Consider the following 54,342-nt stretch of genomic DNA (forward strand, 5'->3'; position numbering starts at 1 on the left):
ACCCTCTGAGATTGTACCTGCGTGCCCTCTCCTTACAGAGAGCATGTCAGGATACAGACAGCCTCAGGAGCCCAGAGCAGCAGGCTGATGGCCCGTCTTCTGATGGGTCCTCTGTCACGATCACCTCTCACTTTCCCCTTAGTAATTAAGGGGTTTTTTTCTCCTGGTTAGGATAAACTACACAAAGCATGTATGTGAGGGAGAAAATGCAGGTAAGAGAAAGAGGTTTGAGTACAGGGTTCTGGAGCATCATGAAAATGGTCTCTGAGTCAGCCTTGGCATGGCTCCTGGGATAGCCATGAACACTGTCCCTCTGGGCGGGGCTCCTGGGATAGCCATGGACACTGTCCCTCTGGGCGGGGCTCCCGGGGACAGCCATGGACACTGTCCCTCTGGGCGGGGCTCCCGGGGACAGCCATGGACACTGTCCCTCTGGGCGGGGCTCCCGGGGACAGCCGTGGACACTGTCACTGTACGTCCCGCCCCACCAAGTCAGGGCTGCTTGGCAGGTGCCTCTGCTGTGTCTCCCAGCCCTTTTACAGCACAGCCCCCGCGCCCACACCAAGTGCCCGTGAGAGCAGGGAAGCGCCTGGCAGGAAGGGTTGAGGCTGGCATAACTGTGTGTAAGGCTGCAGGCTGAGCAACCCGGCAGCACAGCTCCTACTGCAGGATGACAAACAGGAAAGTTAGATGTGCGTATGTCCTCAACTTAGATACCGGGAAGCCGGGATTGGCTGCGTCCTGGTGAGCTCCGCGTGCTGCGAACTGCAGCCTTTACACCTGGCTCTGCTTCGAGCTGGGGAAACCAGGGCTGAGACATGGTAGTGCCAGGGGTCAGAGCTTGCCACTTCTGCATAACGCTGCCCTGCGGCGTGCTAATGGCCTGCATGAAGAACCGGCCCGGCTCAGAGTGACACTGCAAGGTCAGGGCAGCAGGCGTCTCCTAGCGCTCAGAGAGCCCACACTGCTGCCTGCTCTGACTGCTCAGCGACCGAGGGCAGGGCAGGAGACATCCTAACTGAGGCGCTCAGAGTCCACAGCCACCGCCTGCTCTCCGTGTGTCTATGGGGCCAGGTGCCCAGATGTTTGTCCAGTGTTGCTCTGGATGTCACTGTGAAGGTCCGTCGCAGACCTACACTGAAATCACATGACCCTTGGAAGTGTGGGCTGTGGCTCCAGCAGAAGACGGTTTCTCACTAAGGGTTAGACTTTTAACTGCAGCCATGTGCTAACAGTTAATGATGGAGGCAGACAGCCTGAGAACGAGGCAGGATGCCGTGCAGGTGAGTGCCTGGGGTGGGTCGATGGGAGCTCTCCAGGCAGTCAGGCACTGCCCTGGGACAGTTGCCCTCAGGGGGAGAACTGGTGACATGACATGAGCCGAGCCTGCCTGCCCCCTGGATCACTGTGAGACCACCCCAGCTCAACAGATACTGTACCCACAGAGCACCTCCAAACTGCAGGTGAAACGAATGTTGCTCCTGGCACAGCAGCTCCTGCCGGGCATCTCAGGGCAGGGCAGTGCTGGTGAGGGTACATGCCCAGTGCCAGCTGGTTTTCTGTCTGCAACTGGAGTTGTGAGCAGAACTGATGTTAAACCTCTGTGCAAGCGGCTGTGTTGCACCCCGTGCCTGCCGCCTGGCTTCCCTCGACAGCCAGAAACCCAAAGTGGATATGGCTGTGGCTGTCAGCGTCCTGTACTGTATGGGGCTGTAGAAAGAGCTACTGGCAGTTACGTGGACATGTAATATTGCGTGTCTGTTTATAACCCATGCTGTTATCGCTCAGCATTCGTGAGCAACCAGCTTTCTGGCTCTGCTCCAATCCCAAAGGAGAGGTAAAAGTTTGCTCATTTCTCAGTGAAACTGGTCTGGGTGTCTCTTTCCAAGCTGGCAGTGGTCTCTCAGGTCACTGATAAGATGAATGTAGGAGGGGCACACTGCTCCAGGAATGAAGAAGCTTCTGGAATGTCACTCAGTAGTTTTCTGAAAGTGGAATAAAGGGGCAGGCACCTGGCGCTGAGGCTCCTTGCTGCGCTCGTGGTCAGGTTCTGGCTTGGTTGCAGTTCCAGCTTCTGCTGTGCGTCCTGGGAGGCAGCGGGTGAGGCCAGGTACCTGGTCCCTTGTCCCCAGGTGGGAGACCTTGGCTGAGGTCCTGGGTCATGGTTTGGGCCTGGCCAAGCCCCTGCTGTGGCAGGCGGCTGGGGAGTGAACCTGCAGTTGGGGCATCTCCACTTTTGTTGACTTCTGTTTCTTTCTGCTTTTCAAATTAAATATCAGAACTGAATAAAGACTTTCTAAACTACGGAACTCTGAGGAGGGTCACGAGGAGAGTGGCCATCAGTGTGCAAGGCATGCTGGGGGTGGACAGGCGGGACACAGCCTGACCGCAGGTCTTCTTGTTACAGAGCTGGCTTCTCTGGATCTGTCACAGTCCTGCCCTGCCCGGAAGGGCAATGACCATCATAGTGCTGTGAAGAACGCGTCACATTCGTTAGTTGAGTGAGTGTGAGGGAACAAAGTTAGTCCCCAGGCCTGATCAACTTGGTGAGTTGTTCTGCCTTTTATTGTCAAAATATGTAATTATGTGACATATTTGTTGCTGAGACAGGGCGAGCCAGAGAAATCTTCCATCTGCTGGTTCATTGCCCAGATGGCCACAATGGTCAAGACTGAGCCAGGCCGACGCCAGGGCCCTTGGGCTCCGTCTGTCCCCCCTGTCTGGCTGGTGGGACCCCGACACTGCATTCTGAGGGAGAGCACTGGAAGAGGAACAGCCAGCACTCACACTGGCTCCTCAGGGACGCCAGTGCGCCCAGTAGGTGGCTTGGTTCACTCTGCCACGATTTTTGAATTCTTGAATAAGTCTCCTAAAGCATGTCAATTTCAGACTTAATGTGTGCAGTTTGATACTCCAACTTTTACACGCGCATGTTGATTAAGTCCCAGAATTAACTGCATCTCTATAAAATGAGATGTTTCACAGTGTTTGCTATCTGCTGAGCTGTGTGGACTGCAGATATTTAATCTTGGGACAGCCTGGTGTTGGAGTGCTCTTATGTGCTCACGCAGCGGGCTCTCTCAGCCACCCCTTGGTAATGTGGCCCTCCCGTGTGGGTCACTTCAAAACCACTACAGTTTAAGGATCATAATGGTCAATGCAAGAAAGCTGTCCGCTTTATTTATGCAGAAACCCTCATGAGCTCTGGCACAGATTTTTTTTTTTAAAGATGTATTTATTTTTACTGCAAAGTCAGACATACAGAGAGGAGGAGAGCCAGAGAGGAAGATCTTCCATTCAATGGTTCACTCCCAAAGCGGCTGCAACAGCTGGAGCTGAGCCAATCTGAAGCCAGGAACCTCTTCCAGGTCTCCCACGCGAGTGCAGGGTCCCAAAGCTTTGGACCGTCCTCAACTGTTTTCCCAGGCCACAAGCAGGGAGCTAGATGGGAAGTGGGGCCACTGGGATTAGAACCAGCACCCATATCGATCCCGGGTGCGTTCAAGGTGAGGACCTTAACCACTATGCTTATGGCACTGGGCCCACGGACCAGACTTTTTACGTCATGATCTAGTGGGTATTTCCAAGGATAATTCTGCCTAAAAGCTCTCAATAGAGGTTTTTCAATAGAAGTTCTCAATAGATGGTGCATATCAATCAGTAACTCTTTCCTACCACAATCCTCATTTAACAGCTTAGTCTTGAATCAGTTAAGGGAGCAAATGCATCATAAAGAAAAGGAGAACCTAAAGATCAAGGAAAGAATGAAATCCTAAACATAAATCCCTTGATTAGCATAACACGGATGGGGGCAGCAGAGCCAGAGCCAGCGTGAATTGTAAAAGGCCCTTTGGCAAGATACTAGTAGCTACGTTAACCTCCAGGCTCACATTGATAGTAAAAAGCCAACTCCACAGCAGACAATGCCTGAATGGATTACAGAATTCCGCAGAGTGGTCCTGTGTCTGTGCAAAGGGAGGTGGAACTGCCTTCAGGTGGGTGCAGAGACATCCGCAGGGCACTGCCACACAGCGGGAAATTCCTTGTGGCCTTGCCTGCAATGGAACAATACTTTTCACACCTCCGTGTCCCCCACATCCACTGCACAGACTCCAGCATTAAAAGATTTATTTATTTGCTTAAAAGTTGCAGAAAGAGAGATTTTCCATTTGCTAGTTCACTCACCAGGTGGCTGCAAAGAGCCAGGGCTGGCTTAGATCAAACAGAGCAGCCAGGAGCTTCATCTGGGTCGCCTGTGTGGGTGTAGGGCCCAAGCACTTGGGCCATCTTCCACTGCTCTCTCAGGCCACAGCAGGGAGCTGGATGGGAAGTGGGGCAGCCAGGACTTGAGTTGGTGCCCATCTGGGATGCTGGACTTGCTAGGTCACAGTGCTGTCCTCCAAATTCATTGTTTAGGGGTATGTCTCTCAGTGTCTTCATCCTAGGTTCATTACTGTCAGAGAAACAAGGGTGAACTATAAATCTGTCACAGTAAGACAAAAAATGCTTCCAGCCTTCTTACCTGGGAGTCTAAGGGAATGCTCACTGACTGCTGTACACAGCCTTTATTCCCTCTGAAAGCAGAAGTCCACCATCATCATGTCACTGCTCAGAGTCCTGTAAAACCATGCCACAAGCAGCCAAATAAACAAAGAAATAACCAACAATGGGAGTAGTTGGGAATGCAGTTAGTAAAACTACAGAGAACATTGGTGTGTTTTGTGAATTACATTTTGTAGGCACCCGACATTCCACCGGAGACATGAAGGTGTCTGGACAGCTAGCAGGTGACCTGAGATCAGCTGCCACTCTCAGGAGGACCTGTTGGAGTGATGACGCTCCTGCTGTGTGTTGGAGCAGGCAAAGCAACTCACCACCTAAAAATGAAATTTCAGGGGACCTGTGCCATAGCATAGCAGCTAAAGTCCTCTCCTTGAACGCGTCCGGATCCCATATGGGCGCTGGTTCTAATCCCAGCAGCTCCACTTCCATCCAGCTCCCTGCTTGCGGCCTGGGAAAGCAGTGGAGGACAGCCTAAAGCCTTGGAACCCTGCACCTGGGTGGGAGACCTGCAGGAAGTTTCTGTCTCCTGGCTTCAGATTTTTAGAGTGCTAGTATAATGTTAGAATGTTAGAATGTTAGCGTTAGGCATTGTTAGGCCCTTTCATGCCCAGAAGCTGCTGCTTTGCTAGGTTGGGATGCATCTGGACCATGGGAAAACTCCACTTTAGCAATAAACGTTGCTCCTTTGTGACCTTGTGAACAGTGTCACAAGCCTTAGCTATAGAGTGCACCCCGGTGCAGGAGGACAATCATCCGGTCCCTGGAACAGCAATGTGTGTGGGAACGGAATGAGCTGTCTGGACCCAGGGGCCGTAAAGATAATGTGTCTGGGGATGAAGTGGACTGTTTGCACCTGGAAGCCCTGAAGATGACGTGTCTGATTGCTGCGTTTGGATTTGCACAGGCTATGAAGCATGTAACTACTGAAGGGGCCTATATAATCTCTAGCCTTTTGCTAGTTCTGGGTCTGACCCCTCCTTGGCTGGCCTGCGTGTCCCAAGATCGGTCTAATGCCAGCATGCTGGCACAATAAACTCTGCTTGCTTTTGCGTTATCAGCGAGGCTCTTTATAGTTCATGGGAAATTGACAAAACCGGACCCTAACAGGGTCAGCACAATACTGGCTGTTGCGCTCACTTGAGGAGTGAACCGTAGGATGGAAGATTTCCTCTCTGTCTCTCCTCCTCTCTGTATATCTGACTTTGCAGTAAAAATAGATAAATCTTTAAAAAAATGGAATTTCAGTTCTGGAAATGTGTTGCTGATTTCTTTGCCATCAGAGAAGACTGAATTGTATAAAGCAAATGTCTCTCGGCCGTGACTCAAGTCTGAGGCTTTTCCTGGCGATGAATCAGATCTTTGTGTGACTCTTCATCTGCCATCTGGGCAAGAAGAAAACGTTGACATTTTACAGCTTGCAGTGAGCGAGGCCTAGCAGATGCAAGGCTGCCATCTCCTGTGGCGCTGTGGGCACGCCACTGACCCTGTGCCAGCTTCTTAGTAGGCTGTGGTTTCACTTGGAGCCACCACTGTGAGTGAACGGAACCTTCTATAACAGGAGTCACAATTTTCCTGACAATTGGAGTGCTAGGTGTTGTTGGGGTCCCTGTGTCACACTGCTGAGACCATGGCTTACACCAGCTTCTCAGCCTCTGCAAGCCTCGGTTTTCACGGGCAGCGATGGCGTAATGGTGTTCACCTCAAAGATGCTAAACGCTTTACGTGGGCGAGGGTGGCACAGTGAGGAGTGCAGGTCCATACCGGAGCTGCATGTGGACTGAGTGCCCGGAACCCAAGCAAAGGGGACGGGTTCCCCTAGGCATCCTTTTAGGGGGCCTGGGTAGTGAACACTCGGGGATCTCTGGGTTCTTGCGAGAGTAACTTTGTTATAGAAGTGGGTGCTTGGGCACCTGCAGCCACGCCATGCTGTAGCAAGGGGCAGACTCCCAGGTGGCCACAAAGACAGTCCTTTCTAAGCTGCCTTGATGTCACACTGGAGCCACGAGGAGTCAAGCTGCAGCCTGGACAGGCATCTTCTCTCCTGTGTTCAGTGGCCAAAATGCATTTCAAAGCCACAAGTCTCCCATGTGCAAAGCAGGTCAAGACAGGAGCCTGTGTTGATGTCCCTGAGGGTGGCGTGCAACCTCCCTGCCTACCTCCTAGGTCCTCAGCTGCCCCTGGCTGCCCTGGCAACCCTGAGCCAGCTCTTAGATGAAGAGGAAAAAGCTCACTCTTGGTTAAAGTTGGCAGACAGAGGAAATGGTTGCCCACTTTGATTAGAGTTGGTTGACACTTTCAATACACGGCTGCCAGACGTGGGAGGGCATGGAGGAGCATGGCGAGGGTGTGGCAGTGCCAGGTGGAAGTCACGCAGGGCAGCTTCCAACTCTGGGTAAAGGAGCTACCTGCCTGAGGTGTTCCTGTGGTCAGCGCAGTAAAGAGGGGCTGCAGGCACGGAAGCTCCCGTGCTGAGCTCAGCCCAGGCCCGGCCCTGCCTTTGGCGTCAGAGGTCACCTGGTGGGCTTGTTAAGGATTCAGTTCATGTCATTTGATTATTTGAAAGGCAGAGAGAGTGCTTTCCACTGGTTCACTCCCTACATGGCCAGAACTGAGCCTATCTAAAGCCCTCCCAGATGAGCGCAGGGGCCCCAGCACTGGAGCCACTCTTTGCTGCTTTCCTGGGAACATTAGCAGGGCACTGGATGGACAGCAATGTGGGATGCCAGACAGCTGCCCCTCACACTTTGCAGTCCTCAGGAAAGGCTGTCCTTCTTTTATGCATGAAGAGACAGCCCTAGTAACTCACTGGGGGTCCTAGAGCCACGGGCCTGGACCCAGCCTGCCCACAGTGGGGTCCAGAGGCAGCCGCTGTGTGCACGTTTGTTCCCCAGCCCTTCTGCTGTGGTCCCCTGGGGCCGCCTGCTGGACTGATGCGGTATTACATGCCATCTAGAGCCGCACCTGGTGGCTGCTCAGATCCCACTCACCTTCGCGTGTCTGCCGTGTCTGCCGGCAGGAAGATGAGCCTGCGGAGCCCTCACAGCTGCCAGGGCGCTTCTGCCCACTTGGCCTCCCTGTCGGCCTGGCTATGACATGGCTGGGAGAGGCAGGCTCACATGAATTACTGCTGTATAAGGAATACTAGTTACAGAACTAGCCGACACAGGCAGGTTATTTAAAAGTTAGAGAGAGGCAAAGGGTAAAGGTATAAGACTTCTTCCCTTTTGGGGGTTTGTCTCTATACAAATCTTCCTTCACAAACAGGTACTGATATGCCTGACATGTAAGTGCGTGTGTGAACACAATGATTGATTCTATGAAGCCACTTTTTTTTTTACAGATATGTATCTTGCAAGGAGTTCATGGAGAGCGAGCGAGAACGAGAAAGACATAGCTTTCATCTGCTGGTTCAGTCCCCAGATGCCTGCAGCAGCTGAGTGGGACCAGGCCACAGCGAGGAGCTGGGACCTCCATCCAGGTTCCAGGGAGTGGCAGGGACCTGTGTGTCCGAGCCACACATTAGCAGGAAGGGTGTTGGGAGGGAGACGCAGACATGCCAGGCCGCCACCCTTCTCACCCAGATGTACTCAGGCCCACATCCAGTTGAGCTCCCTGCTCCCTGGATGGAGCCACTCAGTGCTGGGACAGGATCCCATGGGGTCGTGGAGAGAGATGCCCCCTTGCCAGGGATCCCTGCCCACCCTGGAAAAGTCACCAACTTCCGCTGGCCCCACCTGGCCCTGGGAGCCTCTGAGGTCAGCACAGTGGAACCATGCCTGCAGCATGAGCTGGATCGGCAGTGGAACAGCAGGGACAAAGCTAGTGTGCCTAAGGGATGCACTGTTACAGGTAGCAGGTGGGCTGCTATGCCACAAGGCTTCCCCCTTGGGAAATTCTTGAAGGGGCACAGTTCACACTGCCCAGCACTCCTTGCTTGTGTATGCCTTCTTCACCCCTTTTCCCCATTTGCTGGAATTTTCTAGAAGTATGCGTAATGGATGGTGGCTCTTTTCTCACAAGGCTCTTTCCTGGAGTGGTGAGGAAGTATTGCTCTGGGGCCAACGGTTGATTGTGCCTTTGAGGACGTGTGGTCAGAGCAGGGCAGGAGAGCCCGTCCTCCAAGGGGTAGCACCCACATTTCTGGGAGAGGGAAGATGAGGGCAGAAGACAAAGGTTTACAATATGGGCAATTTTTTAAAAGATGAGCTCATTTGAAGGGTAGAGTTAGAGAGAGGGAGACACACATACCCACAGAGTCAGAGCTCTTCCATCTGTTGGTTCACTCCCCAAATGGTCACAATGGCCAGAGCCATTGTGGTCTGAAGCCAAGAGCCAGCGCTTCTCCAGGTCTGCCACATTGGTGCAGGATCCCAAGGACTTGGGCCTTCCTCTACTGACTTTTCAAGCCTTAAGTAGAGAGCTGGATCAGAAATGGAGCAGCCTGGTCTTGAACTGGTATCCAAGTGGGATGCTGGCATAGCACGCAGAGGTTTAGCTTACAGCACTGGTCCCTATAACATGGTAATTTTTTTTAAATTTAAAGATTTACTTATTTTTATTGCAAAATCAGATAGAGAGGAGGAGAGAAAGAGAGGAAATCTTCCGCCCTATGATTCACTCCCCAAGTGACTGTAACAGCTGTTGCTATGCCGATCCGAAGCCAGGAGCCAGGAACTTCTTCCAGGTCTCCCACATGGGTGCAGGGTCCCAAGGCTTTGGAGTGTCCTCGACTGCTTTCCCAGGCCACAGGCAGGGAGCTGGATGGGAAGTGGGGCTGTCAGGGTTAGAACTGGCGCCCATATGGGATCTGGGAGCATTCAAGGCGAGGACTTTAGCCACTAGGCCACCATGCTGGGCCCATAAAATGGTAATTTTTAAAAACCAACTGTACCTCATAAAATGAACTCTGAATATGTATGTGTGGGGCTGGGGTGAAGCAGACTGGCTTACACTGTCTTCTGCCGCTGCCTTTACCAGTGTGCCCACCGGTCTTCTCTGGGTCTCCAGGGGAGGGTGCAAGTAATGACCAACTGACCAGAAGTGACGTGGCGCGTCCATCAGAGCTGTCAGGGCTGTGGCTCCCCAGGCATGCTCATGTGATCGCAGACGGTTCATGGGTGGGGAGGGCCGGGTCCCCACAGGACCCAGCATAAATCATGACAGGCACATGTTCATTCAGCATCGACAGCTCTCCTCTTTGCTGTGATGTGGGTGTAGCCAGGTCCTAGCTGTATGAGCTCCATCCTGCTGAGTCCCACAGGCCGCTCCTGAGGATTGGCAGCCGCTGCCCAGTGGACGCCCGCGCCCCGCGGCTCCCCATGCCCCTCACTTCCTAACTCCCACACGACTGGGGGATTCTCGGGTTGGTTGATGGCTGCCGGCTTGCTCAGGAGGAGGTCCCTGCTGCTGGCCAGGCTCAGCTGGGACAGAGCTGCCCTGTGTCACTGCTCGTTCCTCTTGCGGTCAGCAGACTGGCCTGGGTATGTTCCTCTCTCTGCCAGGGCAGAAAGGCAGCCGGCAGGCAGTGCCCTGAGGTCTAGGTTGCCTTGTTCTGGCCATGCCCGGACCTGCACACGGGAGAAACCACAAAGCCAGGCAGAAAAGCTGTGGATCCAGGACCGTGGTGGGATTTCCTTAGCGTGGTAGTGATCTGTGTCCCCAACATAGTTTCAGGGGTGTGTGTGAGGGGGCGTGCCAGTGAGATGCACCTGAGAGAAAGGAACGCTGGTCCTTCTATCCAACAAACCGAAATCAGCATCTCACTGGGTGAGGAACTCTGTACTCATTCTTGAATTTATATGGCAAAGGCTCACGATAGAAAAGCAGAGTAGGACTGGTCTGGGCCGACAAATACCAGGGAGCAGAGACCTCGCCCGAGCAGCAGCGCCTTCTGCACCAGCAGCTTCTGCCGCTCCTGGGGCCTCTTGGTGGACATGACCACGGCCACGCCCACGGCGACACCGCCCCAACACGCCCACGAAGACCACGCCCTCCCGGTGCCCATCACAGACCACGCCCACAAAGGAGCCACGCCCCATCCCGTCCTGCCCACCCACGGCCCCGCCCTCATCAGGCCCCGCCCCTCGTCCCAACCCCTCCCACCCGTCGGCTCCGCCCTTCACGGCTGCCGCCCTAGGCGCAGGCGCCGTCGCGCTCCCGGGCCTCTAGGCCCTTCCTGCTTGCCGTCGCTTCCTCTCCCGTCCGTCCTCCCCGAGCTTGGTTTCCGGCCTGGCCTGGACGCCCGTCTGGGCCTGCTCGCTGCAGTGCAGTGCGCTCTAGTGCGTTCCGCCGGCGTCCGAGTGTCCGGCGTGCAGGATCGCGGGCCAGGGCGCCATGGGCAGGGGAGCCAGGGCGCCGTCGGGAGCCAGGCGGCCTGCCCGGGGTCCGCCGGCGGTGCGGGCGTGAGGGCAGCATGGCCTCGGAGGCGCCGTCCCCGCCGCCGTCTCCGCCGTCCCCGCCGCCCGCCGAGCCCGAGCCGGCGCAGCTGAAGCGGAAAGTGGAGACGCTGGAGCGCGAGCTGCGGAGCTGCCAGCGGCGGGTGCGGGAGGTGGAGCGGCTGTACCGGAGCGCCGAGAGCAGCAACCGGGAGCTGCGTGTGCAGGTGCGGGCCGGGCGTGGTGCAGCCGTGCTCCGAGAGGCTGCTGAGGGGTGCGGGCAGCGGGCTGGGGTGCAGCCGTGCTCCGAGGGGCTGCTGAGGGGGTGCGGGCCGGGCGTGGTGCAGCCGTGCTCATGGGGCTGCTGAGGGGTGCGGGCAGCGGGCTGGGGTGCAGCCGTGCTCATGGGGCTGCTGAGGGGTGCGGGCAGCAGGCTGGGGTGCAGCCGTGCTCATGGGGCTGCTGAGGGGTGCGGGCAGCGGGCTGGGGTGCAGCCGTGCTCATGGGGCTGCTGAGGGGTGCGGGCCGGGCGGGGTGCAGCCGTGCTCATGGGGCTGCTGAGGGGTGCGGGCCGGGCGGGGTGCAGCCGTGCTCGTGGGACTGCTGAGGGGTGCGGGCAGCGGGCTGGGGTGCGGACTCCCACCGTGGCCCTCAGTGCTCTGGGAGGCCTCTCCCGCAGGGTGACTGGCCTGGCCGTACCCTCCCCTGGGCGATCCATGAAGGTAGTGGGTCATTCTATACTGACGAGGACTTGTAGCTTTTACGTTTTCCCACAACTTATGGAGAACTACTGACCTTTTAAAAAATACCAGCCTGGAAATCTTGTTAGAAATAAAAGAATCCTGCGCACAGAGTCCTGTCATTTCAGTTATGATTTGGGACGTTTAACAAGAGAAGAGGATCTATGCAAATTAGTTGTGGAGGTGGAAGAAGGTAAATTACACCATTACCATTTTTTTCTGAAGAGGAAATTATGTGTTCCTGGCAAAAAATTAGTTCTTATAATATCAGAAAAGTAGTATACCATTGGATTGCTGTATGGTTTATTGTCCCTGAAGCCTTGCTTTGTTTCAGGTGGAGGAACTCAGTAAAATCCTGCAGTGTGGGATAAGGAATGACATTAAGAAGTCGGATGTGGAAGTGCAGACGGATGACTGGCCGTTCTCAGGTAGCGCCTGCACGGGGCTGGCCTTCATGTCCTGAGTGTGGGCTGGAGAGTGACCTGTGTGACACAGGAGTCGTGAGGGGAGTCGCTGCCTTCCCGGAGCCTGGCTGGTCCTGTGTGGGAGAAGGAGAGATGGGTCATCACAGTGTTTGTGTGGCTGTGTGTCACGTGTTCTGTCACACTCCGGTGGGTCTTCCCTGTTCTCACACACTGTTGTCACAGCCGTGCTGCTGTGTGTCACGTGTGCTGTCACACTCCGATGGGTCTTCCCTGTTCTTACACACTGTTGTCACAGCCGTGCTGCTGTGTGTCACGTGTGCTGTCACACTCCGATGGGTCTTCCCTGTTCTTACACACTGTTGTCACAGCCGTGCTGCTGTGTGTCACGTGTGCTGTCACACTCCGATGGGTCTTCCCTGTTCTTACACACTGTTGTCACAGCCGTGCTGCTGTGTGTCACGTGTGCTGTCACACTCCGATGGGTCTTCCCTGTTCTCACACACTGTTGTCACAGCTGTGCTGCTGTGTGGCTGATGCGTTCTCACTGTCCTACTTAGTGTGTGATGTATGCTCCTTAGTCGCATCTGGTGTACCTGGCTTGTTCACAGTAGTATTCTGACTCATTTTGCCTCGCTGCAAATAATCTGCTTTCTTTCTTTTTTTTTTTTTTAAGAGTTATAGTTGTTGGCCCAGCGCGGTGGCGCAGTGGTTAAAGTCCTTGCCTTGCACGCCCGGGATCCCATATTGGCGCCGGTTCTATCCCGGCAGCCCTGCTTCCCTTCCAGCTCCCCACCTGTGGCCTGGGAAAGCAGTCGAGGACGGCCCAAAGCCTTGGGAGCCTGCACCCGCGTGGGAGACCTGGAAGAGGCTCCTGGCTTTGGATCGGCATAGTATCGGCCCGTTGCTCTCACTTGGGGAATGAATCATCGGACGGAAGATCTTCCTCTCTGTCTCTCCTCTCTGTATATCTGCCTTTCCAATTAAAAAAAATAATAAAAATAAATGTTTAAAAAAAAAGTTATAATTGTTATATTTGAAGGGCAGATTTACAGAGATGGAGATGCCCCAGATGTTTGCTAGCTGGTGCTGAGCCCATCTGACTCCAGGAACTTGTTCCTTGTGTCCCATGTGGGTGCAGGGGTCACCCTGTGCCCTTCCCAGGCCACCAGCAGGGAGCTGGATTGGAAGTAGAACAGCCGGGACGTGGACTGCACTGCAGGCAGAGGATTAGCATGTTCTGCCATCGTGCAGGTCCAACCCTACTTTCCTGTGTGTATCCTGTGACCTGAGGTGTGTGTCCAGCAGTGTCCCTTCGGCCCTCTTGTGGTCAGGGGCCACAGCACTGTGCAGGGTGAACAAACTGACTGAGCTGCTGAGCGTGAATGAATGTGGGTTAGCAGAAGTAGAAATCTTCCCAGCTTTTTTGAGACATATACCACTTTTTGTTTGTTTAATTTTTGTAGCTCAGGTACAATCCTTAGGCCTGGAGAGTTCCCCTCTCCCTCTGTGGCCTCTCTCCCCTCCCCCCCAGTCACATACCACTAAACGGTTAAGCTGAATTGCCAAAGATAGCAGTAATGCTGCCTGTTTAGAAGCAAGCATCATAAGCAGACATTTGACAGAGGAGTTTCCGCGTGGCTTTATTTTGCTGTCAACTGTCATAGAGTGAGGTGATCTGCCTGCCTTTCTGTCCCTGTTGAGTCACAGGGAGGGTGTGAACAGAGTCTTCAGAACTAGATACACACTCGCCTGGCTTAGTCCGTCTCCATAGTTGGCACTTTCTAAAAGGAGTACAGCTGTAAAAGCATGATGGCTTTGCAGTGTGTGTCCTCAGTACCAGCGTGTTGGAATTCAGTTCTGTCCTAATTATCACTGGTTTTGTTGTGTTACAGACTATTATCATCAGACGTATTGCAGCAATGGCCATCTTCCAGATGAAGGCGCCAAGCTCTCAGCTGAGACCTTGGACTCCAGAGAGCAGTCACCGCTAGAGCACGCTGCTCGTGCTGATGCTGCTGTGACGGGGGCTGCTGGCTGTGGGCCCGGGGGGCACCAGCTCGCCTCCGGCTCCCAGGTGAGGTGTGTGTGCTTGGCTTGAGGCGGTGCCTCCTCTGGCACGGATCTCTCAGCAGCCTTGCATGGTCTGATGTGTACTTATGTGAAAATTATTACATTTCTGAAAAAGAAAATTCTATTGTGTTTCAGAATTTGATAATGTACATAAAGTAAAACTAAGATAGTCTTGACTGAGCCAACCAGCGCAATGTCGTGTTCACACCTGAGAATCTCAGTGTGGCGCTGGCGTTGAGCACAGCAGGCTAAGCACTCTTGCAATGACGCCAGCATCACATACAGGCACTGGTTCTGTGTTCCAGCTGCTCCACTTTGTATCCAACCTGTTGCTGATGTGCTGGGAAAACACACACCCATGTGGGAGACGTGGGTGCGGCCCTGGGCTTTGGCCTGGCCCGGCCCTGCTCGTTGGGAGCGTAGGAAGGTGGCCTGTGTGTGGAAGGTGTCTCTTTCTCCATTTCTCTTTCCCTCTCTATTACACACATATTCTGCTTTTCTTTTTTTAAAAAAGATTTATTTTTATTATTTTTTTTTATTGGAAAGGCGGATATACAGAGAGGAGAGACAGAGAGGAAGATCTTCCGTCCGATGATTCACTCCCCAAGTGAGCGCAACGGGCCGATACTATGCCGATCCGAAGCCAGGAGCCTCTTCCGGGTCTCCCACGCGGGTGCAGGGTCCCAAAGCTTTGGGCCGTCCTCGACTGCTTTCCCAGGCCACAGGCAGGGAGCTGGAAGGGAAGCGGGGCTGCCGGGATTAGAACCGGCACCCATATGGGATCCCGGGCGTGCAAGGCGAGGACTTTAACCACTTGCGCCACTGCGCCGGGCCCCACATATTCTGCTTTTCAAAAAGCAAACACAAGGAGTTAATGTTTCTTGTATATCAAATATCCTGTCATTGTTCACATTTTCCTGAATGTTTTATAAACTTACTCTTATGATTTGTGTAAATTGGAGTCCTCGGTGTCTGATATGTGAAGGGGCTTCAGGTACAATAGCCTAGGGGTAAATGCTGCTTGCGTCCTCTGGGATCCTATAGGGCGCCTATTTCTATCCTGGCTGTTCCACATATTGTGGCAGCTCCACGTCCCATCCAGCTCCCTGCCTGTGGCCTGAGAAAGCAGTAGAGGACGGCCCAAAGCCTTGTGACCCTGCACCCATGAGGAAGACCAGAAAGAAGCTCCTGGCTTAGGATCGGCTCAGTTCTGACCATTGGGGCCGCTTGGAGAGTGAACAGTAGACAGAAATATTTTTCTGTGTTTCTCCTTCTCTCTGTATATCTGCCTTTCCAGTTTAAAAAGCAAATCTTTTTAAAAAAGTAAGTTTATTTTGGTGCAAGCATTTTGAGATCCATGTGCCTGAAATGGCTGTAAAGGGTTCAGCGTTGCAGCATAGCAGGTTAAGATGCCACCTGTAGAGCTGACATGCCATGTGAGCACTGGTTCGAGTCCTGACTTCTCCATGTCTGATTGTCCCTGCATCCACGTGGGACTCCTGAAAGAAGCTCCTGCCTGTTAGTGCTAGCTGGCCCAGCTCCGCCATTGTGGCCATCTGGGGAGTGAACCAGAGAGTGGAAGTTCTCTTGTTTTTTCAGATTCTGCCTTTGAAATAAATAGATCTTTTTTAAAAGTTCATTAAAAATGTGTTGGGGAACAACTATGCTTGCATTTAAAACTTTTTGCACTGGAAATCTCATTTGATCTGATTTTCCATGAACTTTTTAAAATTCCCTCATAGTCTTAATTACTCCTTAGCTTTCTCTTTCATTTATTTTTATAGATTTATGTGTTTATTTATTTGAAAGTCAGAAGAATGAGAGGGACACAGAGAGCTTTCATCTGCTGGTTCACTCCTGCAGTGCCCACAGCAGCCAGGGCTGGGCCAGGCCATCCCGGTCCCCCAGGGGGAGGCAGGGCCCAGCTGCCTGGGCTGTCCCTGCTGCCGACAGGGCACGTGAGCACGATGCTGGAGCAGAAGCCGAGAATCTGGGGCCTGGACCAGCATGCCCTGTGGGTGCCCCATCTGAGGGAGTCCTTCACCCCACGTCTCTGTGATTCTGTCCCACTGAACATGAGCTGTGAAGTTCTAGACCTTTGTGTTACACAGCATTTCAGAGCCTGATACATTTCATTTTTGTGTTGTCACTCATTTTCTCCAAAATTGGCTAAAAATTGAATTAGCTGATGTTTAAAAATATTTATTTATTTATGGAAAGGCAAATACACAGGAGATACAGAAAGATCTGTGGCTACAATGGCCGGAGCTGAGCCGATCCAAAACCAGAAGCCAGGAGCCTCTTCCGGTTCTCCACGTGGGTGCAGGCTCCCAAGGCTTTGGGCCGTCCTCGACTGCTTTCCCAGGCCACAAGCAGGGAGCTGGATGGAAAGTGGAGCAGATGGGATACAAACAGGCATCCATATGGGATCCTGGTGGATACAAGACAAAGCATTTACCCACTAGGCTATTGCACTGGGCCCAATGGTAAATATTTTAAGAACTGATCCATATGATAATTGGTGGAGAAGTTTCTGGCGTAGAAGTTGGAGTCTCGGTGGTGTGGTTTCCAGGGTGCTGACTTTTCGGGAGACACAGGGAAGTTTGTCTCATTGACATGACTGTTTCACAGGAGGCAGCGTTGGCAGCAACAGCTGGAGAAGCTCTCTTGGAAGGCTCATCGTTAGCCGAGAGCTTGAGAGCTGCGGCCGAGGCTGCTGTGTCACAGACGGGATTCAGCTACGATGAGAACACGGGGCTGTATTTCGACCATAGCACTGGTTTCTATTACGATTCAGTAAGTGCATCAGATCTGTCAGTGCTGTGTGCTTGCATGCTTGGCTGCCAAGTGAACTCTGAGGGGAAGAGCTAGAAGCTGCATTCATTCACCCCTGCCTGAGTCTGAACTGTTTGACCAAACGTGTCAGACGGCTTATGCTGCTACACTCCAGGATTTTGATTATCGTTTGTGTTTATTGTAGACTACTGTTTGTATGTAAAAAAAATGCCGAAATGCTACAGCCTTTTGTAAAAAAAAAAAAAGTTTTTTAAAGATGTATTTCATGTTAATTGGAAAGTCAGATATAAAGCAAGAAGGAGAGAGAAAAAAGATCCTCTGTCCGCTGGCTCACTTCCTAAGTGGCTACAATGGCCGGAGCTGAACCTATCCAAAACCAGAAGCCAGGAGCCTCTTCTGGTTCTCCACGCGGGTGCAGGCTCCCAAGGCTTTGGGCCGTCCTCGACTGCTTTCCCAGGCCACAAGCAGGGAGCTGGATGGAAAGTGGGCAGCTGGGATAAGAACTGGCACCCAGATGGGATCCTGGCACATGCAAGGCGAGGACTTTAGCTGCTAAGCTACGAGACTGGACCCATAGAGCTTTTATTAATGAAAGTAGATAATTAACTACATTATTTTGAAATATTTAAATGATTTCAATATGGAATTTATAAGGAGGTAAGATTGGTAAATCTAGACTCACAAGCTTCAAAGTAAGATTTTTAAAGATGAAAAAGCTTCATGAATTCAGTTTAGGTCACAGGAGGCTCTTGAAATCTTGGTTGCTTCTTAGTGTTCTGCAGTGTTTCACTCGTGAGGATTTGATCTGTGAACAGAGAGCCAGGGAGTGACTTACAGGCACGGCGGAGGGCCAGGTGTCAAGTTGGTGGTGTGTGGTGCGATGTGTGGCTGTGGGCGTCACACACAGTTGTGGTGACAATGGTGATGACACGTCATCGCGTGCCCGTCTAGGGGTTCGAAGCAAGTACCTGACCCGTGCTGGACCGTGTGCATGTACAAGGGAAGGTTGCCAGCCACTCATGGGCCTGGTCTTGCGTGGGACTCTGCTCACTCACAGATCAGTGTGGGCTGTCGCAGAGGCCCTTTGCTATCCTGTCCACACCCTGTGTCCCCATCTGTGTGTGTGAAGTTGCATGTCTAAGTCAGTTAGACATCATTATCCTTTTATTGTGCTTAGAATTCCTTTTATATTTGAAAATGTTTATATTTTGTCACAATAATAGATGTAGAAGATTTGTTATGGAAATTCCACTATCAGTACAGTGAAGATTAAGAAGCTTTGCTTCGAAGCAGCAGGCCTCACCTGGCAGTTAGGACAGCCTAGGACCTGAGCCCGAGTCCCTCTGCACGTCCTGGCCCCAGCTTTGAGCTGGAACACAAACAAGGGAGACCTTGTCGCATTCCCACTTGTGGCTTTAGCTTCAGCCCGGCTCAGCCGGCGGCGGATGGGAGCTGGCTCTGTCTGTCCTCTGCCTCTCAAATAAACAGTAAATATGTCTTTAAAAGGGCAGAACCTGAGGAAGGAAGGTAAGGGTTGAGCCTGAGCACAGCACGGTCATGTCCCAGTAGAGAGCTGTGCTTAGTGTGTGAGGTCACGGGGTCAGGCAGCAGGCACCTTCAGCCAGGCCTCCACTGGGAACCTTGCCCAGCACCCCGGAAATGCAAAGGGCTGTGTAACATTTTCTGATTTTTTTGTCCATGAGTTTCCAGAATTCATTTTTTTGTGTGTGGTTACATTAGTCATTTGTTGAGTTTACTGACTTAGTGAAGCAAATGGCCTATTTCACACAGCATCTTATGTCGTGGTATTTGGGAGCTTAACTGTATCTTCACTTTTCGCAGTGATTCTCAGTAATGGACAGTAAGGGGGAGATCAGTGTCTTAGGAGGAGGGCAGGACTTGGGGCCTGAGATCCAGGCCTGCTATTGTGTCGTTGTTAAACGCACCGAGTCCAGAATTGCTCCAGTGTGCTCCGCTTCCTTCAGAAAGTTTTCTTAGACTTTTTAGGAAATGTCTTAAGTTGAACTATACGAAAACATGGCCCCTTAAGAACAAAAATGGCCAAAGATTGGCACTCCTGTGCTTTAGTTTACTGTCTATATGTATTCATTTTCACCTTAGAAAATTAGAGTGAATTATCTTGATAATTTATGATCTCCTGAAAATGCCCTGGTGATTCAGAGGAGTAAGTTTGCTGTCTGACATTTAAGATTTCCTCAGGTTTCTCTGTTGTGCTTTGACTCGCGCTGCCTCTCACAGGAGAACCAGCTGTACTACGACCCCTCCACTGGCATCTACTACTACTGCGACGTGGACAGCGGCCGCTACCAGTTTCATTCGCGGGTGGACCTGCAGCCTTATCAGAACCCCCCTACAAGACAGAGTAAGGATAAAAAATGGAAGAAGAGAAGGAAAGGCCCGGATGGTTCTGCAGCAAGTGGAGAAAAGGTAATGTTTCGTAGTTTAAAGTTCACATCCACCGTTGGAGGTGACATGCGTAAGCAGCATTCTGTGAACCTGGAAGGAATTCCTTTACCCTGAGTTTCAAACGTAGACATTGGGATTCAGTCCAGCAGCTGGGAGAGCTCACGACATTGCTGTAACAGAAAGCACGGGGGCAGTTAGGGCTGAGAGTCCCAAGGGCCTGTCAGACGTCGGTGCCGCTGGCACAGTGGCGTCTGTGGGTCGAAGGTCAGCCGTCCTATTGGCGTCTGCCTCCGTTGGTGGCGAGTGGAGTGAGGGATGTAGTAGGGTTATGAGCTCATGTGCCTGCTTGTATCAGTAGCTGTAAGCGTGTTCATATTATTGAATTGGAAAATCCCATTTCAGGTAATTTATTTTAAAAATTAATTGAAAGTAAAAATTGCTTTGCATAATTAGAGCAATATGAGGAGTCCTTTCAAAGTGCAAAGAATATGCATACTATGAAAAAACTGCATGATTTTTAGAATCTATGCATCAAAATGAACTTGTTTCTTAATTTATTTTAGAAGATTTATTTATTTCTATTGGAAGGTCAGATATACAGAGAGGAGGAGAGACAGAGGGGAAGATCTTCCGTCCAATGGTTTACTCCCCAAGCAACCACAACAACTGGAGCTGCACCAATCAGGAGCCAGGAGCCTCTTCCAGGTCTCCCACATGGGTGCAGGGTCCTAGGGCTTTGGGCCGTCCTCGACTGCTTTCCCAGGCCATAAGCAGGGAGCTGGATGGGAAGCGGGATGCCAGGATATGAACCAGCACCCATGGGATCCCAGAGCATGCAAGGTGAGGACTTTAGCCCACTAGGCTACTGCACCAGCCCCATAAACTTGTTTCTTAATTCTGTTTTGACATAGTATTTTTTTGAAATATCCTCAAATTTTTAAGAACTGAGAAAAATAAGCTTAAATGGCTTTCAAGATCCTGAGTAAGAATATATGCTACCTTTCGGTTTTAGAGGTATTCTGTGAGTGCTCAGGTGGTACCTGGGAACACTGAAGGCAGGTTAACACTTACGATGCAGTGTTGGTCTCAGTGTCCCTGTCTGCTCCTGGCAGGTCAGCTGTCCTCAGTGTTAGGGTCAGGGTTAGAGTTGTTTGGTGGTTGGGGTCAGGGTTGTTTGGTGGCTTACAGCAGAGTGGGGCTTGGTCAGGGTTGGCGCTTTGTACACTGGCTTGTCCTGGATGCTTTGTTATTGCTATTCTATCTCATGTTTTTCATTCTCTAATCAGAGAAAAGTTAAAATAGTATGAAATTCTGAAGTTCACATTTAGTTAGGGTCCTGCTGTATTTGTTTTCTGTCTGCTGTCTGTTTTCCTTTGTCCTGTAGCGTGGCAGAGCACACTGTATTTTCCTTTGTCCTGTAGTGTGGCAGCGCACACAGCTGAAACACCGAAAGTGGTTCTTTTCTTTGCGGACCTCCCGGTGCCCGTTGCCGTCTTTCCTTTTTCTCTTAGGAAGGTTGGTTTGAACAGAGAAGGGGAGACAGAGGTCAGAGATCTTCTGTCCTTTGTTTCACAGACAGTTGGGGTACGGCTGGTCTAAAGCCAGGAGCCCCAGGTCTCCCATGTAGTGCGGGGCCCGAGGACTAGCACCAGGTGCGTTAGGGGGCAGCCAGGACTCGAACCTGTGCCCAGCTGGGATGCCAGTGCCCCAAGTCTGCCTGCAGACCACAGCGCCGGCCCCTCATGTGCCTGTCCTGGAAGTCGCCAGGAGCCATGTGGTCTGCCGTAGCTCTGTCACCTGCTGGAAGCTGCAGACTCCGTTCCAGGCACGAAGCCGCGGGGGCCAGCTTTCCAGGCAGTGTGTACAGTTCCTCCCCTCCCCTCCATCCTTGTGCAGCCTTCCAGAATCCACACTCTGACAAGTGGCTCTCTTGGGTTTGGAGGTGCCTTTGGCAGTCCTCAGGAACTCTACACTTCAGTCAGGGTTTTCAAGTTCCTGACCTGGAGGATGGTGCAGGCAGCTTGTTAAGAGCTCAGAAAGGATATTAAACGTGGCGCTCTGCAACTGTGTGTTGTGGGTAGGTGATGTGTGGCTCATGCACACAGAATGGAGGTCAGTTGTCATGAGGGTTCAGTGTGGTTGCTGGAGATCTGGCTTGAGGCCCAGCATTGATCTCAGCTGTCACCTGTCCACCCAGTCCACACGGAGGGCAACGCTGGGCAGTTCAGGTCTGCGAGGCTTGCCTCAGGGACAGGTTTGGGGAAGCTGTGGGGTGGGCTCAGTGGCCCTTGGGGTTTGGTTCCCTGTGTAGTTGAGGAGTTCCTACTTGGCATGACAGTGATCAAGAGGGGAGCAGAGGGAGGAGTGCTGACTGGAGCAATGCTCCTGGTGCCTGTCTCCCACGTCCTTGCCTCTTCGGGGACGGCCGGGTTCTTCTCTGTCTCACCGGCCTGCCTGTTGCTTTTCAGGATTTGACTTCGGCAGATCAGAAAGCCGCTGGTCTGGACTGTGCAAGCTGTGGGGAGGGGGAGAAGTTTACCAACGTGAGAAAGAAGCCCAAGACAGGCGTCGGCCACCAGCACAGTCCTCCCCCACTGAGCGTCCCAGTGTGCGAGAGCTCTACGGGATCTCCCGGTGACCACATGGTGAGCTCAGCTGCACTTGATGATGGCAGAGTCACGGAGACTGACAGTGAACCAGAAGAAGGCGAGATTACAGACTCACACAGTGAGGCAAGCTGTGAGGAGGAGGAAGAGTGTCCCAGTGGGGCCAGCGCCACGGCTGCGGAGAGTGAGGAGGAAGGTGCGTGCCGCGGCCTTGTTCTGGAGGGAAGGCAAGGTTGCTGGCTGCAGAGGGCTGACAGCCGATAGTGCCAGGCACTTGGAGTTGTGACACCTGGACCTTGAGAAGGTTTCATTGTGTCCTAACCCGAAGAGCATGCAGTGGGGCCTGCAGTGAATCCTTGAGGGCTTGTGAAGGTGCTTTCGGGGGTTAGAGATTTACACTCTACTGGTTTTTTGTTTTAATATTTATGTGTTTTGAGAAAGGTACAGAGGGAAGAAGAGAGACGTCCTCAACTGGTTCACTGTCCAGATAGTTGCAGTAGCCAGGGCTGGGCCCAGCAGAAGCCAGGAGCCCGGAGCTTCTTCCAGGTCTCCCACATGGGTGCAGAAGCCAAACTCTTGGACCATCTTCTATGACGTTTCCTAGTTAGTTGGCAGGGAGCTGGATGGGAAGTCGTGCACCTGAGACACATACCAGCAACTGTGTGGATTCCTGGCTTTGCAGGCAGCAAAGTGTGCCTTGACATTGGTCCTGCAGTCTACCTTTGTCACTGAAAGGAGGAACAGGTGCTTTTAAAAAGTGTACTTCATGGGCCCGCCTAGTGGCTAAATCCTTACCTTCCATATGCCAGAATCCCACATGGGCGCCGGTTTGTGTCCCAGCTGCTCCACTTCCCATCCAGCTCCCTGCTTGTGGCCTGGGAAAGCAGTCAAGGATGGCCCAAAAACCTTGGGACCCTGCACCCTGGCTCCTGGCTTCAGACCAGCTCAGCTCCAGCCATTGCGGACACTTGGAAAGTGAATCATCGGATGAAGGATGTTTCTCTCTGTCTCTCCTCTCTGTAAATCTGCTTTTCCAATTAAAAATAAATTTAAAAAAGTGTACTTCTGGAATCTGATTACTTAGATTAAGTGGTAAGTTTAACATTTTTGTTCCTAAAGATACAGATACGTGCTTTTAGATAAACACAGGGTTTCCTACTATAACATGGCCTTTCTTGTTTTGGTCTCAGTGGAATTTTATAGTTTTTAGGAAAGTAAACACAGATTTTCTAATTCAGAAGGACTTGCGTGGATCTGTTACAGTTAGCTCAAGGGCTTGTAAATGTGCTGCCTGCTGCCCCGGCTTGTGACAACTGCCGCCACCGTGCCCTTGTCTGTTGTGGAGGGTAGCGGGCGTGTGGCAGGTCCGAGGACCGGGTGCATGGTGGAGCACCTCTCACTTGGCAGATGCCTTATTCTCTGCCTCGCAGTGTGCTCCCGGGCAGCTGGGCTGACGTGTGCCCTCTTTCCATGACAGATGAGAGGATCTGGCCACCGTGCATCCGGGTGATTGTCATCAGGTCTCCTGTGCTGCAGACGGGGTCACTCTTCATCATTACAGCCGTGAGCCCTGCGACGATTGGAAGGTAACAGGCCCACACGCTGTCTCGTTGCTTCAGGTTTTTCCCAGAGGTTTCCTGGAGGGGATGTGTGTTGCACACTCTGAGCTCCCTGGCCTGCTCAGGGTTTCAAGGGGGGATGTGTGTCACACGCTCTGAGCTCCTTGGCCTGTGCAGGGTTTCAAGGGGGGAGAGTGTGTCGCACGCTCTGAGCTCCTCGACCTAGGCAGCACAGGTGGTTGGAGTAGCTAGGAGAGGGGTGCTGCCTGCGGATGACTGGTACCCGCCCCTGCTGCCTGCCGCTCAGTGCTCCCACTCTGTGCTCCCTCATTCAGAGAGAAGGACATGGAGCACACGCTGCGCATCCCCGAGGTTGGCGTCAGTAAGGTGAGTGCTGGCTCCTCCCAGACGCCCCGATAATGCTTCCATGAGCTCTGCAGTGGGCAGGGACGGCTTCCCCTCCCCTGGGGAGGCACTGCTGGGGGTCGGGACAGTGGTGAGGGCGGTGGAGATGTGTGTGTTGCATTGTGTGACAGAAGGCACTGGCCTGTTTGCAGCCGAGCACAGTCTGTCCTCTCACTCCCAGCTCTGTTCATAGCGTTTCCTCTTGGAGCCACAGAAGGCATCAAGTTAAAAAAAGGTTTAGCTACTGAGACTCCATCATCTTCTCTCTTTTTTTAAAAAAATTGCTTGTTTCTCGGATTTTTTTTAAAGGCAGACAGACATGCAGATCTCTAGTCGGCAAGTCCCTCCCCCATATCTCCGCTTGGGCTGGTCCACTCTGAGCCCAGGACCTGGGAGCTCGGGTTGTTGCGTGGCATCTTCACCCCCGAGATAGGCAGAGCAGTAGGCTGCTGTTGGGAGGTGCGCCGTGTGAGCGCCGTGGCCTAGTGAAGTTGGAGCAGGAGGTGTGCTGTTTTAGCTGTTTCATTGCACGGTATGCAAGAGACCATGTGTATCATGAGAAGGCTAGCGGAATTGTTTGGAAAAAAGTAGAACCCTGGAGGAAAGCATTGTGAGTGGCCGTTCTGTGGTGTCCCCAGCAGCAGTGCCTGGACTGCCCTGTGTGGTTGCTGTGGGGAAGCAGAGTGAGAGATACAGGGGGCTTCAACAGGTTCATGCAGAGTGGAAAGAAGGAGGCATGTGTTTAGGGGCCAGTGCCCTGGTGTGTGGTAGGTTAAGCCTCTGACTGTGATGCTGGTATCCCATGGAGGTGCTGGTTTAGTGCTGCTGATGCTCCGGGGAGCGAGTACACATGTCACGAGAGCCCTGCCCCGATGTGGGGACCGGGGCAAGTTCCGGTTCCCAGGACAGATCGGCCTGGCTCTGGTCAGCCGGTGTGGATGTACAGTCTCTCTTTGTCTCTCCTCCTTTTTCTGCAACTCTTGCCTTTCTAACCAAAAATAAATGTCATACATAGATCATCTTATTTTGGTGAAAGGAAAATTTGAGGCAAATGCATAGTTTTTCAAATTTGTTTACTGGAAAGGCAGATTTATAGAGAGGAGGAGAGACAGAGAAAGATCTTCCATGCACTGGTTCACTCCACAAGTAGCCGCAGTGGCTGTAGCCAGGCTGATCCAAAGCCAGGAGCCAGGAGCTTCTTCCAGGTCTTCCACACGGGTGCAGGGTCCCAAGGCTTTTGGGCCGTCCTTGACTGCGCTCCCAGGCCACAAGCAGGGAGCTGGATGGGAAGTGGGCAGCTGGGACATGAATCTGCACTTGCACAGGGAGTATTAGCAAATTGAGCCACTGCAACAGGCTTCAGAAAGTAAGTTTTTCATGAACATCTTGAAGACCTTGTGTATAATGAGTTGTTTGGTGTTAGGTAGAATTGCGGGTGACTTTCCAATGTGCCTTCATATTTCTGCCAAAAGAAGGTCATAGTTCATATTGAGAAAAAAGTTAAATTATCAAAATCCATGTCATTATATCATAGAGAAATTGTTTTTCATAGTTAAGAAAAAATATAGTAGTTTGATTTCTTTTTTCTAAGTTTCATGCAGAAATACATTTTGACCATGACTTGCAAAGCTACGTCCTCGTGGATCAAGGCAGTCAGAATGGCACCACTGTTAACGGGAAGCAGATCCTCCAGGTGAGCCTGTGCGGGACACTGTCGTGTGAGACACTGCTTCCGCCCGACGTGCAGGCTCGGCTCGATGGTGTGCCAGTGCAGCGCTGGCACTGTCCTCAGTGTCTTCTCTGCTACTGTGTGAGTGGGCATGGCGAGCCTGCTCAGACCACGTGTGCTGGGCTCTCACATGATCTCAGGGTGCCCTGATGGAAGTGTTCCTCGTTGGAATCTCCCTGCAGGGACTGGCTTTCTGGCATGTCCTCCAGAAGCACCTTGGGAGATGCAAGGACAAGGCCTTGTTCTGCAGGAACCAGAGGTGATATGCATCTAAGCCTCTCTTCACGCGTCGGCCGTTGACTGGCAGTCCCTTGTGTTGCTAATAGGTTGGCTTCTTACGTCATGTGTTTCTGGCAGTATTGTGTATGGCCATGAAGAGGTGGTGGCTTTTGTATGGAGGTGGAGCTGCCTCGCCCCCTGTGTCGGCTCTTGGGGTGCCACATACTCCCCCATGGCTGTTCCAGGATCTCAGTGCATGTGAAACACGCAGGTGTGACGTTGCTATGTTTTCACTTCTAGCCGAAAACCAAGTGTGACCCCTACGTGCTGGAGCATGGAGATGAGGTGAGAATTGGGGAGACGGTGCTGTCCCTGCACATTCACCCTGGCAGTGAGACCTGTGACGGCTGCGAGCCAGGCCAGGTGAGAGCTCACCTACGTCTGGATAAGAAGCACGGCTCTTGTGGTACGTGAGACACACTGTTCCCTGCGGGTGTGAGCGTGGGGGTAGTGCGGCAGTGAGGATGTGCGGTGCACCAAGGCCCAAGTCCACCTGGGTTTCCGGGACGGGGCTGCCCAGTTCCTGGTGTTTGTCTCAGTACTGTGTGCAAGGATGTAGCACTATGTTGCTTTGTAGCCAGGAAAGATGCTAAACAGCGTTTCTTGCTATCCACTTTAGCAGCCCTTTAGTAACCTTAAATGTCTTTCTTGGGAATTGTGTTCAAAATTTGGTGAGAATAAGTTTTAATTATTTGTGCCACAAAAAGTGTTCGGAGGTTACCTGAGCCAGTCACTCCACAGTGTATGCGTATGAAATCGTGGTACACCCTGTGCATGCCACTTTCACTTGCAATTAAGATATTCAATTTAAAAACTCATTGTGGGCCCCATACAATGACTCGATGGCTGAGTCCTTGACTCTCAAACGCCTGGAAACCGTGTGGGCTCCAGTTCATGTCCTGGCTGCACTGCTTCCCATTCAGCTCCCTGCTTATGGCCTGGGAAGGCAAGGAGGTTGGCTGAGGGCCTTACCACACTGCCACCTGGAAGGGAAACCCAGAAGAAACTCCTGGCTCCTGACTTCAGATCAGCTCAGCTCCAGTCATTGTGGGCACTTGGGGAGTGAATCAGTGGGTGGAAGATCTTTGTCTCTTCTTCTCTCTGTATATCATCTGCCTTTTCAATAAAAGATAGGTCTTTAAAAAATAATAATTGTGGCATTATATAAAAATTGACTTCGTATAAGTGTATGACAAGTTTGGCCATGCTTTTACCGAAAAGGAAATCACCCATGGTTAAACCCTGTTGCATAGTGCTGATGTAGACAATAAATGTATTTAGGTTGTTGCTTGGTGTTGTTCTGTTGTCTCTGCACCATTATTTTTTCTCTTTCTTTCTCTCTGAGTTTATTTTTTAAGCTTTATTATTTAATTTGTAAAGTTTTATGTATTTATTTAAAGATTTATTTATTTATTGCAAAGTCAGATATACAGAGAGAAGGAGAGCCAGAGAGGAAGATCTTCCGTCCGATGATTCACTCCCCAAGTGAGTACAACGGCCAATGCTATGCCGATCCGAAGCCAGGATCCAGGAACTTCTGGGTCTCCCACACGGGTGCAGGGTCCCAAGGCTTTGGGCCGTCCTCGACTGCTTTCCCAGGCCACAGGCAGGGAGCTGGAAGGGAAGTGGAGCTGCTGGGACATGAACCAGCACCCATATGGGATCCTGGAGCATTCAAGGCGAAGACTTTAACTGCTAGGACTTTAGCCGCCAGGCCCCAGTTTTATTTATTTTTAGGAGTTATTTATTTTTATTGGAAAGTCAGATATACGGAAAGGAGGAGACAGAGAGGAAGACCCTTTGTCTGATGATTCACTCCCCAAGTGAGTACAACGGCTGATGCTATGCCGATCCGAAGCCAGGAGCCTCTTCCGGGTCTCCCACGCAGGTGCAGGGTCCCAAGGCTTTGGGTCGTCCTCGACTGCTTTCCCAGGCCACAAGCAGGGAGCTGGATGGGAAGTGGGGCAGCTGGGACAGGAACTGGTGTCCATATGGGATCCTTGGCACTTGCAAGGCAACGATTTTAGCCACTAGGCTACCATGCTAGAGCCCTACTTATTTTAATTTAAGGGCAGATTTTAGAGAGAGACAGGTTTTCCTTCCTCTGGTTCCTTCCCCAATGGCAGTAATGGCCAGAGCTGGGCCAGTGAAGCTAGGAGCCAGGAGCTTCCTTTAGATCCTGCACTTAGGCACAGGGGCTCAAGGACTTGGGCCATTGTCCACACTTTCCCAAGCCATGGGCGGGGATTGGATGGGAGTGGAGCAGCTGGGACTAGAACCAGCAGCCGTGTGGAAAGCGGATGCTATAGAGTGGAGCGCCAGTGTGCTGACCTCTCCATGGTTTTTTAATACACAGCTGTGTGGGCTGTGGCTGTATGCTCCAACCTACCACATGAACTCCTAGAATTAAGTAGATGTTTGAACTGAGCAGTCTTTTCTCACATCCAATTTTCCCTCAAGTGATATGCATGTCCAGTGTTCATTTTCTGATAACTAATTAGAAATTGAGTACTTCATAAAATATAACATCAAACTTAGGAATCAGAATTTTTATTTTCATTGTGCCCTTGCGTTTGGAAAATTTACATAACATTTCCATATTTGGTGTTCTAATATCACTGTCCATTTTGGTATGTATATTGTAATCTTTCTGTAATTTTTTTTTTTTTAAAGATTTATTTTTTATTATTTTTTTTTATTGGAAAGGCGGATATACAGAGAGGAGAGACAGAGAGGAAGGTCTTCCGTCCGATGATTCACTCCCCAAGTGAGCGCAACGGGCCGATACTATGCCGATCCGAAGCCAGGAGCCTCTTCCGGGTCTCCCACATGGGTGCAGGTTTCCCAAATTCTTGGGCCGTCCTCGACTGCTTTCCCAGGCCACAGGCAGGGAGCTGGAAGGGAAGCGGGGCTGCCGGGATTAGAACCGGCGCCCATATGGGATCCCGGGCGTGCGAGGCGAGGACCTTTAACCACTTGCGCCACTGCGCCGGGCCCAATCTTTCTGTAATTTTTAGATTTTGGTTTCTGGTTTGCTTTCCAAGAAGGTTTAGTTAAAAAAAAAAATACAAGGTGTTGGGCCCGGTGTGGGAGCCTAGTAACCAAGGTCCTTGCCTTGCACGCGCTGGGATCCCATATGATGCTGGTTCATGTCCCAGCTGCCCCACTTCCCACCCAGCTCCCTGCTGTGGCCTGGGAAAGCAGTCAAGGACGGCCCAAAGCTTTGGGACCCTGCACCTGCGTTGGAGACCTAGAAGAGGCTCCTGCCTTTGGATCGACTCAGCTCCAGCTGTTGCAGCCACTTGGGGAGTGAATCATCAAATAGAGGATCTTCCTCTCTCTTCCTTTCCGTATATCTGACTTTCCAATAAAAATAAATAAATCAATTTTTTAATTGCTGAAAGAATATCATAAGTCAAATCTTGTATATTAATGCTTAAACCTCTGCTAATCAGAATGAGTTACTGCTACTATCAGTGTTTTTATTAATTAAATATTTTTACAAAATTTCAGGTACGTTAGATTCTATAATTAAATTTACATTTTTTCTTATAGTTGGCCCAGCACTTAGCAAAGAGGAAAAGGAATTAGAAAGAAGAAAAGAATTAAAGAAAATACGAGTAAAATATGGTTTGCAGGTAAGGGCTTTTATATTGTTGCATGTTTAAGCTGTATATCCGCGTTGAGCGTGAGTGTGTCCCTCAGAGCTGCTGAGTGTGGGGAGCGCGGCCTGCTGTCCTGGTGCTCCTGACGGACAGTGAGCAGAGCGCATGCCATAGCACCAAGTAACGGACGTGGGAGGCTCCTGCTGGGCCTGAAGGCTGCAGTAACTCGGGCAGTGTCATGGGCGTGGGCCAGAACCCAGTGACTCCAGGAAGAACGTGCAAAGAGGAGAAACGGAGGGATCTTTCCTTTTTTATTGCAAAGTCAGATATACAGAGAGAAGGAGAGCCAGAGAGGAAGATCTTCCGTCTGATGATTCACTCCCAAGTGAGTACAACGGCCGATGCTATGCCGGTCCGAAGCCAGGATCCAGGAGCTTCTGGGTCTCCCACACGGGTGCAGGGTCCCAAGGCTTTGGGCCGTCCTCGACTGCTTTCCCAGGCCACAGGCAGGGAGCTGGATGGGAAGTGGAGCTGCTGGGACATGAACCAGCACCCATATGGGATCCTGGAGCGTTCAAGGTGAGGACTTTAGTCGCTAGGCCACGCCGCCGAGCCCGGATCTTTACTTTTTTTAAAGATTAATTTTATTGAGAAATCAGGTTTACAGAGAGAAGGAGAGACAGAGAGAAAGGTCTTCCATCCACTGGTTCACTCCCCAGGTGGCCTCAACTGCCAGAACTATGCCAATCCAAAGCCAGGATCTGCTTTCTGGTCTCACACGCAGGTGCAGGGTACTATTAGAAACTGAAGTTCAGGGTCCCCAGCTTCTTATGAAAGCACTTGGTGCATCAACTCTGTACAGGAAAATGGTCTCCACAGTGCCTTGTTGTGACCAGTTCTGAGGGAGAGAGAACTAGAACTCATCAAGGCAGGCAGATACAGGGATGGTAAAATACTCAGAAATACGTACCCAGGTCAGTGTGTGACTAGCACTGAAGACACCTGTCCCCGTGCAGAGTGTGTGTGTGTGTGTGTGTGAGTGGCACTGAATGTACCTGTCCCCGTGTCAGTGTGTGTGTGTGTGTGTGTGTGTGTGTGTGTGTGTGTGTGAGTGTGACTGGCACTGAAGGTGCCTATCCCCATGTCAGAGTGTGTGTGTGTGTGACTGGTACTGAAGGCGCCTGTCCCTGTGTCAGAGTGTGTGTGAGTGTGTGTGAGTGTGTGTGACTGGGACTGAAGGCGCCTGTCCCTGTGTCAGAGTGTGTGTGTGTGTGTGACTGGTACTGAAGGTGCCTGTCCCCGTGTCAGTGTGTGTGTGTGTGTGACTGGTACTGAAGGCGCCTGTCCCTGTGTCAGAGTGCCTTGCAGAAGTCCCAGCTCCAGTCTCCTGCTCTTGCATGTCCTGTGTTCCTGTCACATGGGTACTGAGACTGAATCCTGCCTCCTGGCGTCAGCTTAGCTGCTCGCAGTCTCTTGGGTTTTGAAGGAATGAACTGGTGGGTGGGGGCCTATGTGTGCCTGCTGTCTGCTCCTCTGTCTTCCTCTCAGAATTAAAATATTATTTAATTTGGCAGGCATAGTTATACAGAGAGAGAATCAGTGTTTTACCCACTGGTGCACACCACAAGTGGTTGCAACACAGGGGCCAGGCTAGCCTGCAGGCAGGAGCCTGGAGTGCTTTCTGGGAGTGGGCTATTTTCCACTGGTTTCCCAGGTGCATTGCCAGGGAGCTGGGTCAGAAGTGGAGCAGCTGGGTCTTGAACCAGCACTCACTTGGGATGCCAACATGGCAGATGGCAACTTAACCTTTGTTTTGTGCTTGCCCTGGCCCTGAAACAGCTTTTTAACTCACTTTGCATGTGATCTTCTCAGGTGGAAGATGCCCTGTGTAAAGCAGGTGGTGCGGGCTTCTGGGGGTGCTTGGCTAACTCCCTTGTGGACCTCTCATGGCTCTGCTGGGGTATAGTTCTCACATCGGGGCCACCAACGCCTGGCTGCAGCTGAGCCCACTCCTGCCCGGCCCTGCCGGCAGACTCATTGACCGCTCTGTGGAGCAGCGCTCAGCACTGTGGGGCAAGGTGTTTTAGTTCAGAGGCAGAGGGGGTGCGTGTCCTGCTCCCCATGTTAGTTTTCCTTGAGTGCTAGTGGTGGTCGGGTCCCGCCACGTGCTGCTGCGAGCCCCTGAGGTGGTGTGCTGCTGGAGTCTTCAGACGTGGCTTGTTGGCTCTGCGGATGGAGGCCAGCCGCGGCCGGGGGCAGAGTGACACTTGAGCACATCGGCTTTGGCTTTCCTCTCTTCAGAACACAGACTATGAAGATGAAAAGGCCTTGAAGAACCCCAAGTACAAAGACCGAGCTGGGAAGCGCAGGGAGCAGGTTGGCAGTGAGGGGACCTTCGTGCGAGATGACGCGCCTGCGTCCGTCCACTCGTGAGTGTTGGGTCCATGTCACATGTGTGTGTGCTGCTGGTGGCAAGGACAGAGAAGGCACGCACATGTGCTGCCTCTCATGTGTGAGTTCACAGCGTCAGTGCCCACAGCAGCTGGGGCTGGGCAAGACCAGAGCTGGGAGCTCAGTCCAGGCTCCCCCTGGGTGGGGCCTGACTCCATGGACCTCAGCCCCACGTGTGATGGGGCCATGGCTGTCTTAATAGAAGTCCAAAGTAAGAAATAAAGCTAACTGGTCTGTCGTTGCTCAGTTTATTATTATTTAAGAGCTAATCTCACAGCTTTTGTAGAACTAAAAAGGTAATATGATAGAATACAAAGCTAAAATATTTTTAATAGAATATAAAACTAAAATATTTTTAATTCACAATATAAAGTAAGACATAGTGCAAATAGCAAACAACAGATTTTCATTCTTTTTGTTTTTTGAATTTCTAATGTTGCTCACATAATTGAGAGGGATGAATGTGGGCCCGTGAACAGGCACGGAGATAGGTGGGTGGACACAACCTCACCCCAGGCGTCCTTTTCCCTCTCCTGTGTCTGCGGCGGGGGAGACCTAGAGAGGGATGGTCCCTTGCCAGCACCCAGAGTGCCCCTGGAGGAGTCTGGACAGCCCCAAGATGTTGTCGGCTTCATCATTCCGGGGTTGAGAAAATCGCTCCAAGGTCTGCAGACTGGCAAAGTTCGCCTTAGTGTGTTTTATTTCCCCTGTTTGGCTGATAAAGTAGCATATGTGCAGAAGAGCACGCAGGCTCAGTGTGTGCCTCAGGGTCATTCCCCGAGAGTGACAGGATTGCGTTTAGGACAGCAGTGGGCTGGAATTTCCAGCAGATAGCCGGAATTTCACTGATTTTTTTTTTTTTTGAGATTTATTTATTTTTATTGGAAAGTCATATTTACAGAGACAAAGCTCTTCTGTCCTCTGGTTTATTTCCCTAAGCAGCTGCAATGGCTGGAGCTGAGCCGATCTGAAGCCAGGAACCAGGAACCTCTCCCAGGTTTCCCACACGGGTGCAGGGTCCCAAGGCTTTGGGCCATCCTCAACTGCTTTCCCAGGCCACAGGCAGGGAGCTGGATGGGAAGTGGAGCAGCTGGGACACAAACCGGTGCCCTTATGGAATCCTGGAGCATTCAAGGCAAAGACTTTAGCCACTAGGCTATTGTGCTGGGCCCTAACATTGAGGTTTAATCAGCTGACCCTGTGGTTTGTGTACCTGCTGCATGGTGCGCTGCTGTGGCCCTCGGGACAGACTGGCGACATGTGGACAGGCCTTTGTGTTAAATAGCTAGTGTTTTCAGAGTGAGCGAGATTTCTGTTTCTCCTGCTTCCTCGGGTCATACCAAGCCACTTTGTAAAGTAGTAGTTATTTTTAAATTCATGAACAGTAAGTGTGGCCTGAGAGGTCTGGTAACCTTTTGCCACCTTCATTTTCTTTCAGTGAAATTACTGATAGCAACAAAGGCCGGAAGATGTTGGAGAAGATGGGCTGGAAGAAGGGAGAGGGCCTGGGGAAGGACGGCAGCGGCCTGCGCACACCGGTAAGGCCTGACTCACGCGGGTGCTCCGGCTGCACAAGTATGCTGGGACCCAGGCAGCCGGCTGCTGGCCTTGCTGTGTAGTCTACATTTCTCGGAAGCCTCTGTCGGTGTCGTTTGCACGTCAGAGCTGGGATAGGAAGTCCTGTGTGCTGAGGACTTTGTTGTTACTGGCGACTTCCTTACTGTGCCCCATGCCCAGTGCTGCCTTCCAAGCAGTCTGAGCTGTGAGGGACAGGACCACACTGTGCAGAGAATGGTGTTGGTTTAATTGTGAACCTTGGTTTATGCGTGATTGTCTTTCACAAAACTCTTACAAGGTAACCTGACAGTGACAATGGGTGACAGTGACCTGCCTGCCGAGAGACAAGTGACGCCCATGGCTCTTCCTCTCTCCCTGGGTTTTGTGGTCAGACTGTATGCGTGCCTGCCTTCCCCAGCTGTGTGGCATAGGGTGTGTGCCCAGAACAGGAACTCTGGGACTGTTGTGCTTCTGGCCCTGCCTCTGGCCTGTTCTGTTAGACTCGTCACGGGAGATTTTCTGTGTTCTCAGAGGAACGGGAAGTCGTCCCCCCACCCCCACTAGGAAAACACTTCAGGTTCTCCTTCTTGCCTGCTTTCTTTATTATTTTTTAATGAGAGGTACTTCTATTAGTGTTAACATCAAAATTATGAGTGCATGTTTTATGAAGTCATCGTTCTTCCCCAGTCATACCTGGTGATCCCGTTTGAATACTTAGGAAGTGCTAACAGAAGTCACAGGGATACTGTTTCACGCAGCTGGAAACTTACACATCACACAAGCAGAACTTTTCTCTGACCTTGACTATGAAAGAAATGAGAATATGGAAAGTTACTTATCTTGACAAGGCCACTGCAGAATAATGCTCTGGATTCTAAATCAACTTCCACTTGCAGTTGCTTATATAATGAACCTGTTACCGACTTTTCTGAATGTTGGCAAAGCATTTGAACTAATCCAGTCTCTAAAATCTTAAAAGTAGCACAAACATACAAGTGTGCTTGCTCCAAACAGGAACAAGCTTTTCTTTTGGACATTTGGCCTGGTTGAGCTCATCTTCTAGCACAAACATGAGTTAACAAGTGTAAAACTCTGGGAGGACATGGCATGTTCTACTTGAGTTCTTCAAAGGGCAGGAATATTTCCCTCAAAGGGAAACAGCAAGGCTTACCACCAAGAGGGAAAAAGGCAGGCATTTGTTTTCTCATGTTGACTTCTCCACTATAACCTGGTTTCACTTGCTAGGTGCCTCCTGACCAGCCACTGAATGCAAGCATTATCAAATGGCTCGGGCGTGAGGACTCTCTGTGTCTTCAAATGTTATTTTTGTTGTTGTTGGCTCCAACTTACGTTTGACAAATAAACATTTTTTAAACAGTTATTTCAAGATGGAAATTCTTAGTATCTCGGTATAACTGGATGACCTCATCCCACTTGGAAATAGACCAGATTCCATTAGGCTGTACATTGCGGGGAGAGTGCTTCCAATCCCACGTTTTTACTGGAATCTTCCAGGTCTTGCCATACTTGGCTTCAATGCCTTCAGTGGTTCACAGGGCACATGGACTTTCATATCTGCAAACTCAGTCCAGCAGAGTGTGAACTTGGGAAATAGGTACTTAAATTTTCTCCCTGTTTTGGCCTGGGTGCCTCTATTGGACATATGATCAGTTTCTTTATAGAAGAAAAAAATGTCAAGTTTTATATCCTTTTTTCTCTGGAAGGATAGTTCCAAGCTGGCTTCTACCTTCTCATCCTGGAGAGCTAAAATAATATCAGATTTGTAATCTTGTATAAAAATCACTAGGTCGACATCTCTACTGTAAGGAGTAATGTTGCACTGCCGATACCACCCAGACAAGTGCCACTGCTCAGCCAGAACCGTACTCCTAAGTTCCTCTGTGTCCTGGCTGCTAGTTGCAGTAAGGCTTTTGCATTCTTCCTAGAGGCCATAGCTTCCGCAGTGTCCTCATCAAGGTATTGACTCTGAACTGAGAGTGTGGTAGTATTTCTTCTAGAAAGTGCACTGGATCTTTTGGAATGACAACTTCCAGTCCATCAACAGTAACTTGCTGTAATTCTGGTCTATCAAAAGCTCCAGTATAACGACCAAACTGTAACCTTCGAAAAGGAACAAATTTCCGTCAGTGTGTCCTTTCAGTCGCAGATGGTCATGGCAGAGGTGGCTGCCACTTCTCTCGTGAAAGACCACCAGCTGCATGGCATGTGTGGTCCATTTGCAGATGTAGTGCAGGGGGATTTCGGTTCCAGGAAGCGAGTCGATCCCATCTAGCCGAGGGTCTTTGCTCTCAATGTTAAGGCACTGAAAGCCCATACTCGCAACCCTCTGGAACCAGCCTCATTCTTCCCTAGGTGATACTGCAGAGCACATGCAGTGAAGTCTCTGGGAACACAGAAGAACTTGCATGCTCTAGTGGAGCCATGGGAGGAATTATTCACATGTTCATTGTTTTTAGTAATCAATTCCAGAATGAAAGGGTCGATGAGGAAAACTGGGACATTTTGACTGGATGTTAACATAACACGTTTTTCAACAGCACGCCACTGGGAGTTACCAAATGCAGTTCTGCTGCCTTTGCATTTTGATAAACCAGCTCCGTTGTTGTTGACAAGTAGTGCTTGTGGTAGTACATCTGAAGCAGCAGGAAGGCAGAACTTGCCAAAGTCAAAAGGGCCAAAATCGTGTCCTTACTGGATTCTTCTCATCAGTGTGTGTGGTACATTTGGTTGAATTTTGAAAGGAATCCAGTTGTTTTCATCTTTGTGGATAGGAAGATAATCTTGTAGTCTTGAGTTCTGGCACCATTCAAAGATAGTTGCTAGTAGACAAGTGGGCTTTGGGGTCACGCTTTATTTCCCACGATGACATACAGGCTTTATGTCATTGTCTTTGAAATTCAGTTTTTGTTACACTAGGTTATGTAAGGATGGTGACGAATAGACTGCTGTATCAGGTCCTCTTTAATCTTTGCATGTCCTGTTAGTCTTATTCAACAGCGGTGGCCTGTCTTCTGCTTGCTTTCTCGGGTGAAAACAGGACTGTGGGTTTAAATCCTGGTTGGTGCCTGTAGTTGGAGGTGCCTGCAGTCATCTAGTCCAGAGAACCCTGGCCAGCTGTCAGTTAAGGGACACCATGTGGCACAGAATTGTGGGTTTACGGGCCCTGTATGTGGCACAAGCTCTCCTGTGTGCATTTGGTCCACTGGGTGGTTTTCCTCTGGCAAATCACATTGAAGATGCCAACATGGTCACTGCAGGCTCCTGTTTCCAGACTCTAAAATGCATCCTCTACTTAACTTTTGGTCACAGATCCAGCTTCAGCTGCGACGAGCACATGCAGGCTTGGGGAGCGGCAGGCCGTCCTCCATTGAAGATGTCCACCTGCTCCAGAACAAGAGCAAGAAGAACTGGGACAAAGCACGAGAGAGGTTTGCTGAGAACTTCCCAGAAACCCAGCCGCCCAAAGACACGGCAGTGCCCACGCCGTGGGTGAAGGGGGCTGCAGAATGAGCCCATCGCAGGACCCAGCTCAGGGTTTGCCAGGAGTCTGGGAACTCTGTGGCTGGAATTGTTGCAGGGAACGGTGTCATCAGTGAACAGGTTATGCACGGACTGAACTGCAGTTCTCGGGGCCAAGGGGAGCCTGTGAGTAGAGTTCCTGGGTGTGGTACAAGGGACTGGCTGTGGTACAAGTGATCGGCTGTGTCATCTGTGTCTTGAAGGTATGCCTGTCCTTGTCCCCATAGACACAGTAGCTTTGACAGACATGCTTCCTTGGCTGCCCATTAGTACCTGGTAAGATGGTGTGACAGTGTGTGGAGCACTCACGTGCGGCTGACGTGTCGTGGGGAACCTCCTCTGCCTTTCTTCTGTGAAGAATCTGCTGGTGTGAGATTGTAGATATGGACCACGGAGAGCAGTGTGGAGACAGCTCAGTGTGCTGGCTTTTGTGGTTTTGATGAATACCATTGCAGGCAATGGAGTTTGCCAGAGATACCAAGTCTGTAGGGGAAGGATTTCCACAGCCTCAGACTCATGGGTGTTGATTGAAAATGTCCACAAATGCAATAAAATATTACAACATTCAAAGAGTGATTTTTTTTAAAGATTTATTTATTTTTATTGCAAAGTCAGATATAGAGAGGAGAGCCAGAGAGGAAGATCTTCCGTCCAATGATTCACTCCAAAAGTGAGCGCAATGGCTGATGCTATTTCCATCTGAAGCCAGGATCCAGGAACCTCTTCTGGGTCTCCCACATGGGTGCAGGTCCCAAAGCTTTGGGGCCGTCCTCGACTGCTTTCCCAGGCCACAAGCAGGGAGCTGGATGGAAGTGGAGCAGCTGGGGTTAGAACCGGCATCCATATGGGATCCCGGCGCGTTCAAGGTGAGGACTTTAGCTGCTAGGACTTTAGCCGCCGGACCCCAAAGAGTGATTTTTGAACTCAAGATTAAAGCATTAATTGGTCTGCCAAGCATCCCCCCGCCCCCCCTCTCTGGTAGTGCATGTGAACCGTGGGCCGCAGCTCTGCTGGAAAGAAGTGTCTTCCAGGTTTCCAGTAAGGGAACTCTGCAGTGGGGAGGAAAGGCCCCTGCTGGGCTCCCAGTGTGGGAGCCTGGCGAGAGGACAGGAATGGTGCAGCTGCAAGGGGAGTGCTAAGCCACTCTCCATCCCCACTACCACCACTGGCAGTGTCTGACACACGTACATGTGTGCTTGCACCCACACATGGAGGCAGGGGTCCTGCTGCTGCCCAAGCCACCCTGCACCTGGCCTGCTGGTCAGTTGGATCTCAGCTGACTGTGATTGTGTCTTTTTTATTGTTACAGTGGAGGAAACGGTTCACTTTTGTTAGAACGGAACACTGGAAAAGGTACTGAAAAATGGATTGTGTGGGAATTTGTGCTGCTGAGTGCCAGTGCAGGCCCTGCGTCTTGTGCTGTGCTGGTTCCAGCTGGGTTCTGCTCCGTCGACACATAAGGAGCAGGTGGGAGGGCAGGGCCGGGTACTCGGGAACGGCAGCAGTAGTGGCCCGTGAGCTTGTTGGTTTCAGGACACAGATGTGAGGTTGGTTAGTGTCTATCTAAGTACGTGGGAAGCTCAGGTTTTCTCATTTAGTAGTGGAAGAGATGATGTGGAATCGTAAGCTGCTGAATTTTAGGAATTCTAACATGGGAAGCTGGCAGAGCTGAGCAGAAAAGGACCCAGCACCACCAGAGCAGCAGCAGACACTGACCTTGGAAAGAAGGACCTGGTCGGCTGCCGGAGGTTTCACGACCTTGTGGAAGATGATGCCTAAATGAGCTGCCCCAGCCTCTTGTGTAATGTTGATGTTGATGCGGCCTTTTCAAAGGCCAGCAAAAGAACACAGAAAGCTTGCACAAACAGAAGAGCGTCCTGTCCCTCGGAGGACAGGGCAGGGCCCCGGGTGCTTTGGCTCCCGTGGCTTGCAGCAACCCCTGCAGCTGCTTGGGATCTCCAACCTCCACATGCAGGTGCACTAGGCTTCCTTCAAAGGAGGCAGTGTGTTTCTGTGTGTGCGTATTTGTGTGTGTGTATGCATGCATGTCTGATTTAGGCTGAGCTTTACCCCCTGCTGCTGCCCTGTCCTGTTGGTCCTAGCATGGGCTGCAGCCCTTAGGGTTGCAGTCACTTTTGGGATTCGCTGTCACATCTCAGACAGGCAGAAAGGGGAGCCTGGTTGGATCTGCTTCATCAAGAGCCCAGGCATACTGAGTTCTACAGTGGATTCTTGCAGGATCCTCAGCCAGACCAGGAGGCGTGGCCGCCTGAGGGAGGTCCCAGTCAGCCTCAGCCAGTCACCAGCTGTCACCTGGGATCATGCTGGCTGCTGTGGGGACAGCTGGCTGCAGGTGTCCCCCCCCACTTGGGGACCCAGGGCTTGCACACATGCTGTGCTGTATCATGTGGCCACCCAGGCGAGCTGTCTGTGCAGTACTCACCAGGCTGGGGTGGGTGTGAGGAGGCTGCATGCAGCGGCTGCTGAGCTGTGCAGTCCACTGAGTGTGAGCAAGCAGGTGGGACCTGCATGTGCTCTGTGCACAGTGCGAACATGAACCTCCTAATGTGGAGAGTGACACCCCACAGAATCGTACTGAGCAGGAAAACCAGTGTCCTCCAGAGCACAAAGGAGGGCCTCAGGCACCGAGCACACGTCAAAGGGTCCATTTCACTGATGGACATCATATAATTTTTTGGTACTCTGTCAATTGGCAGAATTGCATGCGCAGAGCCTGCAGATGCTCCCAGGAGCCCCATGGCGCCTGCCATCTCTGAGGTCCTCAGGAATTGGTTGTGAGCTTCCCTGGAGATGTGTGAGAGAAGTCGAAGCCGCAGGTACTCTACTCACTGTCAGAATTTGCCTCCATGCTGTTAACCCCCCATGGCCGCCCTGGAAGGCTCATGTACCATGGGAATGCCTGTGTCTGGCAGCTGGCAGCCTCCAACTCCACTCACAGCAGACTCCGGAGGGCTTGGTGGGCTGCCCTCATGCCAGCATGTGCACCTGTCCTTACTCAGGATCAGGGAAGAGCGACCTGGCTTGGCAGGCGGTGCGATGCTGTGGCAGAGAACCAGGTGCGTTCCTCTCCATGTCTGTCCTAGTCCTGGGGCCTGAGGGGGGGTAGTTAGGTGGACGGCATTGACCTCACCATATACGGGTCCTTGAGTCAGGATTGTGGGCAGCCCCTAGAGGCTGTGGCCAGCAGAGCCCACCTCTGTCAGACCGCTTGAGCTGCCTGACATGCAGAAACACAAGACGTGACACGGGCACTCCCGAGGGAAGCGGCCGAGTAGTGGCAAAGGCTGCAGGCCAGACCCAAGGCCAAAGAGGCGAGCCAGCAGGGACGCCACATGCATGAGCAGACCCTGGGCTCTGCTGAGTGTAGCTTTTCTGGTAAAGTGGCGACAGTGAGGTCATCCCTGCCTGTGGGGGTGGGGCCTGGGGGACCTCTGATGGGGCTCAGTGACACACGGCTTCTTGCATGATAATCTCATTTTTAAAAGATTTGATTTATATTTGAAAGCAGAGTTAGAGAAAGAAGAGCAGAGGATCTGCTGATTCACTCTCTAGATGGTCAAAACACCTGGAGCTGGACCAGTCCAAGACCAGAATCCAGGCACTTCCTCTGGGTTTCCCATTTGAGTGCAGGGGTCCGGGGACTGGCTGTCTTTTGCTGCCTCCCCAGGTCATAAGCAGGGAGCTACCAAATGGAAAGTGGAGCAGGCAGGACTTGAACTTGTGCCCGTATGGCATGCTCGCCCCACAGGTGGAGGCTTGGCCTGCCATGCTAAGGTGCTGACACCCGCCCACCCTTGTTTATTAGCACACATGTGGTTTCAACATTGTCTTCATTAAGAAAACCCACTGCAGAAAGAAAGCAACTGCAGTGTCACTTGATGGGCCATGGGATGCTGTGTGACTGTAGCCTGCCAGGACCAGGGGCCTCGCTGGTCCTGCACCTCCTGGTCACACCCTCTGCTATGAGTTACTCATGGAGGAGGGTGTTGTGAAACTGACATCCTCTCTCCACCTGAGTCCCTCTGGACAAAGCGAGCAAAGGAAGGTGGCACTCCAGCCTGTCGCTCCCCTAGGCTCCGAGGATGGCAGCTAAGTGCCACGGCCAGTTCAGATCTGGGGCAGACATGAGGAGCTGAGTGCTTGGGCAGTGTTGGCCTTCTATGTCCACCTCACCACTGCATGCCCAGTCACGCCTGGACAGCTTGAGTGTGGGGAGGGAGGCTAGTTCCACACGGAGCTCGGGAGCTCCCCGCCCGTGGCCCGTCTAGTGCCCACACCTGGCCTCGAAGCTCCGAGCGGCGGGAGTGGGCGGGGCGGGACGCAGGCGAGCTCGCAGCAGAGGATTGGGCGCGAGGGGCGCAGGCGCACGGCTGCGGCCAATCTGAGCTCGCGGCCCGGGCGCTGAGGCGGCGTGAGGGGGACGAGGCCGGGCGGCGTGTCCGCGCGAGGCGGCGTGAGGGGGACGAGGCCGGGCGGCGTGTCCGCGCGAGGCGGCGTGAGGGGGACGAGGCCGGGCGGCGTGTCCGCGCGAGGCGGCGTGAGGAGGACGAGGCCGGGCGGCGTGTCCGCGCGAGGCGGCGTGAGGAGGACGAGGCCGGGCGGTGTGAGGAGGACGAGGCTGGACGGTATGTCCGCGCGAGGCGGCGTGAGGGGGACGAGGCCGGGCGGTGTGAGGAGGACGAGGCCGGACGGTATGTCCGCGCGAGGCGGCGTGAGGGGGACGAGGCCGGACAGTATGTCCGCGCGAGGCGGCGTGAGGGGGACGAGGCCGGGCGGCGTGAGGGGGACGAGGCCGGACTGCATGTCCGCGCGAGGCGGCGTGAGGGGGACGAGGCCGGACTGCATGTCCGCGCGGGGGAGGCGCGGCCCAGCCCACTCGCGCTCACCTGGGCGGAATTCGGCGCCGAGAGACGTGGGGGTCGCACCCCCAGCTCGGGCTGCCCAGAGCTGCCCGTCTCTGTCCCCTCCTGAGCCCCGGCCCCGCTCAGCTCCCGCAGCGCCCTGCGCCCGCGCCCCCGCTGGCGGCGGCACCTGCTTTCCGCACAGGCGGCAGGTGGCATAGCGGCCGACGGGCACCCGGCCTGCGGCGGGGCCAGATGGAAGTAGCCCCAGGCCTCGACGTAGGGCGCCCCAAGGCGGCCTGGGCCCGGCGCGACCTCCGGAGGCGCGGCCATCAGCTCCTCGCTCCCCATCCCGAGCACCTCAGCTGCGATGGCGGCGGTGTGGATGTCTCGCGGTGCTGCTGGGCGTGGGTTCGGGCCTCCCTGCCGGCCGGTTGTTGATGGGAGTGGCTGCCGTGTCCCGCGTTCTCTGGGCGCTGCAGAGCCAGCTTTAGAAACAAGCAGAAAGCACACCTGGGCGTGGCAGTGTCAGTGCTGTTAGATACTTAAAACGGGTTAGAGTTCTAGTTCATATGATGTTACGATATTTTACGCGCAGCTAATTCCCACAACCTGGTTCTTTACCGTGAGCTGAAAACACCAGACGCAACGAGGTATTTTAGGAGGTTTATTCCAGCGGGGGAGGGGTAGGAAAAGGGGAAAGGGAGAAGGGAGGCCAGAGGAGAGAGGGCAAGAGCAAAGAAGAGAAAGAGCCGCACCTGGGGTCCTTTTTGCCTGCCAGGTGTGGGGGGCGGGGATTCAGAGGGATTGAGGTCAGGCCCTAGGGGATTGGCAACTGCAGGTGAATGCCTATGGATGATTTGGGAGTGGGCGAGGTTGGGGAAGGGGCTGGAAGATTGGGGTGGGATTTTTAGGTGGAATGCCAGGTTCCATCTGATTGGTGGATGGCTAGGCTGGCGTGAATTTCGTGAGCTGTGAGGGAGAGGAAATGGTGCCAGGTCCAGGGTGGGATATTGGAATAAGTCCTTACATTCCTCCCTTTTGTTATATATAAAGGAAGAGGAGCATTGTTCTCTGTGGCTGCTAGGAGCTGTTTTCTCTTGGCAGTGGTTGCAGCCTGGTGGGAGGAATGAGAGATGGAGGAACACTTCTAGTCCTGCAGATGAAACTGGTTAATGGTTTGATTAAAAATTTTTTACATTTCAGTGGATGGGAATGGAGGGAAGGGTTATTAAGAGTCCTTTTGAAAGGGTGGCTTGAGTTCATTTTCTCTTAACCAGGCCTTCTCATAAAAAAAAAAAATTGAAGGACCTGTCTCCGCGCCCTTCCACAGCGGGACAGGCCATGCATGTGTCTCTGCGTGCCCTCCCACAGCGGGTTAGCTGCTAGAGGGTTAACCAACCTGGATCTTAGTCATTCACAGCCATGGGAAAGCCCACAGAATGTATAAAAACAATGAAAACATTTTCATGCACTGCAGGGGCTTTAGCTATACTTGTTAAAACAGGTAACTCACACTGACAACCACGAGTCAAAGGAAATATGATGCATCTGTCCTCTCGTCTCACCTGGAACGTGGTGTGCTGCTTGTGTCTTCCACTCATGAGCACAGCCAAAGGGCTAGGAAAACCCATCTGGGGGCTTGCATGTGCCACACCAGGCTAATCCCCTGCTTTGTGGCGCCAGTTTGTGTCCCAGCTGCTCCACTTCTCATCCAGCCTCCTGGGAAGTGTCAATGGGACCTGGAGGATGGAGAAAGGCCTTGGGACCCTGCACCTGTGAGGGAGGCATGGAGATAATTCCAGGCTTCCAGCTCTGGCTGTTGTGTCCATTTGGGGAGCAAACTAGTAGATGGAAGACTGTCTCACTATCTGCTTCTCTCAATAAAAATCTATCTTAAAAAAAAAGTAAAATACATCTGAGTTAGCAACCTGAAAGCTTGGATGTAGCAAGGAGAAATGCCTGCCAGCTCTAGAACATGCCCCTGGCAGGGAGCTCGGGAACAATGCTGGCCTGGCTGGCGCATGAACCTGGGTGCTCCGTGTGGGCAGTTCTCTGTGTCTGCCAGCTGCAGGAAGGCAGGCGCTGTGTCAGCACAATTTAAAATGGAGACAAGCATCTTCAGAAGTGGGCTTTCATGACAGACCGGCATGTTCTAAAAAGCAAAGTGATGATGCAATGTACTGTGTAAAAATGCGTAACTGAGAATTAGAGGGATTCTGTCCTGCTATGGGGGAAAACAGCCTGCCCACACTGTGTCACAGGATTTTTTTAGTCTGTTCTTACATCGTGGTATATTTTTATTTACATTTTTACTGGACAAGCAGATCAAATTTATGGAGAGGAGAGAAAGATCTTCCATCTGCTGGTTCACTCCCCAAATGGCTGCAACGGCTGGAGCTGAGCTGATCCGAAGCCAGGAGCTTCTTCCAGTTCTCCCATGTGGGTGCAGGGTCCCAAGGCCTTGGGCTGTCCACGACTGCTCTCCCAGGCCACAGCAGGGAGCTGGATGGGAAGTGGGGCCACTGGGATTAGAACCAGCGCCCATATGGGATCCTGGTGCTTGCAATGCAAAGACTTAAGGCAGTAAGCTATAGCGTGAGCTGTCATATGAGTTTTATTGTCCGATTTTACATCGTGTTGTATGTTTTTCTTTTAATTGTCTTTGTTTCGAAAAGTTACTTTTGACCCAAAAAGGGTGCACCAAGAGCTTTTTGATAAAAAGCGGAAAGTGACTACCCCAGTAGGCCGCCTACTATGCTGCTTGCCCTGTATTGGCTGGGGCAAATCGGCCACGATTCCTCCTCCACGAAGCAGAGGGTCCAGCTTACCAGCTGGGGTGTCTTCCGGGGAGGGCGTCAGCGGAGCCGGGGCTCCAGGGGGACGTGCACCCCAAAAGTGGGAAACTAGAGGGAGAGCAGCAGTGCAGCCGCAGCTGGTCCGTGGTTTCCGGCCCTGCAACTTCGTCCTGAGGAGGTGGGGGAGGGTGTGCAGTCTGGAGGGCGCACAAAGGCGCCCCCCCAAGGCGTCCACCCCGCCCCCCCCTCACTCACTCGGCCAAGGCGGCACGGGGTCCCTCCGGCTCCAGGAGGCGTTCCCGGCGAGGCGGCGGCTCCAGCAGGGCCCCAGGCGGGCGCGTGAGGCCATTGGGCCACCGGCCAGCCTGCCCGCCTTCCGTCCCCTCAGGGTCTCCCGTCCGTCCGGCCCCCTCAGGTCTCAGGTGGGCACCGGGCGGCCGCGCGGCCGCGCCAGGGGAGATGAGGCTTGGTGGCTTGGAAGCTCAGGGCCCACAGCGCCCCCCGCGGCAGGAGCTGCCCGCCTCTGATGGGGGCATTGGGCAGGAGCATGCTGTTCCTGCAGCCCACCGGCTGGTTCCGCTCAGTAACTTTAGCATTACTTATCCAAAAGGCAGAATTAGAGATCTTCCACGCAGGTTCACTCCTCAGTGTTCCCACAGCCGGGGCTGGGCCAGCCAGCAGCCTGGAACCCCATCTGGGCTGCCCTCCTAGGTGTTAGGAGCAGGGAGCTGCTGCATGGGAAGTGGGGCTTCCGGACATGAACCCCGCATTCCCCTGCTCCTGTGTGGTAGGTGGGACTGGTGTCTTGCTATGCCACACCTGTCACCTCCGCTCCCCCAAATAATTTTTTAAAAAAGATTTATTTATTGGAAAGCCAGATATACAGAGAGGAGGAGAGCCAGAGAGGAAGATCTTCCGTCCAATGATTCACTCCCCAAGTGAGCGCAACGGCCGATGCTATGCCGATCCAAAGCCAAGATTCAGGAACCTCTTCTGGGTCTCCCACATGGGTGCAGGGTCCCAAGGCTTTGGGGCCGTCCTCGACTGCTTTCCCAGGCCACAAGCAGGGAGCTGGATGGGAAGTGGAGCAGCTGGGATTAGAACCGGCATCCATATGGGATCCCGGCGTGTTCAAGGCGAGGACGTTAGCTGCTAGGACTTTAGCCGCTAGGCCACGCCGCTGAGCCCCATCCCCAAATAATTTTTAAAAGATTTTTTTTTCCTCAGTAAAGTGGTATTGTCACATTCATTTGAGGGATTTTCTCCTTAGCATTTGGGGTGATCTCAGAGAGGTGCCAGCCACCCTCACCTCTTGGTTCTCTCTGACCCCCACCATGTACTTATGGTACTTATGGTCTGCTTCTCCCAGGGGGTCCTCCCGGCATCTCCGTGCTGAAAGCTGGTCCAGCATGTGCCGCCTGGATTGGACTAGGGTCGATGCCGAGGAATGGGGTCATACGTAGATGTGTTTTCAGATCTCTAAGGACTCTCCACACTGTTTGCAGCCCACTGACGGTAGACCTCACTGGTATTTGTTTTTTGACTTCTGTGGGATAGCCATTCTGCCTGGGGTGAGCTGAGACCTTGTGATTTTTGTGTTTCCCTGATGGCTGGTGATCATGGCAATTCTTCGTGTGTCTGTTGGCCATTTGAATTTGATCTTTTGAAAAATGCCTGTCCCTGTGCTTTACCTGTGGCCTGATTGTTTTGTTGCTGGTTTGTGAGCTCATCACAGGTCCTGGATTTTAATCCTGTAACAGTCGTGCAGTGTACATTTTCTGCCACTGTCAGTTGCCTCTTGGCTTTGTTGAATGTTTCCTTTGCAGCACAGAAGCATCTCAACTTGATCTAATCCCATTTGCCTGTCTTTACTGCCTGAGCAGCTGGGTCTTTTCTAAGATGTGTTTGTATATGCCAGTGTTTTGCAGAGTTCCCCCAAAGCTTTCCACTAGTAATCTGATGGTGTTAGGTTGCACATTTAGATGCTTGATCCATTTAGAATTGATTTTCCAGTAAGGTGTATGGCAGAGGTCTCGTTTTATACCTCAGCATGAGTAAGTCCAGTTTTCCAGAATCATTTGGTGTGTCTGTCCTTTAGGCAGCTGAAGAACCTAGGTGTTTCTGCATTTGTGATTTCTGCCTTGCTTGCTTGGCTGGGAGCTGTGTAACTCCACACCTGGCAGGACACGTAGGCAGAGCACTCCTCAGGAAGGAGGCCCTTGATGTGCTTGTTAGATAAGTTGCTCACTGCCCATAGCCCACCAGTTTGTACTATTTGAAAGTTGCTTCCTTCAAACCTGCCAATAGAAGCCTGCCAGTTTGCTCTTTTTAAAAGTTAACAACTAAACTGACCAATCCTGACTGTGGAATTGGCCTGAAATGTATAAAAACTTGGTGCTGTCCAACCTCACTCTTCTTTTGCCCCTTCTGCAGCTTCGGCTGCTGAGAGCCTAGTCTGAATAAACCGCCTTTGTGCGTTTGCATTGACAGGCTCCTGATGATTTCCTGGGACTCTAAAAATCTGGGCATAACACAGCGGTGGGTTATGCCTTGCTTCTTAAACATCAGTTGATTACAACTGTATGGACTAATTTGTATCATTTCATTATTTTCCATCGTTCTATTTTTGTGTACCAAGCTGTTTTGATTATAGCCACCCCATAAAATGTCTTGAAATACTGTATTGTGATGCCTCTGTTGTTTCAGAGTGCTGTATTTGGAATCTCTTGTTTCTGTGTGAATTTTAACACATTTTTTCCTAGATGTGAGGAGACTGCAGTGTTTTGATTTGCATTATTTTGAGTCTGTAAAGTGCTGTGGCTAATAAGGAAATTCTGATGATAGTGATCTTCCTAACACAGATGTGGGAGATTTTTCTGTTTTTTCAATGTCTTTTTTTTTCAGTGTTTAATGTTTTGTAATTCTCATTGTAGACATCTTGCACATCCTTAGTTCAGTTTATTCAAAGGTACTTATTTTTGAAGCAGTTGTGAATGGTTTTGATCTTATAAGTTTTTTTCTCAACTATAGCATTGTTTATATATATTAATAAGATTGTTGATTTTTGTGTTTTTGTTTCATATCCTGCGACTTTCCCAAAATCTCCTGTGGCTCCAGCCATCTCTTCGTGGAGTCTTCTGGCTCCCTTCTGTAGGATCTCATGATTTGCAAACAGGAAAACTGATTTCCTCATGTCCAACTTGATTTCTTTTTCTTAGCAAATTGCCTAACATTTCCAGAACCAAATTGAATAGCCATGGTGAGAGTGGGCATCCTTGTCAGATTCCAGATCTTCGTGGAAATGCCTCAGCTTTTTCCTGTTGATTCTCTGCTGGCTCTGGACTTGTCGTAGATGAATGACCTTGATTGAGTTGAGGAAGGTTCCAGCCATTCCCATTTGTGCTTAAGGCTTTTGTTGTTGCTAAAGGATGTTGTATTTTACCAAAGCTTTCTCAGCACCTCTTGAGGTAGTCATCTATTTTTCTTCAATTTGTGACCATGATGAGTCACATGTATTGATTTGCACACGTTGAGCCATCCCTACCCACTGGGGCTAAATCGCACTGGGTCTGGGTGAATGTGCTTTTTGATGTGCTGTTGGATTCAATTAGCTGGTATTAACTGTTGAGAATTTTTGCATCTGTGTTCATCAGGGATATTGGTCTATAGTTCTCTTTCATTGTTCTTTTTCTAGAATTGGAATGAAGGTGATGCTGGCCTCATAGAGGTGTTTGGAAGGACTCCCTCCCTTTCAGTTGTTTTGAAGAGTTTATGAAGAATTGGGATTAATTTAAAGTTTGGTGGAATGTAGCAGTGAAACCATCTGTTCCCGCATTTTCCTTGTAGGGAGGGTCTTCTGTCTTGTTTATTGGTCTATTTGGTTTCCTGTGTCTTCATGACTCAGTTTTGGTAAATTGTATCAATCAAGAAATCTAGACATTTTTTCCAGATTTTACAAATTGTTGGTGGCATATAGCTATTTGTGGAAATTCCTAAGGATTTTTACTTCTTTGGTGCCTGTTGTAACATCTCCTTTTTCATCTCTGACTTTATTAATTTGGATATTCTATCTTTTTAAAATATTTATTCTTTGTTGCAAAAGCAGTTACAGAAAGAGGAGAGAGATTGATTTTCCATCCACTGGTTCACTCCCCAAATGGCTGCAATGGCCAGAGCTGAACTGATCTGAAGCCAGGAGCCAGGAACGTCTTGGGTCTCCCACGTGGATGTAGGGACTCTAGGACTGCATGAGGGACCATGAGGATGTAGGGACCAGCCTGTGCTGCTTTCCTAGGCTACAGGTAGGGGCTGGATGGGAAGTAGAGCATCTGGGGCTTGAACCAGCACCTACATGGGATGCTGGGCTGTGGGCAGAGGCTTAGCATATTTCTGCTTGTTTTTTCAGAAAACCAGCTCTTCATTTTCACGGCTTTTGTTTTTTTTTTTTTTCCTTGGGGTTTAGTTTATTCTCTATTTTTTAGCTACTGCTCTTCTCCTAAGTTTGGGTTTGTTTTGTTCTTGCTTCTCTAGGTCCTTGAAATGCATTGTTAGATCATTTACTTGATAGCATTTCAAGTTCTTGATATAGGTCATACTTTCTTTTTTTATAAAAAGAAAGATTTCTGTTGGAAAGGCAGATCTACAGAGAGAAGGAGAGACAAAGAGAATGACCTTCTGTCCACTGGTTCACTTCCCAAGTGGCTGCAACAGCCAGAGCTGAGCCGATCTGAAGCCTTGTGTTTTCTCTGGCTCTGCCACGCGGATGCAGGGTTGCAAGGCTGTGGGGCGAGATGTTCTGTAGGTGCCAGTTGGGTCCATTTGATCCACAGAGTGGATTGGCTCCATGTTCCTGTTGACTGTTTGCTACTTGAGGTCTGTTAGTGCAAGCAGGATGCTCAAGTTCGCTAGTGTTACTGTTCGGGGCCTTGTCTGTCTTTAGATCCATCAGCGATTGTTTTAATTAGCCCGGTGGCCCTCTGTGTACGTATAATTTGCTATAGTCACTTCCTCCTGTTGAATTGGTCTCTTAATCATTACATAATGATCTGCTTTGTCTCTTGCAAGCTTTTGTGTTAAAACTCTTTGTGTGCTCCTGCAGGATCGTTTTCCACCCTTTCCCTTTGGGGGTGTGTGTGTGGTGTTGTCCCTGCAAAGCCCAGATGGAGTACCTGGGAGGACCCCAGCCCTTCTGAACCATTTCCCACCCACGAGGAGTTGGAAGCAGGGCAGGTGTTGCCAGAGGCTCACTGAGTTGTGGTCAGGCAGCTGATTGGTGCAGAGGTCCAGCAGGTGGAGATGTGGAGGCAGTGAACCATGCTTGATGGTGCAGCGTGGACACTTCAAGTTCCACTCTGACAACCCTGACGAGGTCAGCTTCCCACTGGCCAGATTGATTTTTCAAAATGAGAGCACTTGCACCAGTCTTAGAATTTGGATTTTTCTGTCACTATGTCAACGTGAGAATGGCCAGACTCATAGAAGCAGCCATCACAGTGTCTGTCAGAGAGGTGGACAACAGCTTACGTCTGTTGCCAGCCAGTTAAAGCTCAGACCTTACATCTTGCTTGGTTAATTTTTTTTTTTTTTGACTGTAAAATGCAGGTGTAAATGAGCGTACCTGCCATCCTGGCGTTGCTGTGAGGTGTACAGAAGGCATTGCATGAACGACCCAGTCCAGCAGCTGACACAGGCAGGCTGCCAGATAGGTCAGCTGTTCTGTTCTGTGTGGGCGGTGTAAGGTGGACCATGGGGGCCTGGAAACAGCACCACCCCTTCCACGTGTAGCCCATGGGGGACCAAGTCCCAGGAAGATGCCCCTCAGGACAGGAGCATCCCCTGGTGCTTGTACCCTTGCTCCCAGAGACGCTTTCCCACCGTAGCCCTGTGCCTACGCCCGCAGCTCTGCTCCCTGCAGTCCCGGTTCTGAGGGGTTTGAGCAAGGGCCTGGAGAGGCCTCCGTGCGAACTCTCCTTGTGAGCCCAAAATGCCAGCCTGTTTTGTGGAACCGCTGGCAGGCATCCTGGCAGGGGACAGCTCCTCTCGCAAGTTGGGCTGGAGGTTTGGAGGTGACCTCGCTCTGACCGGGGTCCTGGGCCAGTGCTGGGCCTCCTGAGCCCCTTGTGCTTGGCAGACAGTGACCTGTGCTTTGCAGTGTCTCCTGCTGCCCCTTCCTGAAGGGCTCAGCCCGTCCATCTCATGTCCTCCAAGTTGGAATGTATAGTAATGTAGCCCTGGTTTAATAGCAGGAACTGTGTTGGGCTGTGAGGATGAAAAATGGAAGTGTTTAATGAGAAACACTTGAAATGAATTCAAGGCCACGTAATGTTGGAGGTGTCCGAGTCCACTCCTCAGGTGTTCCTGTTTACTCTGTGATTTACTTGTGACCAGGAAGATGGCGTGTTTCTCGTCTTTGTTGAAATGGTTCTGAATCTGAGCTAGATGACGTGCTTTCCCCATCAGCCACATGTCTGCAGTGTGGGGACCAGCAGGAGCACCCTGCGGTTCTGAGGGCAGCTGGGTGGCGGCAAGAACACTGCACATCCTGTCTGTTCCCAACACTAGATGGCAGAGAGGGACACTGGGGCTGGGAACACAGGCTCAGACCTTGTGCTCCGTGGCTTTTGTGCTGCTGGGTGCCAGCTTGGGAAGTGTGGACAGTGAGCATGCCAGCCCCTGTCCCCTGGGGCCCAGAGCTGGTGGGCAGCAGGAGCCCTTGCCACACTCCCCCTGTCATTACCGGGAATGTTGCAGAGGGAACCCCTGTCATGTGCAGTGTCTCCGTGTGGTGTGACGGCTAGCTCCTGAACCTCAGGGCTGTGAGAGGGAAAGTCAGTGGTGAGCTGTACTATGGCAGCCAGTTGAGGACCTGGGCAATCCTTCCCCCTTGTGTGTGCGGTACTGCACGCATGTCAAGGTGCTTCCATGTCAGGTCATGTTTGAGACGTGCACCCCTTGTGTGAGCACTGCCTTGGTCACAGATGCCTGGCAGCCCCTGGCATGCTGAGGCTTGGTGCTGTTGGCACACTGGCACAGGAGGTGCCAGCTGGCCGCCGGCTGTGGGGAGTGTCCCTGCAGCACTCTGCCCTCTGCTGGCCGCGTTTGGGACCACAGCGCCTTGACAGCGTTTACTTTATGGCAGATAGTAAAATGAGTCATTTCCACATAGCGTTTAGCCTTAGCTAACAAGTTCTAAAACACTCGGTCTGTGATCAGCCTGTGACCCAGTTGGGGAGAATGACCGTCTTACAATTCTGACTCTTCAGAAATGTACAGCTGTCCTGGGGTACAGAAGTCTTCTTGGGGTACAGCTGTCTTCCTGGGGTACTGCTGTCTTCCTGGGGTGCAGTTGTCTTCTTGGGGTGCAGCTGTCTTGGGGTACATCTGTCTTCCTGCTCCTCTCCACCCTTTAGGCTCTGTGCTTCCTCCTGGGAAAGAGGTCTGACTGGATGTGAGTCCTCCCACTGTGTGTGTGCTCTGTCCTCCAGCCCACGGACAGCCTCTCCCTGCCCCCACACCCTGGCACGCACTTAGATGGCACAGGGGACAGGGGCGCTCAGCTCGGAGGTTTGGGGCTGCAGAGAGCGAAGCTGTTGGGCGGGCCATCCCCGTTTGAAAGCCTTACTGCCCAGGCCAGTTGGTTCTGTGGCTGTTCTCACTGTGATGTGGGTGCAGGGTTACTTGTGTCTGCAGTGGACCAGAATTGGCTTTATTCTGATACATCAGTGGGTTGAGAAAACCCTCAGTCATTACTGTTGGGCATTTGTGTTCTCTTGGTGTCGTACTGACAGGCACTGTGTGGTCAGCACCTGTGCCATGTCTCTGTTGGGGTGCTCAGGATGTTGGCCTGAGCTGAGAACAGGGGAGTCAAGCTGGGGTCGAGGGAGCCACTCCCAGCACAAAGGTGCAGCTGTGCAGGGCAGCCCCGGGCTGCTGACAGGCCACAGAACCCTGGGGTCTGGGTGGAGGCTCTCAGGAGGCAGAGGGTTGCCCTGAGGCTTAGGAAATGAGCTGGTGTAGTTTGGTTGACAGCTGAGCACGGGAGGTCCCTGCCAGCCACCAGCTCTGGGCCTCTGGAGTGGGAGTCCAGGCCTTCACTCTGATTCTGAGACCCAGTGAGGCTCTTATCCCTTTGGGAGACAGCAGCTGTGCTACTGTTGGAGCTCATGTTAATGAGCAGGGTAATGGGAAAGATGACAAGGTAGGTTGTGGTGTAAGCAGCCGATGGGTGGGTGCTATTCCTCAGCCTCTTGGGCTGCGCTCAGTCCTGTCCCGGAGTGTGATGTTGTACCCCACGCCCACGGCTGCAGGATCTTGGGAAGTTAGTGACACCTCATCTGCCCCATGTCTGCCCTCACCTTCCTCCTGAGAGACCAGTTCAAGTCCCCTCTGTATGGGAATCCTCAGAGGGCTAGCCGCTGGTGGGCTCCAGGGGCAGGTGTGCCTGGAGCTCTGCGCTGTCCTGAGGCTCCTGTCGGGTTATGATTGCCATTGGGTCAGCGTGTGAATGCTCCTGAGCAGGTGGTAGGGTGTGGAGATGGCTCTGGGATGACACAGGTGGAGTGAGTCACTGCCTGTGGCTTTCCTTAGTGTCAGCAGTTACTAAGTGACCACTGCTTTGTCCTGTCAACTCTCCATTGTGAGGTAAGAAATCTCAAGTGCTGTAAAATGGTGTGATTGATGTGGCTAATGATAAGGTGACATTCATCACCCCCACCCATGGCCCAGCTGAGTGGTTAGGGAAACTAGATCCCCCACGAGCAAGTCAGGTTTCATTAATCATGCTCTGGACAGATTTGCATGGGGATTGGCACCTGAAGCCTCAGAGCTCACAACAGGGACTGTGGTGGTGGGCGGCTTCCTGTGGCAGTGTCCCAGGATGGGGAGGGAGCAGCAGGAGCTGGGGTGGGCACAGGCCTTGCAGGTGTGCCCCCAGAGTGGAGGACCTGTCCCTGTCCTGTCTGGAGCCACCGATGCAGCTGGAGTCACTGCCTGTCCCCTGCCTGGGCCAGGCCTTTCACACAGTTGCTGTCGTCGCCCTTGTCCTTGCAGATCAGCCTGGCACTCAGCGACTGCCCTTGGTCGTCAGGTGGCAGGCGTGGATCCGATGACTCCCAAGGTGAAGTGTTCAGTGAAATTCAACATCCAGTACTGAGAAAAGCTTTTAGCAATCGGAGGGAGCCCATTAGTTGGGTAAAGACGCCCCCAGAACACCCACAGGCAGCAGCGCATTTAAGCATGTGGGGCAGAAGCCTCGGCATGACGCTGAGAAACCGCTTAGGTTGCAGAGAGAGGTGTCAGAGGTGCCAGGACGTCAGGAACAGGAACTCACCCTCGCTGGCAGCTGGGCCCTCAGGAGGCCAGCAGTTCTTGTGCCACCCACTTGAAGGTGTGGCCAGGATTTCTGCAGACTTGGGCTTTCTCAGTGGGAGGAGGTTACGTGGAGACAGAGGGAGCGGGAGACCATGTTGTGCAGGCCCCTGGCAAGAGGACGGTGGGAGTAGGCAGGTAGACAGTGAAGTAAGGTAGGGCTGTGGAGACACCCAAGGACAAGTGCTGG

The 54,342-nt window shown here is 52.0% G+C and overlaps 1 protein-coding gene and 1 pseudogene across 1 annotated transcript; one reads left to right on the top strand and one right to left on the bottom strand.

Moving 5' to 3' along the window:
• Positions 1-10,948: 10,948 nt before the first annotated feature.
• Positions 10,949-37,690, top strand: AGGF1 (angiogenic factor with G-patch and FHA domains 1). The gene is made up of 14 exons (XM_040985940.1): positions 10,949-11,164; positions 12,012-12,105; positions 13,995-14,176; positions 16,804-16,968; positions 19,228-19,416; positions 21,864-22,197; positions 23,479-23,587; positions 23,896-23,947; positions 25,557-25,658; positions 26,214-26,379; positions 29,529-29,611; positions 31,880-32,007; positions 33,468-33,567; positions 36,917-37,690. The coding sequence occupies exons 1-14, from the start codon at positions 10,976-10,978 to the stop codon at positions 37,115-37,117; spliced, it is 2,094 nt and encodes a 697-aa protein (XP_040841874.1). The 5' UTR covers positions 10,949-10,975; the 3' UTR covers positions 37,118-37,690.
• On the bottom strand, positions 34,957-36,247 carry LOC121160305 (annotated as a pseudogene).
• Positions 37,691-54,342: the final 16,652 nt, after the last annotated feature.

The sequence above is a fragment of the Ochotona curzoniae genome, unplaced genomic scaffold (assembly GCF_017591425.1).
Source record: "Ochotona curzoniae isolate NIBS_2020 unplaced genomic scaffold, NIBS_Ocur_1.0 contig_4501, whole genome shotgun sequence".
NCBI classification, from domain to species: domain Eukaryota; kingdom Metazoa; phylum Chordata; class Mammalia; order Lagomorpha; family Ochotonidae; genus Ochotona; species Ochotona curzoniae.

What these genes read in the sequence shown, in the direction of transcription:
- AGGF1 (XM_040985940.1), top strand. Translation starts at nt 10,976, where the DNA reads ATGGCCTCGGAGGCGCCGTCCCCGCCGCCGTCTCCGCCGTCCCCGCCG. An exon ending in ACGGGAAGCAGATCCTCCAG is followed by an intron (nt 25,659 to 26,213) that starts GTGAGCCTGTGC and finishes TTTCACTTCTAG; the next exon opens with CCGAAAACCAAGTGTGACCC. An exon ending in GCGCCTGCGTCCGTCCACTC is followed by an intron (nt 32,008 to 33,467) that starts GTGAGTGTTGGG and finishes ATTTTCTTTCAG; the next exon opens with TGAAATTACTGATAGCAACA.